The following is a 72,089-nucleotide window of genomic DNA, read 5'->3' on the forward strand; positions in this document are numbered from 1 at the left end:
GCAATTCTGAGGAGCCTTGGGATCAAGACGCGGACGTGCAGGAGGGTCGTGAGGGTCGTATGAGGAGGAGGTGGAGAAGGAGGCGGCCAAGACCGCAGCCATGAAGGAGAGTGGCGCCTATCCCTATGATCTCAAGCAGGAGTTGAAAAATCTCCCGACTTACAAGGACCGTTTATTTTCTTGGTGGTTATCTTGTCTTAGTAATTCTAAATGCTCTGCGTAGTTTTCTTCATCTATTGTGACATACATTTGACTTGGTGGTGGTTGATTGAATTTCTATCCCATGTGATAGACAGATGCAAGACAATCTATATTGTTCAGCCAGCGAAGAAAATGTTCCAACTAGAACTTGTTTGCAGATAGCCTATCCAAATCTTACAAATAAAGCATCTTGAAGCCGTGATGAGCATAGCATACGACGAACCGTAAATCAAATGAACATGTGCATTCTGTACATCCCTTTTCACTAGTATATATACGTCCATTAACTATCACATGTTTCGGGTTTAACGTGTAGTTACAACTTACAACTTACAACCACTGTCCACAGGCTTCTGAGATATGACAATTCACATATGTTTGGAGAGCTCTCATATGCATTTTAACTTTTTTATAATTGAGAATGCAAAAGACCATTGCTGTCAATGTCTAAGATCTTTTATGTAAGTGCCTTTTTAGATGAGGAAGTGCCAATTCTGTTTGTGCTCATGAAAATTTCTGAAGTTGTGAACTGCACTGCATCTTAATGCCATTTACTTCTTCAGGAGAATGTCTTGGCTGAGTCAAGGACTCAAGGATGATGATCCCAGACTGCCATAAGCGTCTTGAAGCCACACTGGCAGAACTGAAAGCAACCCTGCTACCGTTTCTGAAACATTTGAGCTAATTTTGACATTATATAATGTGTATGTCAGTATGTGTGATCTTGTCATGAGCTGTTCCAAGCTATTTGCAAGCCAAATTTTTTTAAGAAAAGGAGGATGACCCCCGGCCTCTGCATCTGGGAGATGCATGCAGCCATTTTATTGATTATTCTCGAGGACCTTACAAAATAGTACAACAATATGTCTGAATCCGCCGTCTTGGCAACATCTGCCGCTACTCCTATCCATATGATGAAGGGGTGCAAGCTGGGCCAAATACCCAGACCTCTCACCTAAGCCTAACATCTAAAGCCGGAGGCCCCGACCGACACATACCGGGTCCGGGGCACAATCCGGTCCGACGCACTCACATGTGTCGTCGCCGCCATCTCCCACTGTTCTATCTTCAGAGCAGATTGAGGTGCCAACCTTGGCAGGTTCCTCCGCCATCGACGCGACCATGACGACCACCATCTACGCTAGTCCATCTCCAAGCAGAAGGAGCGCTACCACAGGACGAAGACCGGCGGAGAGTAGATGGAACGCCGCACACATTGCTTCCGCCAAACACCTCACACGCACCGCAAAGCGCCCACCATGCTTCCGGGAACCCCAGGCGACGCCTTCAAGAAGGAGCGCGACGAGGGTACGACGCCGTCGCCCGCAAGGGGAACTAGAGCTTTCGCCCAAAGGAAGAGCATAGTGAAAGACGGGAGAGGACCTCGACAAGGCCTCCAAGAAGGGGACCGGCGCCCAGCAAAGGCGCCGCCATTGTCGTGGCCTCCGCCGACGGCCAAGGGTTTCCCCTGGTCCCGCCCCCATCCCATCCACCCGGCCAAAGACCTGGCCAAGGGAGCGCACGAAGCTGGAGAAGGCGTTGGACTTCATCGAAGCAGGCATGCCGGGTGATGGGGCACCCCGACCCACTGTAGTAGATGTCCACCGAGACCTCGCCACCCGCACGGCCGAAGTCGCGGACCACCAGCACCCACGGCCGTCGCCGCCGAAGCGGCAACGCTGTCCACACCGCCCGAGGCCGCCGCCCCGGCATCCACCCACCGCACACATCCCGTTGAAACATGGAGAAAGACCCACACCGCCGCCACCAGGGAGCACCACACCGCGAAAACCCAAGCCGGGCAGGACGAGGCAAGGCCATGCCGGCCAGATCCGGGCGGATCCAACGAACCCCGGCCCACCAGCCGCCAGATCGGAATAGCTGGCCCCGGTCCCAGAGCCGAGGTGGCCGGATCTAACGGGCAGAGCCATCCCAGGCAACTCGACACAGGGCAGGCGCGGGGCGACAACACCGGTGGCTACAGCCGTCGCAGAGGGCCGGCCTCGGCGGCCACCAGCGGAGCAGGGGAAGCGGGCGGCGGCGCCCAATGCAGGGTGGGGGGGCTCTCCTGAGGCCGAGGCGGGTGCGCGGGGAAGCCCCCGCTGCCGCCTACCGCCTCGCGGGATAGCCCGACGACGGCTGCCGGCGGCGGCGGGGGAGGAGGAGAAGTGGAGGCGGAGAACCGGCAGCGCCTAGGGTTTCGCCCCCCGAGTCGCCCGAGAGCGGACGACGCGAGGGAGGGGGGCCTTTCGTCAATGCAGGCCGAATTGAAGGAGTCATTAGAACAAGGTGTCGAGATAGGAGAGGCGGAGAGCGCTATCACAGAAGTTGGAACTGTACTCGAACAATGGAAGATCAACTCACTAACCCCGCAAAAAACCTCACTAGTCAAGAGCGTTAGTGTGGCTAATTATAGCCTAACAGGTGCCCGACCCCACTCCCCACTCCTAGGGTTCCCCAGCCGCCGCCGGCGGCTCCCCCGCGCGGAGCCGTCGCCACGGCGGCCGGAGCCCGCCAGCCCCTTCCCCATCCCGTTCCCCTTATCCTTCCCCCTCCATTACCTGTACCCCCGCGCCGCCTCCCTGAGCGAGGCGGCCAGGGGCCCTTCCCTCACGCCCCTCCAGCTCTCCCCCGCGTCCCTCCCTCCTCCTGCCGCCGTCAGCGTGCACTGCCGTCCTCGGCCGTGTGGTGCTGGCGGCGGTGGGCATGCCTCTCCCCGCGTGCGGCCCTCCCCTGCTCGGGCCGTGATGGCCGGCGGCGGTGCGCCTCGACCGGCTTCGGTGCTGCCCATCGGTGGTGATGCCGCGGGCCGCGGTGGTTCTCAACACGGCGGTGCGGCCGTTGGCCGTGGGGCGGCGCAGTGGCGCTGGGCCTGGCGGCACCCGCCCAGCCCAGATCTGGGCCATTTTGGGCATCATCCGGGTTGGGCGGGCCGGTGGCTCGGCGTTCGGCGGTGTCGTTCCCTGGTGGTGGCGTGGTGGCGGTGGTCTCGGGCGGTGAGGGCATCGTCGATCGGCGCGCTGCAGCGTGGTGACAGGACTGTCCGGATCCAAGTGGACCCGGCCGGGCATTCGGTGCCTAGAAAGTCCTAGTCGCCACGTCCGATCGGCCCCGCTGAGGCGGTGGAGGCTGTCCCCTCCCTCCGGTCGCGTTGTGGTCACTCTCGTGGCCGTTGTGAAGGAAATATGCCCTAGAGGCAATAATAAAGTTTTTATTTTATTATTTCCTTATATCATGATAAATGTTTATTATTCATGCTAGAATTGTATTAACCGGAAACTTGATACATGTGTGAATACATAGACAAAACAAAGTGTCCCTAGTATGCCTTTACTTGACTAGCTCGTTAATCAAAGATGGTTAAGTTTCCTGACCATAGACATGTGTTATAATTTGATGAACGGGATCACATCATTAGGAGAATGATGTGATGGACAAGGCCCACCCGTTAGCTTAGCATAATGATCATTAAGTTTTATTACTATTGCTTTCTTCATGACTTATACATATTCCTTTGACTATGAGATTATGCAACTCCCGAATACCGGAGGAACACCTTGTGTGCTATCAAAGGTCACAACATAACTGGGTGATTATAAATATGCTCTACAGGTGTCTCCGAAGGTGTTTGTTGGGTTGGCATAGATCGAGATTAGGATTTGTCACTCCGAGTATTGGACAGGTATCTCTGGGCCCTCTCGGTAATGCACATCACGGTAAGCCTTGCAAGCAATGTGACTAATGAGTTAGTTGCGGGATGATGCATTACGGAACGAGTAAAGAGACTTGCCGGTAACGAGATTGAACTAGGTATGAAGATACCGACGATCGAATCTCAGGCAAGTAACATACCGATGACAAGGGAATGACGTATGTTGTCATTGCGGTTTGACCGATAAAGATCTTCGTAGAATATGTAGGAACCAATATGAGCATCCAGGTTCCGCTGTTGGTTATTGATTGTAGATGTGTCTCAGTCATGTCTACATAGTTCTCGAACCCGTAGGGTCCGCACGCTAAACGTTCGATGACGATTTGTATTATGAGTTATGTGTTTTGGTGACCGAAGATTGTTTGGAGTCCCGGATGAGATCACGGACATGACGAGGAGTATCGAAATGGTCGAGAGGTAAAGATTGATACATTGGACGATAGTATTCGGACACCGGAATGGTTTCGGAGTGTTTCGGATATTTATCAGAGTACCGAGGGGTTACCGGAACCCCCCGGGGAAAGTAATGGGCCAACATAGGCCATTGGGGAGAGAGAGGGCAGCCCACAAGGGGTGGCGCCCACCCCCCCATGGGAGTCCGAATTGGACAAGGGGAGGGGGCGCGGCCCCCCTTTCCTTCTCCCTCTCCCTCTCGTTCCCCTTTCCCCTCCGAAAGAAAGGAAGGGGGGCCGACTAGGACTAGGAGTCCTAGTGGGTTCCCCCCCCCACTTGGCGCGCCCCTAGGGCCGGCCTCCTCCCCTCTCCTCCTTTATATACGGGGGCAGGGGGCACCGCAAAGCATATCAATTGTTCTTAGCCGTGTGCGGTGCCCCCCTCCACCGTTTACTCCTTCGGTCATATTTGTCGTAGTGCTTAGGCGAAGCCCTGCGCGGATCACATCACCATCACCGTCACCACGCCGTCGTGTTGACGAAACTCTCCCTCGACACTTTGCTGGATCAAGAGTTCAAGGGGCGTCATCAATCTTAATGTGTGATGAACTCGGAGGTGTCGTACGTTCGGTACTTGATCAGTTGAATCGAGAAGACATTCGACTACATCAACCGCGTTAAACTAAGGCTTCCTCTTTCGGTCTACGAGGGTACGGGACACACTCTCCCCCTCTCGTTGCTATGCAGCTCCTAGATATATCTTGCGTGATCGTAGGAAATTTTATGAAATTGCATGCTACGTTCTCCGACAGTGGCATCCGAGCCAGGTCTATGCATAGATGATATGCACGAGTAGAACACAAAGAGTTATGGGCGATCATAGTCATACTGCTTACCACCAACGTCTTATTTTGATTCGGCGGTATTGTTGGATGAAGCGGCCCGGACCAACCTTACATGACCACGTTCATGAGACCGGTTCCACCGACAGACATGCAACTTGTTTTGCATAAAAGTGGCTGGCGGGTGTCTATTTCTCCAACTTTAGTTGAATCGAATTTGACTACGGCCGGTCCTTGTTGAAGGTTAAAACAACAAACTTGACGAAACATCATTGTGGTTTTGATGCATAGGTAAGGACGGTTCTTACTAGAAGCCCATAGCAGCCACGTAAAACTTGCAACAACAAAGTAGAGGACGTATAACTTGTTTTTGCAGGGCATGTTGCGATGTGATATGGTCAAGACATGATGTGATATACGTTGTTGTATGAGATGATCATGTTTTGTAAAAATTATCGGCAACTGGCAAGAGCCTTATGGTTGTCGCTTTATCGTATGAAATGCAATCGCCATGTAATTGATTTACTTTATCACTATGTGTTAGCAATAGTTGTAGAAGCAATAGTTGGCGAGACGACAACGACGCTACGATGGAGATCAAGGTGTCAAGCCGGTGACGATGGAGATCATGACGGTGCATTGGAGATGGAGATCAAAGGCAGAAGATGATGATGGCCATATCATGTCACATATTTTGATTGCATGTGATGTTTATCTTTTATGCATCTTACTTTGCTTAGTACGACGGTAGCATTATAAGATGATCCCTCACTAAATTTCAAGGTATAAGTGTTGTCCCTGAGTATGCACCGTTGCGATAGTTCGTCGTGCCGAGACACCACGTGATGATCGGGTGTGATAAGCTCTACGTTCACATACAATGGGTGCAAGACAGTTTTGCACGTGTAGAATACTCAAGTTAAACTTGACGAGCCTAGCATGTACAAACATGGCCTAAGAACACTAAGACCGAAAGGTCGAACGTGAATCATATAGTAGATATGATCAACATAGAGATGTTCACCATTGAAAACTACTCCATCTCACATGATAATCGGACATGGTTTAGTTGATATGGATCACATGATCATTTAGATGACTCGAGGGATGTCTATCTAAGTGGGAGTTCTTAAGTAATATGATTAATTGAACTTAAATTTATCATGAACTTAGTCCTGATAGTTTTTGCATATCTATGTTGTATATCAATGGCCCGTGTTACCGTTCCCTTGAATTTTAATGTGTTCCTAGAGAAAGCTAAGTTGAAAGATGATGGTAGCAACTACACGGACTGGGTCCGTAACTTGAGGATTATATTCATTGCTGCACAAAAGAATTACGTCCTTGATGCACCGCTAGGTGCAAGGCCTGCTATAGGAGCAACTGCTGACGTTATGAACGTCTGGTAAGCTAAAATCTGATGACTACCCGATAGTTCAGTGCGCCATGCTTTACGGCTTAGAATCGGGACTTCAAAGACGTTTGGAACGTCATGGAGCATATGAGATGTTCCAGGAGTTGAAGTTAATATTTTAAGCAAATTCCCGAGTTGAGAGATATGAAGTCTCCAACAAGTTCTATAGCTGCAAGATGGAGGAGAACAGATCTGTCAGTGAACACATACTCAGAATGTCTGGGTACCATAACCACTTGACTCAGCTGGGAGTTAATCTTCCGGATGATAGTGTCATTGACAGAGTTCTTCAATCACGGCCACCAAGCTATAAAGGCTTCGTGATGAACTATAATATGCAAGGGATGAACAAGACGATTCCCGAGCTCTTCGCAATGCTCAAGGCTGCGTAGGTAGAAATCAAGAAGGAGCATCAAGTGTTGATGGTTAACAAGACCACTAGTTTCAAGAAAAAGGGCAAAGGAAAGAAGGGGAACTTCAAGAAAAATAGCAAGCAAGTTGTTGCTCCCGGGAAGAAGCCCAAGTCTGGACCTAAGCCTGAAACTGAGTGCTTCTACTGCAAAGGGACTGCTCACTGGAAGTGGAACTGCCCCAAGTATTTGACGGATAAGAAGGATGGCAAAGTAAAAGGTATATTTGATATACATATTATTGATGTGTATCTTACTAATGCTCGTAGTAGCGCCTGGGTATTTGATACTGGTTCTGTTGCTCATATTTGCAACTCGAAACAGGGACTTTTGATTAAACGAAGATTGGCTAAGGATGAGGTGACGATGCGCGTCGGAAATGGTTGCAAGGTCGATGTGATCGCCGTCGGCACGCTACATACATCTACCTTCGAAATTAGTTTTAGACCTGAATAATTGTTATTTGGTGCCAGCGTTGAGCATGAACATTATATCTGGATCTTGTTTAATGCGAGATGGTTATTCATTTAAATCGGATAATAATGGTTGTTCTATTTATATGAGTACTATCTTTTATGGTCATGCACCATTGATGAGTGGTCTACTTTTGTTGAATCTCGATCGTGGTGATACACATATTCATAATATTGATGCCAAAAGATGCAAAGTTAATAATCATAGTGCAACTTATTTGTGGTACTGCCGTCTAGGTCATATTGGTGTAAAGCGCATGAAGAAACTCCATACAGATGGGCTTTTGAAATCACTTGATGCTTGCGAACCATGCCTCATGGACAAGATGACTAAGACTTTGTTCTCCGGAACAATGGGGCGAGCCACTGACTTATTGGAAATAATACATACTGATGTATGCGGTCCGATGAGTGTTGAGGCTCGCGGCGTGTATCGTTATTTTCTCACCTCCACAGATAATTTGAGCAGATATAGGTATATCTACTTAATGAAACATAATTCTGAAACATTTGAAAAGTTCAAAGAATTTCAGAGTGAAGTGGAAAATCATCGTAACAAGAAAATAAAGTTTCTACGATCTGATCGCGGAGGTGAATATTTGAGTTACGAGTTTGGTCTTCATTTAAAACAATGTGGAATAGTTTCGCAACTCAAGCCACCTGGAACACCACAGTGTAATGGTGTGTCCGAACGTCGTAACCGTACTTTATTAGATATGGTGCGATCTATGACGTCTCTTACCGATTTACCACTATCGTTTTGGGGTTATGCATTAGAGACAGTTGCATTCACGTTAAATATGGCACCATCTAAATCCGTTGAGACGACATCGTATGAACTGTGGTTTGGCAAGAAACCTAAGCTGTCGTTTCTTAAAGTTTGGCGTTGCGATGCTTATGTGAAAAAGTTTCAGCCTGATAAGCTCGAACCCAAACCGGAGAAATGCGTATTCATAGGATACCCAAAAGAAACTGTTGGGTACACCTTCCGTCACAGATCCGAAGGCAAGATATTTGTTGCTAAGAATGGATCCTTTCTAGAGAAGGAGTTTCTCTCGAAAGAAGTGAGTGGAAGGAAAGTAGAACTTGATGAGGTAATTGTACCTTCTCTCGAATTGGAAAGTAGTTCATCACATAAAACTGTTCCCGTGATGCCTACACCAATTAGTGAGGAATGTTCCTGACTTTTGATGTTCTGATTGTGTTTTTACATCTGTCAAGATCGGAATCAAAAGTAGTTGTTGAATTTGGGCTTATTACATTATACTTCCATTAATCATATCTGTGGGGTACAATTATGTTATCTGCAGTAAGTATCCTGTCTATTCGGTGGTGATGCTCTTATATTCTTGGGCTTATTACATTATACTTTTGTTAATCATATCTGTGGGGTACAATTATGTTATCTGCAGTAAGTATCCTGTCTATTCGGTGGTGATGCTCTTATATTCTCTTGTGTAGTGATATTTGTTCTGATTCCGCGTTTACTGCTTCAGTTATGTCCTGGTCTAAAGTTTTATAAATTGTGTTAATGGAGGTCTCATTTCTGGTACAAACATAAGAGTAACGAGGTGGTGATGGACCAACTTATTCTCTTGCAGAAATAGAAAAAAATAAACATAGTAATGTTGAAACATGTTTATCCACAAACTAAATCCCCAATCATTGTTGTCTACAATCCTTGCTGGTTTCAGTTTAGATACATACATCTGTTAGTTCATTAATGGTTTGTTATTGTTCTATAGAATCTCGAAGATGGGTCAAACAGCATTAGAATGAGCAGGATGAATTTGGTAGATCTTGCTGGATCTGAGCGGCAAAAGCTAACCCATGCAGCTGGGGATCGCCTAAAAGAAGCAGGAAATATAAACCGGTCACTTTCAGCACTTGGGTATGGTTCTATTTATTTTTAAATAGCGATGTTAAAGAATTTATGTCAGGTCTTAGCTAATTGCTTTGTCTAGGGATACGCTATGTTAGTGTATTTGTGAGACCTTTTTTCGCTAGACTTGGACCACTTGGTGTATTTTAGCAGAGTAGATAGATCTCATTAATCGCTGTACCAAAATAATCATCTTGTACATTTTGTCATGATATGCTAATAGGCGTGGAATTAAATCTCTGATCAATATGTTTTCCATCACTGCAGAAACTTGATTAATATACTGGCAGAAATTTCACAATCTGGAAAACCATGGCAGCATGTTCCGTATCGCAATTCAAAGTTGACATTTCTATTACTAGAATCCCTGGGTGGTAATGCAATGCTTGCAATGATTTGTACTGTTTCACCGTCAGAAAGGTATTATCCAAGTTGAACCAAAAGTTATTTCTTTTTGCGCTCTTTTTCTGATGTTTAATCACTATATTTTCTGTGTTTCTATACAGCTGTAAGAGTGAGACCTTGAGCACTCTAAGGTTTGCTCAACGTGCCAAGGCTGTAAAAAACAGGGCAGTTGTCAATGAAGAAAAAGAGGACGATGTCAATGCACTGCATGTTCGGACCAAGCTTTTAAAGGTTCTATCTATTGCGTTGATATTGAAAACATAATTTCTCCATCATAATGTTTTACTCTTTGACTCAAGTTTGACTGGTAATGTTTCGTTGCAGGATAACATTGCGGATGCTGCTGATTGGGCTGAGGCTGAGAGTAAATGGATGGCTCTGGCAGATGAGCTCAGGGCCGAACTTGAAGCAAGCAAATCTCTTGTTGGGAGGTTGCGGTCAGAACTGGAGTCAGAGAAGAAATGCTCGAAGGAGGCACTGGAATCAGCAATGCAGGCGTATTCTAGAATCTTGGTACAGTATGCTGACCTTGAAGGTAAGTATGTTCTTGATGGGGTCGAGGGCCAGCTGAAGGATACAACTGAAGCTCCTGGTGAATTGCTAGTACGACTGAAGGAGGCTGAGGAAGCGACAAGAATTGCCGAGGTACGAATATCCTACATTGCTCAGCAGATCGAACACCATTTTGGTAGGCAAAGGTAGACAAATTGTAACTTGCTTCTGTTGCATGCAGCGCCGAGCCTTGTTGACAGAGCAGAAGACCGACAGGCTGATCGAGGAAAACGCTGCGCTCAATCAACGGTTGACAGAGAAGTCAGAGCACAGATCGCTGGAGGTGACGAAGAGCACAAACCTCCGCTTCTGGTTCTCCGGTTACGACAGAGGCAACATCTGAAGATGCCTGCACCATGTAGTGTACTGTACCAGCTTAAAGAGGAAGGAATGGGTAGTGGCTACAGCTTGCAGTGAGTTGATAATTCCACTCCGCTCTGTATGGAGACTCCTAAAAGGATCTTGAGAGAAAACAGCAACTACAGTACGCAGATGACTTTTGTCATTGACCTGGCAGTTTACTGTTGGCTTTACTTTTGTACAGGAGTATTAGCTATAGCCTCACTTCTGCTGTAGATAAGTGCTGACAATACAAGGGGCACGCCTACTAGTTACTGTAAAATTTTGTATAGAGTTTGCACTTCTGCTACATTATGATGACAAGTTAGATAAGCTTGCTGCTGTCAAGATGATAACGACTTTGCGACTTGACTGAATGTTCTCTACTTGTGCGACTGCTATCATACTAGAAGAGCATCTACGGCACAAGTATACATTATGCTTTCCTGAGCAAGAGTATTACTTTTGTTTTCAAGTCACTCTCTGTGAACCCAGGGGTGGTGACCAGACGATATGTGTCGATCAACTACTCTGCCAATTATTGGTTTTAGCAAGCAATCATATTCCATGAGATGTTTTGAACCATTATTGGCACCTCATAAACTCATTCCATGAGATGTTTTCATGTGCTTTGGTGTATCCATTTCACGACACATGAGCCCCGACTTTCAAGATACTGCCCCCAGCTATATGTCTGCTATGTCCATGCCACACGCAAGACTCCGCAAGAACAGCCAGAATTGCTGGTTAAACGTCGGTTAATCTGCATGTAAGTAGGCATGGATTATATACATCATGTTTCTGTACATCATTCTATCATCTTGTATGTGTGTGTTGTTTGCATGAAAGGAAAAGGAGAAATAACTCTCTAATTTCCTGTCAAAAGAAGAAAACAAAACTAAGAGCGCTTCACAAAAATGATTCCCGGATCACCCGTGCGAATACACGTGATGACAACCGGCTCAAGACATCTGGTAGGATCTTCGACGTGATGCTCGGCAACACGGGTAGAAGCTCTTGCACCAGAGACACGACATTTACGTCCTGCCATCGAAAAAATTAATGTGTATCAACATCAGTAACATTCCAGGTCAGCCTTTTTTATTGCCCAGGAAAGAGAAGTGATAACAGTTTAGCAAGCATACCCCGTTGACTGTTTGGTTTGCCGTCCCAGCCGTTAGAAACTTGGCAACCTTCTCCACGTTGTTCAAGATGATCCTGTCTTCCTCTGTGATTGTAGGAAGCAATGCCCCGGACCTCACAGGAACCATGCCGAAAACCGGGACGGGATTCCTGACCCCAAAAGATGAAGCAATTTGTAGCAATTGCTCCCTTGAAACCGCGTCGATGGCTTTCACAATCTGCGTCATACAGAAGAATAAAAGGGATCAATACAACATAAGCACTTGACCGAATGTTCTAAAGGTACACTTCCACCATTCAGTAAATCGCTCCACTGAGTGCAACGGGTACTCCTTAGATCTTTGTTAGCTCTTGTGACTTGAGAGCTCACCTCGTCAAGAATGAACTCCCGGAAGAAGTCACCCCTGTCAGAGAGTAGAAAAGAGAGAGCAGCCCGAGCTTTGATTGGGTTCTCCGGTTGGGAAATGGCCATTGGGAATGCAGGAACTAAACTGGTGCTAGGTTGGAATCCTATAGCACCCAGCTCAGCCATGTTACCCTTCATGTCCTCCCCACCACCGCTCTTTGCTGCACTAATAAAATTCTCGAAAGCTTGCATGACGTCAATGAACCTCTCTGCGTCAAAGACACCTGTTTTGCCATATATTGTGTAACGCAAGGCACTCCTTAGTCGAGGTGATTCATCCGTTAGCAGCCTCTGTTATAGGCAGCCAAAACCACAAATCAGTGATACCACAACTCATATCAACATCACAAACAGATCAAAGGAAGCAGTTCTCTTTTTGAAAACTGAAGAAGGAATGTTTTAATAGCTGTATGTGTGTCTTGTGTCTTCTTCGTTAGATATATTATTACTACTAAGAACATGGTCCTTGGAAAACATAGAAACATGAGGTGATGGCATGAAAATGAATAAAAGGTTGAGATGCTGACCTGTGCAATATAAGGATATGCTTCATCCACAATGGCAAATTCAGGGTCTCCCACCAAAGCAATACCTTCCAGTACTCCAATTGCTCTAATAATCAAAGCAAAATACGGAGGTATCTTGAATGGGTAATCAAATGTTATCTGTGCTAGATCCGCTGCCAACTCTTGAAAGTTAATATTCTTCGCACCACCTCCTTCAAGTGCCTGATCAAAAACTTTAGCCAGCACAGGTAAGATTGGATCCAAGTTAACTCCCTCAGGGATAAAACCAAGCTTCACAAAGTCCTTCACGATTGCATCATAATCACGATGAATAAGGTGAGCTATTGCTTCAATCATTCCGTACTTCTGATCATCTGTCAGTTTTGTCACAAGCCCTGCAGCAAAGAAGGTCGAATTTATTATCTATTTTCATGTGTATTATGGGAGATGGAAATAAAATGTACATAAAATAGGAATAAAATTTATCACTAGCTCAAATTTAATCAGCAGAATTAATTTACCATATTCTGCAATATTTTTTCTACCAAAAGGAATACAAACCGGCTGACATATGCAAATGAAAAGCTTCAATGGTTTGCACTTGTTATGCTTATTCTACTATACGACGCACTACTTAGTAAAGCAGGGTGAAAAAAAACTGTGAGTACACGGCATCATACTGCTAGTAAGTTAGATCGAATTCTTAAGTCATTTGAATTACTACACCACATAATGGTTAAATATTCAAAAAAATTGTTTACCACTTCATAAGGAACATAGTAAAACTGTAGGTTGTACATGAGAAGCATAGACTGTCCATGCTCTTGACTTACCAAAATCAAGAATACAAAGCTTTCCATCAGGTGTCCTAATCATATTTCCAGGATGAGGGTCGGCATGGAAGAATCCAGTATCAAGTAACTGCAATACATAACATGACCAAAAACTTCTTTGAGAAAATGGTTTGGGAGAATAAACATTTCTTCCCATCAGCAAGTGAGTGTGCAATCAGCCAATTCAGAATAACATGAGTAAATGCACATCAAAGAAGATGAAAAACAAACCTGTTTTAGATAGCATATGACACCAACATTAACCAACGACCCAACATCATCCTCAGTACTCTGTGAAAGCTTCTCACCATCTACCCACCCTGTGGTAAGAACTTTTCTGGACGTATATTCAGGGTACGTCTTTGGTACAACAACCTAAAAAAAAGGTTATTGAGTAAATTCAGAAGTTAACAGCCTGAAAGTGAAGCTACCAAGCATATCCGTAACAAATATTGATTCAGTAAAAGAGTATCATTGCACTGCTTCTACCAGACTACCAAAGCAATTTACCTGAGGAAGATCTTCTCTCATCATTTCAGCGAAGCGGGTGCCATTTTCCCCTTCGTTGACATAATCGAGTTCTTCAAAAAACCGGGCAGCCCACTCATCTACTAGGCCAACAACATCAAGGGCGACCTGGCAGTATTCAGCAATTTCAGCGTGAGCTAATGAAGACAGTTTCCCCATCATTTTCCATGAAGAAGAGGGAAACACTCACCTGCGGAAATCTCTTGAGAACCAACCCCAAATTTCTAATGATGAATAGATCTATGGTGACAGTCTCAAGTACAAATGGCCTTTGCACTTTCACAGCCACCAGTTCTCCAGTGTCTTTCAACCGGCCTTTGTACACCTGTCCCAGAGATGCTGCAGCACGATACACAATTAGTTCAGGCTGAACCGATCAGTGCAGCAAGCGGCTAATACCATGGTTTCTAGTATAGTTACCTGCAGCAATTGGTGAGGGAGACAGTTCCGAGTATATATCTTGCCATGGCCGGCCAAGCTCTTCTTCCAGGAGAGCCATCGCGATATCGTCAGGAAACGAAGGAACCTTGCCGTAGCAGCGCATAGCCCAGTTAGTAAACTTGAGCTACACTGGGCTTTGAACAGCATGCCTAAGCTCTGCGTGGTAACAAAAGGCCAACAACTATGTATGTAATAGCAATGTTCACCTTGTCGCATAGCTTCTGCAGCTCGGTCATCGCCGCAGGGGACAGAATGTCGGGCCGGATGCTCAGCGCCTGGCCGAGCTTGATGTAGGCAGGGCCCAGAGACGTGACGATCTCCCTCAGCTCGATCGCGCGCGTCACTTCGTTCTGTGCAAAAGAGAAGGTTCGTCGGTCAGCAGATGGTTTCACGGGTTCTGAAGACGAATAACAGCATGGGTGCTGCATGAATGAATGAATTGGGGACACTACCTCCTTGATTTTGTCGGTGATGAGGTCAGATATGATGTGGGAGATGAAACCACCAGCCACAGATAACAATTGCACGGCTCGGGTGGCGACGGCACCCGGCCTTTTGCCCCAGTAGGCCGAAATGATCTCGGGGCTGTACACGAGAGGCAGCCCCTCGGTGTTGGTCACCTAGAAGCACGCACACAAAGAAAAGCAGCAGAATTCAGACGACAGCCAAATTCAGACTGTAAAAGAAGAGGTGGCTAAGCTGTTCAATCCAATCCATGGGTGTGGGGATTGGCGAGTGGAACTATGTGGAAGTGATTGGTGGTGGAGGTGGGGGAAGAGGTACCTCGACGAGTCGCATGGTGACGTCCTTGTCGGCGAACTGGTCGTCGCGGAGGTTCTGGCCGCGGAGGCCGCGCATGAGGGAGGCCAGCTGCTCGTCCTCCTCCATCTGCTTCCGCACCCGCTTGATCTCCTTGGACACGTCCCCGAACCTCTGCATAGCACATCCATTCGTCCATCCAGAGCAGAAAGCGCAGTCAGTCAGTCAGCGAGATCATCGTCGTCGTTAGAGGTGATGATTGATCAAGAAGCCGGAGCGGAGGGGGCTTACGGTGGACTGGATGGTGTTGGCCCTGGTCCTGCCGGTGCGGGGCGGGGCCAGCGGCGAGGGCGGGGGCGGCCTGGGCTCGGTGGCGACGGCGAGCACGCGGCGGAGGCGGCGCTGGTGTTGGTGCGTGGAGCGGCGCGGGAGCGGGGAGACGAGCCCGGCCACGACGCGGCCCCGGCCGAACCCCCCGCACTGCAGCAGGCGCGGCGCCGACGCCGACGCCGACGCGGCGGCCTCCATGGTGAAAGGAGGGAAGGTTCGATCGAGATGGTGTAGCGTTGGAGGCACGGAGGCTCGGAGACGTGGAGGTAGGGAGTGAGTGGTAAGTAGTAACCGAGGTGGAGTGCTGGGGAAAAGTTGGGCCCGGCCGCGGTGGTGGAAGAAAGAAGAGGGAAGTGAGTCCGGTGGTGGCTCCTCCACTCTTTGTGCTGTGCCCGCGGAGGCGGACGGGTGGGCGGGGGCGCGTCCACGCGCGCGGCCGGCGTTTGTGGCTGTCCCGACCCACGGCGAACGCATGGACGGACGGACGGACGGACGGCGCAAAGACTCGTGGCGCGTCCCACCACCCACTCATCCGACCGCACGGAGAGGTAAACCGTGCGCGCGCGATGTGTCTGCGCCTGATTCGAACGTTTCAGGCAGGCAGGGCAGTCGTCCACAGCAGCCCAACACCAACAGAGGCCGCCAAAATCGACAACATTAACGTAGCTTTCTCATGACCATTACAGCAAAGTTGAGCCCGTCTCTTTTGTTCCAACGCCAAAAAAACCATCAACACAGCACCACCCAGCGATTTGCCTTTTGTTCAACTCCATTTCATTTGTTTCGTCTCCAACACAGCAGTATGTACCGATCGATCAAGGCAGTGCCCCCGGATACACCATGGCAGCCACCACCACCTGGCCGGCTTGCCTTGTCAGTGGATGCTTCTTATTCAGCGGAAGAGGGCTCAGCGGGAGCAGGCATGCTCCTACGGGATAACTTGGGCTCTGTCATTTTTTCATCATGTCAACTATTGTTCTACTGTAACAATGCTCTCGAGGCGGAAATTCAAGCTATTAAGATTGGAATGTCTATGGCTATCGAATGGTCTAACCTTCCGGTCTTAGTACAATCGGACTCGATGGTGGCCTTTTCTTCTATGACTGATGCCTCACTTGATAAATCACCCAATGGTCAATTGGTCAGGGAGATCAAGAACTACATGCTACAGAGGAAGTTTAAACCAGTGAAGATCCTGAGATCACAGAACATGGTCTCACATTGTCTTGCTAATTATGCCCGAACGACTCGTAGCACCGCTTGTTGGTTGCAACGGCCACCCCTCTTCATTCATAATCTTGTATTAGCGGACTGTAAGCCTGTTACTTTGGAATAAACTACTTTTAAACCCGCAAAAAAAAACACAGCAGTATGTGCTACAGGTGATTTTACAGGCACGGCAGAAGATCGCTGTGAGACGATCGTGCGGCCACTGTCGGTTCAACAGACCACTGATGAACATCATTATTTACTCGCCGCAGCAACCCCAGGGGCTTAAGCAGAAGCAGAAGAATACCAGTGCCCCCCCTTGTGTCCTGGAACGCTTGTCGTACACGTACGCTTCATGGTGTTTTTGCGCCCGGCATCATCCCGTCCTTCTCGATCGCCCGCTGCCTCGCCCGCTCCATCTTCCGCTTGCGCCACTCCTCCAGTGCTGCACATGTTTTCACAAAACAAAAGGTGTCGTCAGCTTCTACGGACTATCAAATCAGACACAAGAGCATCGGCTGCTTTGTGTCTCTTCTCTAACAAATGCAAAAAACAGTCCATGGCTTCAAGACCACATAGCACTTCTCTAGTGTCGTGAGAATGCACATCTCGACCAAACAAAACATTACGTCCTGGAGAGAACAGCAGTATGCCTAATTTGCGCCATTCGTGATTTCCTGTCTCCGTCTTTTCTGCCGTCAGACAGACTAGGATGGAATGACGGAGCATAAAAGACCAGCCTAAAATTAATGACGGCGAAGTATCACGAATACTAAGTTCGATGTTTCAGGTTGTCAGTACTGCGGCAAAGCGCCCTAAGCTATCCCCTGTCCGAGTGTACTATCAGCAGATTCAGTTCCGTCGACAATTCTACAACACAACCAGTCTTCTGTTCCATGGAGTATGATGTTATGCCGCGGGCCACAATAATGGGCAGCGAATGTAAGCAGAGAAAACTAATTATGCGGTGCATCCAGTGCACTGATAAGTCAACAAGACTGTTTTTACAAACTTTGCAGGAAGCTTTTGAACCAACATATAATAACCTTGACATGCTAAGACAAAAGGATGGGTAGAGACAACAAGATGATAGCATTCAAACCACATAGATCAGAGAGTTATTTCTGCCAAATGCATAGCATTCCCCTAAATAGACAGTGAAGATTGTTAATAAGATGGCCGCATGCATCATCATGATGCAGAGGCCGGGGGCATGCCTCCATTTCCAAAAAAAATAGACAGTGAAGAGAGGAGACTGGGATGGATTAAATAACCTCTTTGGCTGCTGCCGTCATTCCCTTGCCGTAAATCTTTCAACCTTTTCGACAAGTCAACAGCAGCCGTCCCTTCTTGCGTTGCTGACATGCCAGGCTCTCCATAAGCTTCTTGTTCAATTTCTTTCACCTATGTTATAATGTCGTAATCAATGAGAATTACCAACAGAGGATATTTCTTCTTTTGGTTTAGCAATTCAGTGAATATTCTTTCTTTCTTCATATCATGAGAAACGAAGGAACAAACTGTAGAAATGAAGAAACAAACTGTACATTTACTTACTCTCCTAATCAAATCCACAGGCTCCATGGCACGGCGCAACTCTTCGGACTCCCATATGTACCGTAGCTGAGCTGCCAAAGAGTAGAACCCGGTCTTCCCACTCAGCTGAATAATCAAGGGATAGTGAAGTATTTGCAGCTACATGATCTAATTTCTACTAGTACAAAGGAAGTTATCAGCCATGATATGAATCTATCATTTGTAGCGGGAGAAACGGTATAAGCCAGCTAATTCTATTATAGAAGGGTCTAACCTTTCCCAGTGCTGTCACATTTCGTTTTGCTTAGCGTTAATCCAAAGTTCATGCCTACAATTACTTGGGCTGAAGAGAAATGCTAGCGATTTACCTAGATTTACTGCCCCCGGTGGCCACTGAATCGCGCTAAATTTGGTACCAAATCGACCGTATTTCTCGACCCTAGCGGTTCCAGCGGCGGAGGAGGTACTCCGACGGTGTAAAATCAGCTGGGGATCACGACTCCGTACCTGAATCGAACCGGTGGCCGCCGGCGATCCGCGGCCAGGACGAGAAGTGGCTGCGCAGGAGGAGCGCCACCGTGAGGACGTTGATGGCGCACAGGGCGACGGTGGCGTTCTTGTAGGACAGCCTCGAGGCCGTCGTCATCCCGCCTACGGCGCCGGCGACGGCGGGGCCGGTGGTGCAGAGCTCGCCGGAGAAGACCAGAGGAGGAGGAGCAGGGAGCAGACGAGGAGGCCCACCCCACCAACCGGAGCACGGTGGTTCGCTTTAGAGATGCGCGTCACCAAATGGGCCGAAGCCCAGTAAAAATGCAACGCCGCGGGGCCCATCCGGCCCAACCGCGTTGATCTCAGTTGGGCCAGTGAAAGCTAGATTCCGACCCAGCCTACGTCTCTCTCACCACACACCACAGCTCTCGGCCTCCCCCTCTCCCCCTCCTCCTCCGACTCCGACGACCACCACCGACGGCGGCGACGATGCAGGCGGCGGCGGCGGCGCGGCGCCACCTCCTCGACCAGCACCACCTCTCCCCAGCCTCCTCGGCCGCCATCGCCGCCTTCAGATCCGCCGCCCAGCCGGCGCTCGCGCCCCAAGGTAACATACGCATCGGCCGAGATGCGCGCGGCACAGGGAGGGATCTCCCCGGGGCCACCCGTCAGCCTCGCCGCGCGCGACATGGGAGGGCGGATCTCACCGGCGGTTCGGTTTGGATTGCAGGGTCGGGCGGGGCGGATGGCGCGAGGTACATGTCCGCGAGGGCGCCGGCCGTCAAGGGGGCCGGGCATCTCGTCCGCAAGGGCACCGGAGGGAGGTCATCCGTGAGGTCAGAAAGCTTAACCGTCTCTCCTCCGAACTCTGATTGGATATGCTAAGCGGCCCTCCCGGTGATTCCATTTCTGTGTTTGTTGGATTAGGTTGATGTTGTGATCTCTTTGTACAGCCATAGGACTTCAGATGATATAGCTCGCATATTGCATTTGCCAACATTTGTGTCTAATTGATAGGGTCGATGCCATGCCTACTGTTCCTATTGTGTTACTCAACATCTAAAATATTTAGTGATTAAGGCTTTCAAATAACACTCATAGGTTGCTTACTCACGGTCACCGACCTTTTTGAATTGGCGCCTCCTAACTTTTAATCCAGACTCTACTGCTGCATCCCTGTTGTGACCTGTACACAGCTTGACCTGAAAATCTCTGAAAGTGCGGTTTTAGCCAGGTTGAGGTGAATTAGTGTTTCTACACCGTAGTTGGTAAAGTGGTGACTACTACCTATGCGTGCAGGTATTAACATTAAAGGCATGGCTTCGAGCAGAATACAATATATGAACCCTTGCAAACTTGTGTCAACTGCTGTTCGTTATTCTTCTATAATACAGCACCATTTATTTTCTTGTCCTCATATGTGGTAAACACGTGAAATTTGGACCTGATATTGTATTGTGCGGTGTGCACAGTGCCGATATTTTCTGATTCCTCGTGCTCATTGCATCTTTGGGTCAAAATTGGATGATGCCTTAATTTGTTAGGATAGCCTTATCCTGGCAGTGTTTGCCCAGGTCTAACACGAGAAACCATTGTGGCTTTTCTTGGCAGTGGAATCGTTGCTACGGTGTTTGGCGCTACTGGATTTCTTGGACGCTATGTCGTTCAACAACTTGGTGAGATGATAAGACTTGTCCTATATTGAATTAGTTGTCACTTAAAGAGTAACTATGTAGAGATTAAAGAGTGGTATATGAGGATTACTCAAAAATGTTACTTTTATTCAGCAAAGATGGGATCTCAGGTTCTTGTCCCATTCAGAGGTTGTGAGGATTCTCACCGGCACCTGAAGTTAATGGGTGACTTGGGCCAGGTACAAGAACTGTTAACAAATAGTGTTAGTCATTAACTCCATTTCCTCTTTCCCTCTTATGTATTTCCATCTTTCTGGCAGATTGTTCCAATGAACTACAACCCAAGAGATGTGAATTCGATTAAGACTGCTGTTGCCAAGTCAAATGTGGTCATTAACCTCATTGGTATTTTTTCTTGGGGCACATTATATTCATATTCATATCTCATTCTGCTTATATCGACTCGATTTCGACAGGACGGGAGTATGAAACTAGAAACTATGGGTTTGAAGAAGTAAACCATCAGATGGCTGAACAACTTGCAATGGTATGTACACATCCATTTTTCTTCCTGCTGCATGCTTGATATCCAACTATGTAGACTATTGCTGCAAGGGCCATTGAGTATTAGGAGTAGATCCCTTCCAACCATAGGAACTAACTTGAGTTCTTGTCCTCCTCCATACTCTGGCCCACATATCCTCAGCCTGAGATCTCATTCGTAGACAAGAGACAAGACAAGGCAACCCTTCTGCTGATTTGTTGCATATGAGTGTTACCTTTGGCTTGGCATAATGATAGCTGTTATTCCAAACTGTACATGTTCAGATTGACCTTGGCTTGGTTTCATCCAGCGTTGCTCCAGAGCACAAGATAGTCTAGCTTGCTACTCTGGCATGGTCTCGCAAAAGATATTATGTTAAATTATATTTTCTGTAACATGTGGTCTCACATTAATAATTCTATATAGCGACCAGCCACTAAAAAGTTCTGGATTTTACACAGATATCCAAGGAGCATGGGGGTATTGTGAGATTTATCCAGGTTTCTGCTTTAGGGGCATCAGCCTCTTCACCTTCTAGATTGCTGAGGGCGAAGGCTGCTGGAGAGGAATCTGTGTTGAAAGAATTTCCTGAAGTAATAATCTTTTCTCAACTTCGATATCTGTAGCTGGCAATGATAATTCTTGTTTCTGTACTACCTGAAGTTAGCAGTTGAATATTTTCCATTTATCTTTATCCATCAACAGGCTACAATTATGAGGCCTGCAACCCTGATTGGCACAGAAGATCGGATTTTGAACAGATGGGCAATGTATGCCAAAAATTGGGGTTTCCTCCCACTTTTTGGCGGTGGATCTACAAAGTAATGAGTTAGCATCTTCATTTCTATCATATTTCCTTGGCTTTAAAATTGAGCCTAGAGCATGAAATGATGTGCTCCTATAGATATCTTAGATGCTTTCACCAGCAGCTGAATTACTTGATGCAACATTTTGCAGGTTTCAGCCTGTTTATGTTGTGGATGTTGCGGCTGCCATTGTCAACTCCCTCAAGGATGATGGCACCAGCATGGGAAAGACCTATGAGCTTGGTGGACCAGATATTTACACTGTTCATGACCTGGTAATTATCAAACACAACTGCTATGCAACAATAAATACTAAAATTGTATAACGCAAAGGTGATGATTTTGTTGGGTGTTACAGGCTGAAATGATGTTTGAAACAATACGCGAATATCCAAGATACGTGAATATTCCTTTCCCTATTGCAAAGGTATGTATATAAATAGCAGCGCTAGTAGGTTAAGACAACCTGGGGATGTGGTGGCCTACATATTGACTTCTTGTTTTGCAGGCTATGGCTTCTCCAAGGGAAATGCTGCTAAACAAAGTGCCTTTTCCTCTACCGACTCCCTCCATTTTCAATCTTGATCATATCAAGGCACTCACCGTAGACAATCTAGTGTCTGAGAATGGTAAGCATACCGCCCACAAGTAATACAACAATCGGTCTTGTTGGTCGTTACTCTTGGCTTTGGCTCACATTGTTTCCTGAAACTCGGTGCAGCTCTCAGTTTTGCGGACCTGGAAATCAAGCCTCACAAGTTGAAGGGTTACCCTACCGAGTTCCTTGTCTGCTACAGGAAGGGCGGGCCGTCTTTTGGTTCTACTGTCAGCGAGAAGATGGGGAGCGCGGATGTGGCCCCCCGGTTCTGAAGACGATGTAGAATTAATGGTCATTTAGTTTTGAAGATAAAATTGTTGTTGTGTTCTGTTTTTTTGCCATCTGTCTCTGATGCCAGATGCCTCACCCCTGGGCAGGACCAGATTTGATGCAAACGTTGGCCCCTGTCTTAATTATCAATAAGAAAAGGCACGATGTGTTGTGAATTTTTGAGTTGGAAATGCAAGTAAAGCGAATCATTTCGATGGTGACTGGCACATTTGCGGAGATTTGAGATGATAAATCTCATTGCTCATGTTGCCGAGCAATATAATTGTTTTGAATTATTTTGATTGTTCTGTTTGCTGCCGAATACTCTAGGATGTTTAGATGTTTTGATATACTATTAGACAGTGGTTTGAGATAGCAAAAGAAGATCCAAATATATTTGAATAGTTAAATATTTGTTTAAATTGAAAATGTTCAAATAAATGTTATTGATTCTGTTTTCAATAGTGTAGTGGCATTTAAATATTTTTATTAAATGTTGGTTTGTTCATGACAATTTGATGGTGAATTTTGCAAATCACCGAACATTTTTGTTTTACTGTTTGAAGAAATAATGTATTCGACTTTATTTTAAATTTGAATGTGGCTTTGATTTTATCAACCGGCAATTTGGCTTAGTTAAACTTGATGACATGGCACCATTAGTGTGAGGTCAATGTAGCATGCTTCTGGGGTGTTACATAAATCACGCATACTGAAAAAATCAATAGCCTTCCTGAAGTTGACATAAAGTTATGGACTTCAAAATTGTCATGTATGTCTTTTCCTCTGTAGGTTCGTTTCTGTTGGTACTTTATGTTGTTTAACTTGCACCAGGAGTGTCAACAAATTATAGATAGCATGCTTCTACATTGTTATGTTTTAAATGATAGTAAGAAGTGTTGCTGAATGCTAATTGATTTTTAGCTATTAGTGAAGAACAATCTGTGCAAGACATTATATTGTCATCAAGTACAGGTGGATGTTATTTTATTTGTTTAGATGCCTACATCTTTTTGGCATGAAAGAAGGTAGCTATTAGTTTGGGCTCTAGGAATCATTGCTTTACTTGGTCCTATGTAAGTCCAACAAATATTTAGCTTTCATGTAAAATAATCTTACATCGGGCTTCTGTATTTTGTACTCCCTCTGTAAAGATATTGTTCGCACACGAACACGTCACCATGTACTCTCGACGCTGGGGGTGATGCACCACAACTGACATCGGAGGAGACCCGGCCGGAAGCGCGGTACGCAAGCAATCCGGCGGGCGCTTTTGTAGACCCGAAACCCCACACGCCCGGGAGGGACCCCATCTGAACATGCGGTAGCTATGAGCTGCCCTAGGTCGACCTGATCACCCCTAGGACCTCATGGGTCGCTGCCCTCCAAGATGAAGAATGAGAAGAAAAATACAAGGGGAGAGATAAAAAGTAGATGAGCACGAAAAAGTAGTAGATTGATTTGTTCGATTGTGTTTTGTTCAATCGGCCATCACCTCTCATCTATTTATGAGACGGCTGAACTTCTCGTACAAGAAAAGGACTCCAAATCTTTCCAAAATTAACCAAAATCGGATTTAGATAAGTCTAAGACATCAATTCGTTTTTTGGCTCTCAGAGGCCACAAACTACCTCAGATGAAGATGCGCCCAAAAGAAAATTTAACCACTTCAACGAGAAGAACAACTTTCACGTTGAACGTTTTTTGATTCGAGGATATCTTAAAGACCGAATAGCTCGCACAAAATAGACAATTACTGGCGCTACCCATCAAACATCAGCTATATGGGTGTCTGATGGGGCGTGCCACTTTTTGGCTCGTGATAGGGCCTCATTTCGATGGCTCTAAATTTTGCATATGATCTTGGATTGAGATGATATTTATACCAAAATCGACCGATTCAACGTGACAAAGACAATTTGTGTATAAACTTTTCTCATATGAGGCTTCCTTGGAGGCCTACTTGGCCTAACAATACTCTGCATACAAAATCCTACTACTTTGAGCACAACTTCGGCCCTCGAGATGAGATTGGATGGCGATGGCCCAAACTTCAAAGATGTTCATGTCGATAGTACGGAACCTTTTCATGTAGATCCCTTCTCCATTTGAGGCCATCTTAATTGTGTTTCGTACCATGCCAAAATCTGGTGTCAACACATGCCCCCTGTTTTTCGGCAAAGTTTGGATGCCAAAAATAACTTGCATAATGCTTGATCTAAGGACGATGTCAACACTCCATCGGCCATTTGTATATTCTTAGGGAGATAAATACATATCGGCCATCTATATGCTTAGTGCGATAACTATATATCGACCATTTCCCATTGCTTACTAGAACTTTGTTGATGCGAACTTGGGTGGAATTTCCTCAACCCATTGCTTAGTTTTCAAGCACTCGAAAAGAATACCATCAATAATCTGGCAATAAAATTTCATATACTAATGTGCATCACAAAGTCTTCCGCCGAACCATCTTGTCCACCCCGTTGCTAGGATCTTACAGATAATCAATAATGAGCTTTCTTTCACCTGCATAAAAATTTCATTAGTGACTGAAGCGGCGGGCTTCCATTTGGCCTTGCCTATGTTGAAGAGACTAAGCATCAACTATTGATAGATATGCAATACACCATGATAAACATAGTAGCTGGATGCTTGCTGTGCCAACTCATTTGCTCTTCAATTGTCATGTCCAGATATATGAGCAATATTAAAGCAATCCAAGGTAAATTTTACATCTTGACATACCGCAAGATAAACTATAAGTGATTCATCAAAACATTCATAACCCTTGGATATTTGTTGCACTACTCATAACAAAACATCGAAAGCCTCAATATATGTAGCATCTATGGCAACCAAAACCTCCAAGCCAAATAACATTGGATATTCGGCTTTGACTATTATGCAAAATAATAATAATTTGAAGTGGCACGAGGCTTCACAAAATAGGACCATCAGGGATATATAAAAACACCAATCACTTGGCCATTGTTATGAATTCAACCATCAAAACATAATCTCCATAGTACTAGAGAGACAAGGCTAATATCAATATTATGTATGATGTCAATATGATCCTAAATAATAAAGTCAACATTGATTTGGCCTTGCGTAAATTCTGTAAACTAATAAGTCAAAGCACACCCGATCAACATGAGTTCACTTTGCAATTTTGATCAATTGGTCTATGCATAATATCTTCGATGGCATCAATTTGACAAGTTTCTATGCAAGCACTTGTCTCGAACTCTACTAAAGACGACATTAGAATACCACACCGCCCATTCATAGATATATGCTTAGGGCGATAATTAAATACCGGCCATTACCACGAGTTCCATGTAGAATTGGTGCACCAAAGCATGTATTGCCGAAATAAACAAATGAAATAACAATCAAATATTTCGGCTCTTTTGGATTAGCAACACATATGTGACCAACCAAATGTATAGTGATTTGGTAATACCCTCTTGTGATGTAGAAAATTATGTTGCATTCATGGATCGAAATAAATCCATGAAGGGTAATTGATCAAACCCGGGGATGAATTCCATGGCAAAGGCATCAATGGCATGGTTGAAGAATATAGATGATGTGCTAACCGAAGATTTTGATGTTGTGATGCAAACCTTTGCTTAATTGTTTATTACTTCCATCCTTCTCTTTCTTTACTTTTGTGACACGTGTTGCAATAGAAGGCTGGACATCATTTTTATTTTGACTGCTCCTCTTGGGAACCCATGCCATGTTCTTCTTTTTCAGCTCTTGTGCACTAAGTTGTTTTGTAATTCCTTCTTTTGCCAATACGATAAGCCGAGTGGGCACCTCGGCTGTGATTCTGTTTCAACCAATTGCAACTCTTTTTTCTCCTTGTGCACCCTCAACTTCTTTTCTTCAGATTTGGCACTTTGATTTTTAACAATTGATTGCTTCACTTATTTGCCTTTTGTAGCCAATGTCAACACTTTAATTGGCTCTTTGTTATTTGGGATCAAATCTGAAGTAGCACACTTATGACCATCTTTCTTTACCCAGTATACTTGCTTGAGCACCTCTTTCTTCGTCCATGGGGTCTGGACCGATTTCTTTTTGTTGAAATGGTCTTTAACATATAATTGTACATCAAAGTTTGACCTTCTTGGAGCTAGACAATGTTGGTGAGATGGTCTAAAATAATATGGAGAATGCACTCTTGTATCATACCTGTCCCACAAAGGATATGGATTTACATGAGCATGGGGAGGCATCCACGGCATTGTCATTGGTGGCCCCAAATAAGGATATGAATATGTTGCATTGAAATTCTCATTTTGCCAATACCGATCTCATATTTGCGCCTAGGGGATGATCTTGATGCTTTTGCACTACTTGGCTGATAAGCACTTTTTTCTTCACTTGCTTTTTGATATTTAGCTAGTAACTCTGCGAAAGTTATTTTCGATCTCTTACCCTTGTGCTTATTTCGGCCTTTTTTTCTTTGGTTGTGCTTGCACCGGTCTTTGAATTTTCTTCTTGCCCCCAGTACTTGGCGTCTTCTGTGCCACCTTGATGTAATTACTGCATTCAAGAATGTCTTCATTGTGCTCTTGAACAACTTCTTTACTTGAAAATTTTGATCCCATCATCCACTGTTTTTACCTTCTCATCATTTAATGAATCAGCTTGAAGAAGATGATGCAAAAACTTTTTGCCGTCAGGACCAATCGGAATAGACTGGTCATCCTTTGGTATTTCAATAAATATCAATCATCCTTTATCAATGGCCGATTTGACTATTTCACGAAACATATTGCTATCCTCAGTTTGAACGAATGATGCAACCAACAATACATTCGTCTATGGATAGATGGCTCGACATGGTGATCACGAATTCTAATATAATTATTTCTCAACAACAGATCAAAAATTTGATCACACATGTTTGAATTGAAGGCATATCTTTTATCTTCTAGCCGGTCTTGATGTGAGAACGGCTTTGGAAGTAAGCAAATGAATGGTTTAGATTTGGCATCGCCCCATTTGGCCATGCACCGTGTTTTGCACTCTATCTCCGATGTCTTTAAATAAGAAACTATACTAGCATCGGTTTTCTCAAAAGATTTTAACCTTGGCTTTAAATTTGTAAAACAAACATAGTTACGACATTCATGTCTCAATTGATACCAAGTGTAAGTCAAGTAACAAATAAGCAAAGCTACCCAATTTGATATGAACTTTAGAGAAAGCAATGGGGAAAGCCTTGGCTGCAATAATAATTCACCATCGGTCTTTATAAATGGCGCAATGGGTTGACCGATATGCTCTAGAACAATTTTATTGCTAACAAGTTAATTACCCCTCTTCATTGGTCTTTCAAAATTACTTATAAGAATTATTCTAATAGATGCATCAACTATGTAGTTGCGATCAAATCTGGAAATAGGTAAATTACTTGCTAGGCATAGCTATTGAAATATGTTGGGAGAGCACGATGGTGGTGTGACTTGAACAATATCTTGCTCTATATTTGGATGGCTCCCCAACGCCTTATCATCATCTTTTTCTTGATTCAGTGCATCATTACATTGAAGATCCCTGTCAGCCGAACTTTGTTCGGCTATTTGCTCTTGTCCTTGAGGCTTGTCAATTTCTATGGCACGAAACTCATAGGGCAGGAAGTAGGTTCCATTAACTTAATAAAAATCAAGCATGATCGTTTTGCTATGCTTGCCATGCCCTTTCTCAATAATGCTTGCCTCTTTGGATTTGAAGGACTCAGAATATATACTACTTGATTCGGCTTTTTCAAGCGAAGCACTTTCATGTTCCTAATCATCCTTCTTTTCATTGATTCTACAAATTGGCAAGGCTTGTTTTCTTTGAGCCAATTCCCTATTAATTCTCTACTTGTGAAGTACTTGCACCCTATCACGCAAAGCTTTAACTCCCCTCTCAATTTCAGCCTGCTCTAGATCAGTTTGGCCCCCAATGCTTTTAGGATCTTTCGGCAATGAATTGTTAGTGTTGCTGAAATTTTGCAATTGTGTAGGGAGTGTATAATATGTTACGGTACAAGGTGGAGAGGTATGCACTGTTGTATAACCATATGTTCTTTCGCCAATTCTATCAATTGATGAAGTTTCATCCTATTGCAAAACTCTAGCCTTTATTGCAGCATAATCGGGAAACAGTCCCTTTTCATATTGTTCAAGGCAAAGAGCACTAATTCTCTTGTTTTGTGCCAAGCTCTTTTTCAACGCAGCCACAACCGCTGGTGGAAGGAATTGCTCCATAATACTTTCAGATTCTTTCGAAAACGATTCGTGAGTGTTGCCGAAATTCTCAAATTGCGTAGTGCATGCATTATATGCTACAATATTAGATGATGGCACGTGTTCCTGCAAAATTTTCACTTATTCGGCTATCACCATGAAGGTGCGGGGCCGAATTATGAACATCTACAGTTGCGTACGGTGCTGAAAAATTACTAACAAGAGGTGTAGCATATGATGGTTGAGAGTAACTGGCCGAATAGCTAGTAGTAGCATGGCCAATTTTCCCATCCATCCATCGGCAAGGTTGGATTCACATATTCTAAATTAGTTGCCGGTGGATAAAAAGGTGAAACACTTTCTTGTATGCTATTGGAAATTTTAACATGAGGTGAAATGGATTACCTAAACCCATCATGTTGTTCATCGGCAGATGGATTTGTGGGGTTGCCAATGCATGAGAGTTAGGACACATATGTTGTATGTTGCTAAAATCATAAGAATTTGAAGCATGAAGATTATTTTGCATCAGCCCTTGCACGTAATTAGATGCATGATTGACGAAATTAGGGTTAGCCGATACATTATGCTCATTAAGCGATCCAGCAACAACATATGAATTATTTGCATCTACAAAGGGGAATTGGGTATTCATATTATCTTTGTAGATTACAACAACTTGATGACAATCTCTTCGTAGCAAGAACAGGCAGGAGACAATTCAAAGCTTCGTCCCCACCGGAGTCGCCAAATAGTGTGTTTGCACATGAACACGTCACCGTGTACCCTTGACGCCGGGGGTGATACACCGTAGCTCACGTCAAAGGAGACCCGGCCGGAAGCGCGGTACACAAGCAATCTGGCGGGCGCTTTTGTAGACCTGAAACTCCACACGCCCGGGAGGGACCTCGTCTGGACGTGCGGTGGCTATGAGCTGCCCTAGGTCGACATGATCGCCCCTAGGACCTCATGGATCGCTACCCTCGAAGATGAAGAATGAACGAAGAACGAGAAGAAAAATACAAGGGAAGAGATAAAAAGTAGATGACATGAAAAAGTAGTAGATTAATTTGTTTGATTATGTGTTGTTAAATCAGCCGTCACCTCTCATCTATTTATGAGGCGGCTGGACTTCCGGTACAAGAAAAGGACTCCAAATCCCGTCCAAATCTTTCCAAAGATAACCGAACTCGGATTTAGGTAAGTCTGAGACATCAACCGTTTTTGGCTCTCACAGGCCACAAACGACCTCGGATGAAGATGCGCCCAAAAAAATTTTAACCGGTCCGACGAGGCGACCAACTATCATGTTGAACGTTTTTTGATTCCAGGCCATCTTGATGGCCGAATAGCTCGCGTAAAACAGACAATTACTGGCGCTACCCATCACACATCACCTATTTGAGTGTATGATGGGGCGCACCACTTTTTGGCTCGTGACAAGTCACACTCCGATGGCACTAACTTTTGCATATGACTTCGGATTTAGATGATTTTTATACCAAAATCGATCGATTTCATGAGACAAAGAAAACCTGTGTATAAACTTTTCTCATATGAGGCTTTCTTGGAGACCTAATTGGCCGAACAATACTCTGCATACAAAATCATAGTACTTTGAGCACAACTTCGGCCCTCGAGATGAGATCGGATAACGATGGCCTAAACTTCAAAGTTGCTCATGTCGACAGTGCGAAACTTTTTCATGTAGATTGCTTCTCCATTTGAGGCCATCTTAATTGTGTTTCGTACCATGCCAAAATCTGGTGTCAAAGCAGGTTGCGGCGAGGGGCCCTAGGGCGCCGTACCCAACGAGCTTTGTCATGGCGCGGGTGGAAAAGGGGGTGATGAGCTGCGTGAACGGCAGCGCAGGGCTGCCGTAGAGCGTGAGCACGAGCACGACGGAGGTGGAGGCGGACGATATCCTCGTAGAGCGGGTCCAAAAAATTTTTGGGCCCGGGGCGTTGAAAAACAGTTTTTTTCGTACTATACTTTTATACTTATTTAAAACTAAGTGTATCATATTGTAATTGTTACTAATATAAGTTTATATTACTTAGCCATATAACAATGTTTCCAATAAAAAATATATTATTCATAGGTATACAATTGTAATGTATATTATTGAGAATTTTGAGTCTACAAATTAAAATTGTATGATGTACCCAATTTATTCCTTATTGTTAAAACAATATTTCAGATTTATTTTCCAATATTGCATAAATGATATCGTGTATAAACATTTGCATGTGTACATATATCTTTTAATATTATTGAACATCAAGGTAGAGATTTCTAAATCATACACACACTAACAAATGTTTTAATAGTGATTTCTAGTGTATATTAGGCAGTCATATTCATAGAAACTTCTAGGGCATAAAAAATGTGACTTGCAAGGTGGGTTCAATAATAGAATCACCGAAGAACCAAAAATTATTTTGATTGTACTTTTGCGTATGATTCAACTAGCTAACATGATTGTCCAGATTTACTTGGTTTGATCTGGTGCAAATGAGATGTCCTACCCGTTTCTCAAATTAAAAATTGTGCATTGGTTTAAACATTAAAATTTTCTATCATAATTTTCATTATAATACTAAGACATCAATCGTAAAGATAGACTAGTGTATTTGAACTCAACTTCGCCAGTCGGGTTGGTTTGCCTACGCATGGTATAACTTATTAGTATGTGGTCTGAACTTACGCTTATGCAAATTGAGGCTCTATTTTATGCATTTAATAATCTTTCAGATGTGATGGATATTTGTGTAGTGTTTACTTGTATAAGTTTTATTTTAGGCCCTCCCCTGTTGGGGCCCGGGGCGGTCGCCCCTTTTGCCCGGCCTATGGGCCGGCCTTGCATCCTCGCAGCGGAGGCGGGTTAGGGTTTTTGGTGGGAAATAGGGGGGAATTGGAGATGTGGGTCAGAGGATTGGGGGGGGGGGTGAGGACAAGTGGCTGGGTCGCACCCCACCTGCGTGCGATTCTTTGTGCTGGACCTAGACTTGGACGCGTCGTTCTTTGAGGCATGGGCTTGAAGCCCATGTTTTCTTTTCTCCTTTTTTACTAATCAATAACTTTGGCAACCTTTATTTTTTTAAACAATCATGTCTGTGTTACTCCCTCCGTCCCATAATATAACACATTTTTGCAAGCTAACATAGCTTGCAAAAAGGTCTTGCGTTGTGGGACCGAGGGAGTACAATTGAGGGGATTAAGAATGCTGATGGTTGTTCCGGCCATAACCCATATAGTTTCCCTCTATAACCCAGTCGAGCTAGCTAGGCAGTGTGCAACAACATTATTCTCGCCAACGCAATGCACAATCACCGCCCTGCCAAAAGAACTCTTCAACTTACGACAATTATCAAATACCACCGATCCAGAATGGCATGAACAACTTTCGGCGAATTACATTCCACAACCACCGAATAGATTCACAACTCGTCAACGAGTCCCAAACCTTCCGGCAGCGCATACACCTCCACTGAAGCGACATCCATGGAAAACTGCTTATACGAGCAGGATGATGCAATGAAAGCCCCCTCGCTATCCACAACCAGCATCCAGATAGAAGCTAGCGTCAACATTCAGCTTTATAACTCCAGCTGCCGGTCTGACCCACTGATATCCCACAAGTTAGTCTTTTCGGTAACTAATAGTGTCGAACCCAACGAGAGGCGGAAGGAATTGGTTTGTGGAAACTAACAAAGATCATTGTAAAAGTTGTATAACTTCTAATGGATTATTTGAAAGCAAGAGTAATCGCAAGAAAGTAAACAGTGATAAGAGTCGCAAAGGTGCAACAAGTAGCCCAATCCCTAATTGTTCTAAGGACAAGTCGCTTGTACTACTTATATGGCTCAACCTATAGTTAGTTTGTTGTGCGGTGGAACCTAGGATAAAAACAACCAACCTACTTATGATTATATCTCTATGTAAAAATCAGGAAATACAAGATAATAATTAAGATAACAATCTAACCGTAGCAATAAATTATAGGGTTTCATAACCCCTCGTGCAACAGTTCATAAACTTAGGGAGCACCAGAGGCGGATGACCACTTCACCAAGACCTGAAGATGTGCCGCATTTCCCTTTTTCATATACACCACCACCGTTCTACCCCACTCCGGTTAGCCGGCGGAGTTTAAGGGGAAAAAAGGTCCCCGTGGACGTAGCCTATAAGTGGTCTCTATCTTACCCCCTGCTAAAATGATCCGGGACGAAGGAAGATAGGCCCTGTCACGTACCTACCCGCGCAACTAGCCGGTTCACCAACAGTAATAACCCTTCGTCCAAAGTTGGCATATGTGGGATGGTCAACTTCACCCGACATCAAGAAGACTACTAACATCAAAAAATGCAAACATGATATTAAATCCCAATACCAAACAATTTATTACACACTAGGATTCATCCATATCCACGAGAACTGAGGAACATACTCACACATAGAAGCAACAAACATCATAATAGTGTTGAAGGTGAACATGAATGGATTACATGTTTACACACGTAACACACAAAATGATCCACTAAGGTTTCTCATGTTACGGTGAGATGGATGTGGATGATGATGATGATGATGATGATGATGATGACATGGATGATTGGTACTTGCAGACCAAACAGGGTGGTGTAGCACTTCCATGGAAGTATCCCAATGAGTAATCGTCCCAACAAGGAGGGGAGGAGAGTATTTATGGAGGCGTTTCTGACACACAAAAGGTGTCACAACTCTTATGTGAAGTACTGCTTGAGCTTATGCAAATACTGTTAATGTCCTGGGTAAACGGTAATCTAAATATACGAGCAAAGAGAGGATTTAAAGGTGTCTACTAAATAGCTAATAAAAGTAAATAACAAGAACTAAAAATGTAAATGGTGTTTCCTCCAATGAAGAGATTAGGTGCGGAGATATTTCTGTTCATGGTAAGAATATATGAATTGTGCCAATGTGACGGTAATACCAGTTACCTTGTATTGTACTCATAGTATTTGATATAAACTTTCTGTAGGTGGTTCTCCCTAGAGTCATGAAACTCCTTCACTAGGGGTTACACTTCATTATATGGTCCTGCTTCTCCATTGCCACAGAGCGGTCGTTTCCACAATTAAGGTCATAAAACCGGAACCAAGCATTAATTTACATGGACCACTGTTATCTCATATTGTCTTCGGTTCTCATAGATATCTCCACCTGTCACGTCAGAGGTCACAAAGTTCCTAAAACAACATGTGTTACCTGTGTAGGTCTTGAGATAATGTTGCCTGGGCCCTTAAATTGGACAACATGCATATAGTTCACCACGGTATAACAACATACTAAATAGATCATGCTACAACGAATTCAAATGATGACATATAGGATAGGTACATATCAATCTTACCACTTACCTACATCTCCCACACCTAGGGGAATTACTCACACATCACAAGAGGGAAATCAATCACATCAAAGAGAACAACTATGAAAACCATATTGATAATATTGAGGGGGTCCACAATGAAATGAAATGATGCTCAAGTAGTCTAAAAATGTGTGTCTGGATAACACAAATATGTATGATGAGTTTGCCATGAACAGACGATTTTTTGGGACCAAATTTAGAGTTTCAGTCCGCTTTAGAATTCTAGCACAATGATTTGATGTTATATATATGGTTCATGCTTGCACAGTCCTGGACGGTTGCAGGACCAAATTTTAAGCTTATATAGGAAGATGGTTATGAGACGAGCTCTTGCTTTTAGGATTCAGGAATACAGGGAAGAGGAAAGAAAAAAGAATGAAAATGCAAGATGATTGATTTATTAAACAAAACCTACAAAATTAAATGAGAGTGGATGAACCTTGTGAACATACAAGGATGAGTCAGCAGGTCGTCTTCAAACAAGTAAAAGGGAAGTCAATTGTGTGACTCATACCAGTGACTGCAGGGAGCCATGGCGGCCGTGGTGCTGCTGCCCGGGGAGAAACATGGTCAGAGAGAGGGGAGCTGGGAACCTTTAGTCTGGCTCAATAAAGTCTCCACAGTCTCTCATATGAAGTGATCCCGCCCTTGAGGAACCATTTTTTTAGCGGTTTTGGGAACCTTCCGGGCAGTTATAGGAAGGTTCCATGCGATACTTTTTTCTTCTTTTTCAGCATTTTTCTCCACCGGTTTAATATTTTTTTCATTTCTTCCTTTTTCTTTCTTCTTTTCTGTTTGATATTTGAAATGTTTTTTTTACATTTTACAAATGCACGTTGAACTTTTTCTAATACACGTTAAACATTTTTCAGATACATCTTGAACATTTTCCAAATACGTGTTGAATATTTTTTTAATGCATGCTAAATATTTTCAAAATACGTGGTGAACAATTTTAAAATATAGTTGAACATTTTTCACATACACATCAAACATTTTTACAAATGCACGGTGATTTTAAAAATATGTCGAACAATTTACAAATACACAATGAACATTTTAAAAGGAAATGGATCTGGGCTTCAATTACAGAAGATGATTTGTTTTTGGATTTGGATAGTTTTTCCTTGTAGAATGATACGTTTTGTCTGGGTTTTGAAACGCGGGAGCTATATCTCGCTTACATCTACAGAGCACTACCTATAGTCTCGTATGAAGTGAGCGGCAATATAGGTTGCATCGTAACGTTCAGGAGCCAGTGTTTGGGCTGTTTCGGGAACCTTCCGGGCAGTTTTAGCAAGATTTCGCACGGTATTCCTTTTTGTTTTAAAGTGTTTTTCTCTACCGGTTATTTTTCTTCTACTTTCCTTTTTTGTGTTTTTAAATTTTACAAATGCACATCTAATTTTTTTTAATACACATTGAACTTTCTTTAGATACATGTTGAACATTTTTTAATACACGATGAATACTTTTTAATGCATGCTATTTTTTAAAATGAATGGTGAACAGTTAGAAAAATAATTTGAATATTTTTTCAAATTTAATTCAAGCATTTTTATTAATACAGTTTTTTTAGGATAATATGTTGATAAATTTATAAATACACTGTAAACAGTTTTTTAAATGAACGGAGATCATTTTGTAAACACATGACATTCGTAAAAAAAATACAAGGTTAACATTGTCCAAATACACGATGAACAGTTTTTCCTACACGGTGAAGTTTTTAAAATAGATGATTAACATTTTCTAATCAATATGTGCACAATTTTTACAATACATGATAAGCATTTTTTCAGTCACACAATAAACCTTTTTGAAACATGTGAACACCTCAAAAATGTATTAATTTTTTTTAACATGTATCTGAAAAACCAGGGAAATGATATTTTTCTAGCAGAACAAGCGATTGTATATACATTGTAGAGAAAAAAAGGTCCATCGCTTGCCATACTAGACATTTGATGTCCTTGCCGCATGTGGTAAGCCGTGGACGGCGTTGGACCGGGCCATCTATTTGTAGGGAAGTGGGCTGATAGTCTCATAAAGCCATATATGGACGTACCCCTTTTGAAAGAAGCTAAAGTTAAAGCAAAACTCATTGAAATTAAAATTTGAAGAAAAAAATTACACAGATCATTACATGAGCTCTTTGTCGGTACATGCCCGTCAAGGTAATAGGCGAGTCCCTGAATCCGCCTTCCCTTTGCCTGGTGCTTAGGCAGCCGATGGGAAGGAGGGGATCACTGTGCCGTAGCTCTTGCTAGTAGTTAGGTTAGGGTTGTTGTCATCGTACGAGCGGCGCTCGACAGATGGCGGTGCTTCATCTTGGAGCTGACCTCTTTGGTTTGGACCATCCTTGATTTCGTCCGCTAGGATGGAGTCGACGAAGCTTGGGCGTAGTTTTTTGTCATTTTCTTTGGTGACGAGGTTAAGGTTTCATATGGCAAAGCTTTGGTGCCATACACTTCATATCAATTCAGGAGTTCAATGACAACAACTACCGAGCCGTTAATCCTTAAGGGCACGTGACTTTTGGAATGTTATCAATGAAGTTAAAGCCGACTTTGGCTGGAATCATTTCTTTACAGCGGCGCACGACCCATGGTTGTCGGTCGATGGAAGCAGGGGAGCCTCTTTTGTTGTGGAACCCACTTAATTTTGGACTATTACTAGCGCATATGCCCGTGCGTTGCAACGGGAAAAATTGATGTTTTGTGCAAGCATAATATCCCACAACATCGGATTCACTATGATGAACATGTTGCAACGCAACATCCTTCTACAAAATGAACATAAAAAAATACGTTGCAATTTAGCCGTGTTCATATTTTCTTTGCGGGGCATAATCTCCAACTGATTCCATATAAGTACAATCCTTTTTAATGGCATTTAAGTATAATCCTTTCATTAATTACCATGACGTCGTGACCCGTTTTAGTCGGGAATCAAATCCTTCCTTTTCTAATTTAGTAGCCCCAACACATTGAAGCCTATAGATCCTTTCTTTTAATTATCCTTCCTTTTTATCTCAAATCCTTCATGTAGAATTTATTAAGACCACAATCTTTCTAATAGTTATTCCACCCGTTTACCCATAATCCTTTCTTTAATTAGCCACATCCGTTAAAATATTATATTTAAGCGCACAATCCTTCCTTTATTAGCTCATTCGCTTAATTAGCTCGCCCCAAATATGATAACTGCCACTCGTATATTTAGAGTGAGTTGAGATTAGTAAATATGAAAGGTGCATAAGTTTTTGGTTGTTAAATCGAAGAGCTAGACAGGAGGTCTTGTGTTCAATTCCCACAATGTTGATTTATTTTGACCCAATTATTTTTCGCGGTCTCTTTATGAAAGCCCATAAAAGGTCCATCAACATACAAGTACCTGGCCCAGATCGTTTAACGTGTGTAAATTAAACGAAAAGGACTAAACCAAACCAAGAATACCTATTCCTTTTAATATTAGGTATAGATATAGATATAGATATAGATATAGATATAGGTTATTCGGCAATTTCATCCTCCGCGCCATGGCTTTTGTCCTCCCCAGGTCCAGGTGTTCCACATCAGGACTGAGACAGAGCAATACTTAGTACTCCCGGGTAGAGCTCCGATGATTTTTCCGTGGGAATCTTCGAGGGCCACTCGTGTTTGATTTGGGGCGTCCGATTCGTTCGTTGGTTGCGTTGCGTGTTGGTATAGCATCGGGGAGCCTGGATTTGTTGTTGCGTTGCGCTGCGGCCGTTTTTATTACATTTTCTGTGTTTTCTGTTTTCACTATGATCTCGTCACATCCTACAAGTTTTTGGGGGCCGAATTGCTTCTGTGTCATACAGTATATAGTACGCGTGCAAGCACCCATATATGAGTTTTTGACAGATTATAAAGTGCGGAATGAGCATGCGTGGTGGGCTTACGTTAGTGAGCCGAGTTTCCAAAATCCTGTGAAAAAACAGAGCAGACTATATTAGCCTATCTACGTGCATTTGTGCCCGTAATAACTGGAACAAGCAGAAAGGGGGCGTTGATACTGCAGCAAAAAAAAGAAAAAATGGGGGAGAGGGTGGACATGTCATCTGATTTCTGATATGAATGGAGCGTGTATACGAGCTGCGTACCCATCAGCTTGTGTTTGCACATGCATCAGGATGCTTATTCAGGGATTCGACCACGCCTGTCTCTCTAATTGACCATTGCTTCTCTCTTGCCTAACTGTTCTGTACTAGCCCATCATCTAGAGCCGAGCGATTGTCAAAACCTTGTGAAAAGAGACACCATGCCATCAATGAACTAAACCAGAGCAACGCTCGAGGGAAGTATAGCAAGAACATCACCCTCACATCCACATGTGATCTAGATCGCAACCTGCATCTACTCATAGAACCGCTCATGATGCTACTGTTGGGAAACGTAGTAGAAAACAAAAAAAATTCTTCCTACGATCATCCAGAAAAAATATGAAGATGCATATCAGGTTTGGATCAATGCTCGTTACCGACTCCAGAGTGCAGCGGAAGTAGACGAGTCAGTGTAGATCGTACCTGGAGTCCCCCGAACGTTGATGACGATCCCGCGAACCGCTCTCGGACGATCCCTCGAACGGAAGACCGAAAGCACAGCCTCTCTACTTGGTTGCAAGCGTACGGTCTTCACGATCCTGCAGCGCTTCGCCGTCCAGAGCTAATCATCGCCGGAGAATTAGAGGGAGAAGAGTAGAACCACATGGGGCTTCTAATTATGAGGATTAGAGGTGGCTAGGGCTAGGGCTAGCTCTAATTAGTCAATTAGGACAAACTAGAACTTGCACTAAATGAACTAGAGGAGGCTTGTGTTAACAATAGAGCAAAATCCCATATTATATATAGGTTGGAGGGGAGGGGGGGGGGGGGGGGAAGAAGTCCCCCTTGGTGCGCCGGGCTTGGGGGCGGGGGGGGGGGGGGGGGAGTTCTACTCTCCTCCCAAGTAGGATTCGGCGCCCCCACCCCACAAGGAGGGGGGGGGGGGGGGCGCCACTTACATATGGGCCTTTGTGGCCCATATCTCCTTCCACCACTTGGCCTTTTATGGCCCGTTGATATTAATTTAAATATGTTGATATTAATTGAAATATATAAATGTTCTAAATATTTTGAGACCACTATATATATTTAATTTAATATCCCCGGAAACATTTTCCCCCCACACACACACACTTTCCATACTCCCGGGAGTATGTACTCCTATCATTAGTGGATCGGGTAAACAGTTAGGATAACACTCGGTTGCAACAAACCAACCGGCCACCTATTTAAAATTGCTAATTAAATTCCTTGTTACCCGTACCTACCCCTACAAAATAGGAGTGTGATAAAAAAGTTCAAACTTTGCATGCATGCGTTCGTTCTTTACTTTTCTATTGTACAGACTAGATTAGTATAGAGTATATACTACTTGCCAAGTTTTTTCTTTCGGGATGGATACTACTCACGAAGTTAGTAGCATATACTATTCTTTTGATTGAAACTACTTCCCAAAGTCGATAGGTATATGCTGCTTATTTAGAGAAAGGTACATACTGCTTTTTTATGGAGCGGCATATAGTGCATTTTTAGTGTGGAAAGAGGTATATACTCGGAAATGCCGTTTGGTGGCCGAGCTACATGGTGCTCGGTATCTTGTGCATCAGTCCTTATGGAGATCAGGCGCATGCCCGTATTAGTCTCACGTATTTAATCCTTCAGCATTTACAGGCGACTGTATTCTCCCTTTATCAACAGTGACTTCCCATGTCAGGTCTTGCGGGCGCCCGCACATGTGCCATCATACAACCATCGTGGACGAGCTATCACCACGCGACAGACATGCACCATTTTTACACCCCCATAATTATTCATTTAAATCTGATCTGTGAAAACTAGTTTGAGTATACCAGACGACAGGGGATGATGCTTTCAAAAACAAAAAATGGGAGGGGATGATGCTGGTATAACGACCATGAAAAAATTATCCGAAAAGCATCATGTATCAAATTCGAGTCGAATCACAAATTTTCTTTGGCCGGTATAAGAAACTATATGAACTAGATTATCAATCAATAATAAATACAACCGAAAATCTCAAACTACTGCAAATCCACTCCAAAAACATCTTTCTGTCCGAATGCATGTGAAAGTGAATTTTCTCATTTTTTGAGTTACTAGGCATATCGTATCTCATATTTTGTGTTTATCTTTTTATTAAAAAATTAATCAAGCCTTATAAAGCACGTGCCGCACCTCTAAAAAATCTGCAATCAATGAAAGAAAATGTGTCCCTCACAATATCGACGGCACGCCACCAAAAAGCGCACAAGTCATAGCTTTTTAAACCATCAAACACAAAGTGATAACTTGTGTTGTACATATATCACGGCAACCGTATAGTGGCAATGCACACACAGTACCATTACAAAACTAGTTTACCCCATCTGGAACAAAATTTTCACCAAAATTTTTCTTCTAAATTGATGTATCTAATTTTTTGGAGACAACCGCGTGCGCGCACACACTTCTATTTTGCTAGGAAACAATGCCGATCGATTGTCGATTTTCTCCTCCAGATCATGCCATAGTCAGAGAATTTACTGTACTATCTCGTTTTTGCACAGATTACCTTCTACCGAGTTTGCTACTCCCTTCGATCTGAATTAATTGACGCAATGTCTATACAAGATTGTATTGACGTTGTATAGAGCCTGCGCCGATTAATTTGGATGGGATGGAGTACCACATTTTCAAAATAGAAAAAACAATTCACCAGTAGTGTCAAACATTTTTTAGTTTTCCAAGCACAACTAATTTGTTGTTGGATTCCCTGGTCCAGTTCACATTTTGTTATCATATTTTTCCCACAAGTTGGCAACGTTTTTTTTTATGTTCTGGTATTTGTCACAATAAACCTATTTTTTGTTTAGTCTATAGCATAAATCTCCTCTGACACGCATAGTCCAGCAACAAGAGCTGCTCGTAGTGTCCAGCAGCTGCATGCATAGTCTCTCTGCGGTCGCAGCAAACATCTGCTCTGACACGCAGAGCAGCCAGCCGTCAGCACATCAACGCACGTCATGTTCATGAAATGACCGGACATATCGAACGCCCATGTACACCAACGCATGGCACCGATGTATTTCCATAAACTAGTCCGCGTATTATATCAAGAAAGACAGGCTGCACAAATCGCAACGAGACAACGCCTGAACAAGATAAAGAGAGCCATGTAGCTCGGCCTCCAAAACGCCTCTCTCGTATATACTGCTTTATAAAATTGTATGTAGTGCTCTTTTCTTCAAAGTAGTATATACTTATTTTTCACATGGCGTATATATTCTCAAAGAAGGGTACATGGGCATGAAAGGAGTATTTCAATAAGATCTGGTGCAAAATCTCAATAGAAAAAAGGTAGTTTGAGGTACATGGTGCTACAGTTTTATTTTTTGGACAGTATACTATTTTGCAACCGAAGTGCTTATACTGTTCTCTTTATCTAAGCTACTAACTGCAAAAAAAAAGAGGATTATACTCGTTCAAATAAGAAGGTGTATATACTTACCTTTTCTCACATCAGATAGGAGTACTATACAAAAAAAGTATACTTACAACAATTTTCTAGATTAGGAAGGTATATACTATTTGTTTCAATGACTATATACTTCGGACAGATCCAGATAATTATATGCAGCCCAAGTATTTCACCCTAATAGCACGTTTCCGCCGGTGTTCTACCAAATCGGAAGAGCAACAAACAGATGTGGAGCAAGCTAACCCAACTAAAGGAAACCCAGTGAATCAACGCGACAGACGGCATGACTTCTTTTTTCCATGCATCAGCCCATCATACGACTGCAAGGACGTCCAACGGACCAACGCTGGGGTGTGTGTCCGCATCTTTATCGTCATGATTGAGCCACCGTCGAACGCATCTTGTCTCCATCTTCGAGCCATCTCATCAATCCGCTGTCGTCCGCATCTCGCCCGGACAGTTGAGTCACCGTGCCGCATGGATCAATCTCATGTTGGTCGAGCAGCCCGGCTACCCAACTCCCGTCCTGCAATCTGTAAGAAAATGAGAGTCGCAGAAGATGAATGCTAGAAAATATTGTAACAAGTGCGATCGGCAATTACAAACCTGTGAAGTGCGCCGATGTGGAAGAAGCACGGTGAAGGCCGCCGGCTGGATGAGGTGCACGCGGCCGCATTTCCTCGACACCACCGGATATTGTTTTCGCTAGACGGGGTATTGTTACGGTAGATAAATACTATGCATCCAGAATCCCTACTATGACGGAACAAACTTTCAAATAAAGCTAATCCATGCAAGGGATAAGGCTGGTAGTTAATAGTAGGTTAATTATTTACTTTATGACGCACGCTGGCGAACCAGTAGCACCAGCGCATGAGCAGGTTGGTCTTCGGAGTATGTACTCCTAGGAGTACTAACCCATTTTCCCCCCTCTCTCTCTCTCTCTCTATATATATATATATATATATATATATATATATATATATATATATATATATATATATATATATATATATATATATATAGAAACCTTTCCGGTGACCCCGAAACGCTTCCGGAACCTTTCAAAACTATTCCGGATATTAATGAAAAAATTCCACAAATATATTCTCGTCACCCCCGTCCACTAACACTCAGAAAATCGTGATTACCTTAAGCTTGTGACACTGTAGGTTCGGTAAATCATAGACATGAACGAAACCCCTTCGTTCAATGACCGATAGCGAAACCGTGGACATCCATGTCGGTCCCTATGATTACACGAATAATATCTTAGTGAACCTTTAGTTATCATGCGATGTTCCCTTTGCTTTGCGATACTTTAAAAAACCCGATGTGCATCGTATCCTCCCGAGTCATCACCATGCTCACTATACTGTTGCTCCCGTTACCGGTTTTGTTCTTCTTTCTCGTTGACGTGTTCCGGCATCCCTGGGACGAAGTCACCTGTGTCTGGCCAGACGATGATGGATGTCATCATACCGAGAGGTCCCTAAGAATATCTCTTTATCGTCGGAGGACCAAATCCCACTCTCGAGCTATCCGGTTACTTGTGAAACTTTCCGGTGTGCCCGAAAGTTGTCGTTATGATCACCTTGTTACAGATGACATTTGAGCAACCCCAAAGCCCACCGCCAGGTAGGAAGTAACTGATATACTCTCATGGTTTGAGGAACTAGAACACATGCTAACATTTCGTGCTACAACCGATGATTTCAGACGATATAATCACAAAATATAATAGACAAGTATTGGGTAGATTCAATATGATCGTTCTTCTAACGTCATAACCTCAATGTTGTTTTAGGAATATCGTTACACTTAACGATATCCTAAGATCCGGAAAACATGATCACCAACAACACTTGAGCCAGTCTTAGAGGCGAGACCGAGAACCTATTGTTAACCGTTTATCACTTCAAACGTGCATATGAGTTTTCCACTGGATCACATATTCCAGGACCATAGCAGTTGTAGCATGAAATATGAACTCTTTATTATGAATAACAGAATAATAATAATACAATATTATTGCCTCTAGGGCATATTTCCAACATTCATGGCAATGATCATCTATATAGGCATCACATCCGAGACAAGTAGACCAACTCCTGCCTACATCTACTTCTATTACTCGACCCATTGACCGCTATCCAGGATGCATCTAGGGTATTAAGTATAAAACAGAGTAACGCCTTAAGCAAGATGACATGGTGTAGACAAAATAAACTCAAGCAATATGAATAAACCCCGTTGTTTTATCCTGGGCAGCAATACAAATGTGTCTTGTCCCCTACATTCTCACCGGGATATAGAATACCACAAGCTTGAACCCATTACAAAGCACCTCTTCCATTGCAAGATAAATCAATCTAGTTGGCAAACTAAACGGATAGATCAGAGAGAAATACAAAGCTATAACAATCATGCATAGATAAGTTCAGAAAAGACTCAAATATTTCTCATGAATTATCTGATCAGAAACCTATAATTCATCGGATCCAAACAAACACACCATAAAAGAAGATTACATCGGATAGAGCTCCAAGAAGATTGAGGAGAACATGTTACTGAAGATCAAAGAGGGAGAAGAAGCCATCTAGCTACTAGCTATGGACCCATAGGTCTAAGGTAAACTACTCACGCATCATCGGAAGGGAAGTAAGGTTGATGTACAGGCCCTCCGTAATCGATTCCCCCTCCGGTAGATCACGGAGGAATAGAGACTTGCGGTGGCAGAAAAAGTGTTTAGGGGTGCTCCTCGTTGGTTTCCCGATATTTGAGAATTTATAGCAGTGGAATTAGGTCAGACTAAGCCACGAGGGGCCCATGAGGCATCAGGGCGTGCCCTGTTGCCTTGTCGTCTCCTCTCTTGCCTTCTGGTCTCCCTCCGAATTTTCTAGGGCCTCTTTTGTCCAACAAAAATCGTCAAAAAGTTACGTAGCATTTGGATTCCCTTTGGTACCGATTTCCTAGAAAACCAAAGACAGGCAAAAAACAGCAACTGATACTTGGCACTAGGTTAATAGGTTAGTCCCCGAAAATAATAGAAAATAGCATATAATTACATATAAAACATCCAAGATTGATACTATAATATCATGGAACAATAAAAAATTATAGATACATTGGAGACATATCAAGCATCCCCAAGCTTAATTCCTGCTCGTCCTCGAGTAGGTAAATGATAAGTATATAATTTTTATGTGGAATGCTACCTAACATGTTCATCATGTAATCATTATTTTATGGTATAAAACTATAAATATTAAGATCTGAATGATTCAAATCAATAGTCTATAATTTGATATAAAGACATCAATACTCAGGCATGCCAACAAACCATCATCCCTACATAATCATATAATCCTGTTATGCTCCATCTTCTTAACATAAAATATATGCTCCATCTTCTTAACACAAAATATTTATCATGACAACCCCTTAGACAATCAAGCAATTGGTTCATACTTTTTAACGCGCTTCAGCTTTGTCAACCCCCACGCAATATATGAGCGTAAGCCATGGACATAGCACTATGGATGGAATATAATGCGGTGATAGAGATTAATAAGGGGAAGTCAAAAAAGGAAGATGGTCTCACATCGACGTGGCTAATCAATGGGCTATGGAGATGCCCATCAATTGATGTCAATTCGAGGAGTAGGGATTGTCATGCAACATATGCACTAAGAGCCATAAGTGCATCAAAGCTCAAACTGAAAACTAAGTGGGTGTGCATCCAACTTGCTTGCTCATGAATACCTCAGGCATTTGAGGGAGCCCATCATCGGAACATACAAGCCAAGTTCGTATGTACATCCCACACGGTGAATCCCAGAAAAACATTTCCGTTCGTATGTATATCACACATAGTCAATCCAAGGAGAACGTTTCCGTTCTCATGTACATCCCACATAGTGAATCCAGGGAAAACGTTTCCGTTCGTATGTACTTCCCACATAGTCAATCCAGGGAAAACGTTTCCGTTCGTATGTACATCCCACACAGTCAACCCAGGAAAAATGTTTCCGTTCGTATGTACATCCCACACAGGTTTATGTATAGGCTCGTGTGTGATACGTGTAACTATCACACACGCTTTGCCTTGGTTAACCGTTTGCTTTTATCAACTACATCACACATGATTTGATGAAGAAAACTGTGTGGCATTGGGCTATCCATCACAAGCGCTTTTACTTCTAGAACCGTTTGCAAAGTTCCATGACCCATTTCGTAGGTTTATTATTTTATAATTAATAATTCCAGTATTACGCAAATTCACATTTCATATCGAACAACTATTTGCCAATTTCATATCAGGCACATAGATATATTTTAACATCACAGTACGATAGCTATCGGAAAATAGCACACTATAACATATAGATAGTTCAACTTCATAAGAACAATATTAGAACAATATATTCATTTCCCTAATCGAGATCATCCAGGCTCGCCTTATCCACCTCTGCTTTCAGTTTAGTAAGAACCTGTTTTGCACTGGCCAACTGGGAAAGTGCCTCCTCCTTCGCCAACACCATCTTAGCAAAGTTTGATTTAAAAAATCTGAGCTCATTCTCCACCTTCCTCTTTTTATCCCGCATCTTCAAATATTCTTTAGTGTTGACAACACTTTCTCTAAGCCTACCTCTATTCTCTTCCTGATACATGCTCCAGAGCTTTGCTAGGCACATCTTCAAAGACTGTGGCCACTCTTGATCAACCCACTCCAAGTAAGAACACTTCCGTTCATCCTATAATATTTATAACTAGATCAGTAACAATTGTAGGGAAAATGGGTTTATAGCAACATAGAAAATCACCAATACTTATTTTGAAAAACTGAAGAAACAGGTTAATTATGACATATCTTCTCAAAAAGATCATTGTTCAAATGAATTAATTGCTACTGACACAACAACGGAATTCTGAAACATCAGAAGCTATAATTAACTACAACAACGCTACAAGCTCTTACTCATGTACTATAAATAACAAATTGAACATTTTAAGAGGAAGGTAAATATAACTGCAACAGCATAGTGACAGTGTTTGGATGACAGCAATTTGATACTAACAGGTGTGTACATGCACAAATTTAGTAACATAGAACTAATAGCACTAAGGCATTTACTATGTATGCCAAAACCGGTGTAAAGACAACTGTTGCTACAACTCGCACCGGTGCCCTGAACTGGCGAGCCGATGCAGCGGAAAAGAATCAGGGACCCGAACTCTGGAGCACCTAGTTGCTCCGATGCCCAGTTTCTTCATGCCATAAAGATTTAGTATTTTACTGCTTGGCTGCTCGGATGTGTGGACAAGTTGGCTCCACAAACTGCTGAAGCGGTGCCAAATAATTTTCTAATGGCACCGCTGATGAGATGGCAACATTTTTAGATACTAGGTACAAACTGTGATACTGTCTTAGGATGCGTTTGGTTGAAGGTGTGGTATGAATGTGTTGGGACCGTGACAGTGTCCGAATCACATCTAACAAATGATTTGTAACAACGAAAGAGGGTCTAACCTTCTCTGCACATGCCAGAAACTTCCTCCCACTGTCCACAGATTCAAACACAACTAACTTCACGCATGGAGATTGATGGTGACAATGAGTAGACAGATCTTCAGCCACCCCGCTCCATTCGTTGCAACTGATGGTCCTAGGGAACTACAAGAGGAAGAAATGACTCAAATCGACCGCCGGGTAAAAATCCTTCATTCCAAGTCATAGCCCGAGAGAGAGAAGAGAGGCATACCCAGGTGGTGAAGGAGTCGGAGGAGGAGGAGGAACCGCTGGAGAGGTCTTCGAAGAAGACCATGGCGACCCCGGCGGTAGGATGTGAGACGGCGAGAGCGAGGAAGCAAGCGAGGAAGCGGCTGTAGCTTAGGAAGGAAGGAAGGGGGAAACAGGGGAAATGTGACTTGTGGTCGGGGATAAAAGGGGATGGACAGGGGGGAGGGTAGATATTTCGGCGGTAGGCCAAAAATTTCGAAATGTGGAGGGAAACTTTGCACGCGGTGCCGCCGGGCACCATTCACTTTGAACGATAGTGTGCATCGCAAATGATTCTTCTGCTTAACGCGCCTGGGATGAGTTTGATAATTGAAATTTTGGTGGAAATTTCCCCGCGTATGTCATTGCATAATTTAACATGCTTGCTAATTTGAGCACACAAAAGAGCGTACAACACACAGACCAGGCTTACTGAATTGAGCAATTTTAGTAATTAAACAGAGATAGTTCACCTAAACATTGCTCTAACAAAAGACCAGCATTAAAAACAAAGCCTAAGTATGAATAATTTTAACAAATCCGCCGCCGCGCCAGCCTATGCATCGCCGGTGTGAGATGAGACGTCGATGACTTGTCCTGTCGACATCCCACCGTTGGTGGACTCCGCGTCCCCCCTGCTAAAGTCGACCGCATCCTCGTCCTCGGCGCGGCCCTCAAGGTTGTAGTACTCGTAGTAGTGGCTGCGCCAGAGCACGCGTTGGTACTCCACCGCCGATTCCTCGATGGACAGACTCTTCTCTACCCCGACCTGGGCCACGTGCAACTCCTTCTCCCGGCGCTCCTCGATCTCCGCCGCCTCCTGCATCTCCAGCTCCCGCTCGACGACCTCATGAGGAAGAAGGTGCTCCATGGCCACCGCCGCCTTTTCGGACGTGGGTTGCACGCTGGATTTCGAGGTGGCCTGAAATATCTTGGCATGGGTGGCCTCGACCCGGGCCAGGGCGACATCGGCGGCACGGACGGCGGCTCGAGCGCTCTCGGTGTTTGCAGCTGCCGTCTCGGCTTCCGCAGACGCCAACTCGCCGGAAGCGGCCGCGCTCAATGCGGATACAGTGGCACTCTCGGCGTAGGCGGCCGCGCTCTCAGCGCAGGCGGCAGCGCTCGGTGGGGATGCGACCATCGTATGGGCCTTTGATAACCCACAAGTGTAGGGGATCGCAACAGCTTTCGAGGGTAAAGTATTCAACCCAAATTTATTGATTCGACACAAGGGGAGCCAAAGAATATTCTCAAGTATTAGCAGTTGAGTTGCCAATTCAACCACACCTGGATAACTTAGTATCTGCAGCAAAGTATTTAGTAGCAAAGTAGTATGATAGTAATGGTAACAATGGCAAAAAGTAAAGATAGCAGTTTTGTAGTAATTGTAACAGTAGAAACGGAAAAGTAAATAAGCGAAGCACAATATGTGAAAAGCTCGTAGGCATTGGATCAGTGATGGATAATTATGTCGGATGCGATTCCTCATGTAATAGCTATAACATAGGGTGACACAGAACTAGCTCCAGTTCATCAATGTAATGTAGGCATGTATTCCGAATATAGTCATACGTGCTTATGGAAAAGAATTTGCATGGCATCTTTTGTCCTACCCTCCCGTGGCAGCGGGGTCTTAGTGGAAACTAAGGGATATTAAGGCCTCCTTTTAATAGAGTACCGGACCAAAGCATTAACACATAGTGAATACATGAACTCCTCAAACTACGGTCATCACCGAGAAGTATCCCGATTATTGTCACTTCGGGGTTGTCGGATCATAACACATAATAGGTGACTATAGACTTGCAACATAGGATCAAGAACTCACATATATTCATGAAAACATAATAGGTTCAGATCTGAAATCATGGCACTCAGGCCCTACTGACAAGCATTAAGCATAGCAAAGTCATAGCAACATCAATCTCAGAACATAGTGGATACTAGGGATCAAACCCTAACAAAACTAACTTGATTACATGGTAAATCTCATCCAACCCATCACCGTCCGGCAAGCCTACGATGGAATTACTCACGCACGGCGGTGAGCATCATGAAATTGGTGATGGAGGATGGTTGATGGAAATTAAACTAAGTAATTTTTTTGGTTTTTCTTAAGGTTTATCAAACACACAAGAAGAAAGCTAGAAAAATAAATTAAACTAGCATGGATAATACAATGGAAGAGTATGAGCACTGACAACTAGAATAGTGTGTGAACATGAATGTAAAGTTGGTGAGAAATACGTTCTCCCCCAAGCTTAGGCTTTTGGCCTAAGTTGGTCTAATGCCAAGGATAGCCTGGCTGATATCCAAAGTTATAACTGGGGTCGTACTGAGATGCAGCAGCCAATGCATCCTGAGCTGCGGCATGTTCGCGAGCTGCCTCCGCTCTCCCCTCGTGTTCGGCTGCCTCCTCCCTGGTAACAACATATCTTCGTTTTGCCTGGTAATCAAAAAGGGAAGGAGCAGGGAGAGTAACATGGACAACGCGGCGTCTGTCAAAGATTAGTCGATACTGGAGGAATTGTTCATTCCTCAAAAGAAAAGGATGTTTGACCATCGCGTCATAATCTAAATAAGCATGAAGCAACTCCATATCCTCCTCTCGTGGGGCTATACCAAGATAATTAGCAACACGGGTCGCATAAATCCCTCCAAATAAATCTCCAGATATACCATTATTATGCAACCTACGTGCAACTATTGCCCCCAAGTTGTAATCTTTATTACCTAACACATCACTCTTGAGGACACAAAGATCAGGGACACACATGTGACATGCTTCATCTTTACCGTTAATGCATCTACCAATGAAGAGAGCAAAATAATGTATAGCAGGAAAATGAATGCTCCCTATGGTAGCTTGTGCAATATCCCTAGATTCTCCAATAGTAATACTAGCGAGAAACTCTTTATATTCAGATCTGTGGGGTTCATGAACATTGCCCCACTGCGGGAGTTTGCAAGCAGTTGTGAAATCTTCTAGGTCCATGGTATAAGATTGATCATAAATATCAAACAGGACATTCTGAGAATTACGCGAAGATGTATATTTAAACCTTCTCACGAATGAATCAGTCAATTGGTAGTACTGAGGACACTTATCTTGTAAGAAGTCCTCAAGATCGGCATTACGCACATATGCGTCAATTTCATCCTTAATGCCTGCATTGACCATAAACTCTTCTGATGGCCACTCACAAGCTCGCACTTCGGCATCCCTTGGTGGTTCACTGTCTTGCTCACGCATAGCATGCCTAGGTCCTCTCTTTGTTGAGGAACCACCTTGGTACATTATCCTAGACATATTTCTTCCTCTGAAAAATTTCTGAAATTTTTAGTAACTTCAAAATAAAAGTGAATCAAACTAAACAAGATTGGTAGCAACTACTCCCACAAGTGCCTAGAGCCTATATCATGCATTAGAATTACTTGGGACCTCATAAATTTGACATGCAAGCTCAAGAACAGGGTCACCTATGCAGCAAAAATTTGCAATGAATAAAACACCAGAACAAAAACTAATTGGATCAATGGAGGAGTCACATACCAAGCAACAATCTCCCAAAGCAGTTTTGTGAATGGAGCTTTGAGAAAGGAGATCGAAAATCGCAGCAAAATGAGCTAGAACTCGTGCTTGAGCTGGATGGGGATTTTTTTGGGAGGAAGATGGAGTGTGTGGGTGTAGGAATAAGTGGAGGGGGGCCACCGTGGGCCCACGAGACAGGGGGCGCGCCCTCCACCCTCGTGGCCAGGTGCTTGCCCCCCCTGCAGTGTTCTCAGTGCCTAAAACCCTCAAATATTCCATAAAAAATCATACTAAATTTGCAGGGCATTTGGAGCACTTTTATTTTCGGGATATTTTTTATTGCACGGATAATTCAGAAAACAGACAGATAATACTATTTTTGCTTTATTTATTCTAAATAACAGAAAGTAAAAAGAGGGTACAGAAGGTTGTGCCTTCTAGTTTCATCCATCTCATGATCATCAAAATGAATCCACTCACAAGGTTGATCAAGTCTTGTTAACAAACTCATTCCGAATAACACGGAACCGGAGAAATTTCGAATAACACTAGGTTACCTCAATGGGGATATGACATCCCCAACAATAAGAATATCATACTTTTTCTTGACAGTGGGAAGAGGAAATTCAAAACCTCCAATAATGATAGTTGGACTTTCTCCAATAGAATTGATGCTATGAACTTGAGGTTGTTTCCTCGGAAAGTGTACCGTATGCTCATTACCATTAACATGAAAAGTGACATTGCCTTTGTTGCAATCAATAACAGCCCCTGCAGTATTCAAAAAGGGTCTACCAAGGATAATCGACATACTATCGTCCTCGGGAATATCAAGAATAACAAAGTCCGTTAAGATAGTGACATTTGCAACCACAACAGGCACATCCTCACAAATACCGACAGGTATAGCAGTTGATTTATCAGCCATTTGCAAAGATATTTCAGTGGTGTCAACTTATTAAATTCAAGTCTACGATATAAAGAGAGAGGCATAACACTAACACCGGCTCCAAGATCACATAAAGCAGTTTTAACATAGTTTCTTTTAATGGAGCATGGTATAGTTGGTACCCCTGGATCTCCAAGTTTCTTTTGTATTCCACCTTTAAAAGTATAATTAGCAAGCATGGTGGAAATTTCAGCTTCCGGTATCTTTCTTTTGTTTGTAATGATATCCTTCATGTACTTAGCATAAGGATTTAATTTAAGCATATCAGTTAAGCGCATACGTAAGAAGATAGGTCTAATCATTTCAGCAAAGCGGTCAAAATCCTCATCATCCTTTGTCTTGGATGGTTTAGGAGGAAAAGGCATGGGTTTCTGAACCCATGGTTCTCTTTCTTTACCGTGCTTCCTAGCAACAAAGTCTCTCTTATCATAACGTTGATTCCTTGATTGTGGGTTATCAAGATCAACAGCAGGTTCAATCTCTACATCATTATTATTGCTAGGTTGAGCATCAACATGAACATTAGCATTAACGTTATCACTAGGTTCATGTTCATCACCTGATTGTGTTTCAGCATCAGAAATAGAAATATCGTTGGGATTCTCAGGTGTGTCTATAACAGGTTCACTAGAAGCATGCAAAGTCCTATCGTTTTTTTTCTTCTTTTTAGAAGGACTAGGTGCATCTACATTATTTCTCTGAGAATCCTGCTCAATTCTCTTAGGGTGGACTTCAGGATACAAAGGTTCCTGAGTCATTCTACCGGTTCTAGTAGCCACCCTAACAGCAAAATCATGTTTATTATTTAATTCATCAAGCAAATCACTATGAGCTTTAAGTACTTGCTCAGCTTGAGTGGTAACCATAGAAGCATATTTGCTAATGAGTTCAAGTTCACCTTTAACTCTAGCCATATAATCACTCAAGCGTCCTATCTCGAAAGCATTATTCTTTAATTCTCTACCAACATAAGCATTAAAACTTTCTTGTCTAGCCATAAAGTCATCAAATTCATCTAAGCATGGGCTATAAAATTTAGTAGAGGGAATTTCAACTTTATCATATCTATAGAGAGAATTTACCTTTACTACCTGTGTCGGGTTATCAAGACATTGTGTTTCTTCAACAGGCGGTATATTAAGACCATGTACTTCTTCAATAGGAGGTAAATTCTTAACATCTTCAGCTTTTATACCTTTTTCTTTCATTGATTTCTTTGCCTCTTGCATATCTTCAGGACTGAGAAATAGAACGCCCCTCTTCTTCGGAGTAGGTTTAGGAATAGGCTCAGGAGTTGGCTCAATTGGCTCTGGAAGAGTCCAATTATTTTCATTAGTCAACATATTATTCAATAACAATTCAGCTTGGTCGACTGTTCTTTCCCTGAAAACACAACTAGCACAACTATCCAAGTAATCCTTGGAAGCATCGGTTAGTCCATTATAAAAGATATCAAGTATTTCATTTTTCTTAAGAGGATGATCAGGCAAAGCATTAAGTAATCGGAGAAGCCTCCGCCAAGCTTGTGGGAGACTCTCTTCTTTGATTTGCACAAAATTATATATTTCCTGCAAGGCAGCTTGTTTCTTATGAGCAGGGAAATATTTAGCAGAGAAGTAATAAATCATATCCTGGGGACTACGCACACAACCAGGATTCAAGAGAATTAAACCAAGTTTTAGCATCACCCTTTAATGAGAACGGAAATATCTGAAGGATATAATAATAGCGAGACTTCTCATCATTAGTAAACAGGGTGGCTATATCGTTTAACTTGGTAAGATGTGCCACAACAGTTTCAGATTCATAGCCATAGAAATGATCAGATTCAACTAAAGTAATTATCTCAGGATCAACAGAGAATTCATAATCCTTATCAGTAACACAGATAGGTGAAGTAGAAAAAGCGGGGTCATGTTTCATTCTAGCATTAAGAGATTGCTGCTTCCATTTAGCTAATAACTTCTTAAGATCATATCTATCTTTGCAACCAAAAATAGCTCTAGCAGCTTCTTCATCCATAACATAACCCTCAGGAACAACAGGCAATTCATAATCAGGGGGAGAACCTTCATCATCACTATCTTCGATAATATCATCATTAATAATTTCATTCTCTCTAACCCTAGCAAGTTGTTCATCAAGAAATTCACCTAATGGCAAAGTAGTATCGCGCACAGAAGTAGTTTCATCATAAGTGTCATGCATAGCAGAAGTGGCTTCATCAATAAAATGCGACATATCAGAATTCATAGTAGTAGCAGGTTTAGGTGTCGCAAGCTTACTCAAAACAGAAGGAGAATCTAGTGCAGAGCTAGATGGCAGTTCCTTACCTCCCCTCGTAGTTGAGGAAAAAATCTTAGTTCTTTCGTCTTTCAAGTTCCTCATAGTGACCAACAGATATAAATCCCAAGTGACTCAAAGAACAGAGCTATGCTCCCCGGCAACAGCACCAGAAATTAGTCTTGATAACCCACAAGTGTAGGGGATCACAACAGCTTTCAAGGGTAAAGTATTCAACCCAAATTTATTGATTCGACACAAGGGGAGCCAAAGGATATTCTCAAGTATTAGCAGTTGAGTTGTCAATTCAACCACACCTGGATAACTTAGTATCTATAGCAAAGTATTTAGTAGGAAAGTAGTATGATAGTAATGGTAACAGTGGCAAAAAGTAAAGATAGCAGTTTTGTAGTAATTGTAACAGTAGCAACGGAAAAGTAAATAAGCGAAGCACAATATGTGAAAAGCTCGTAGGCATTGGATCAATGATGGATAATTATGTCGGATGCGATTCCTCATGTAATAGCTATAACATAGGGTGACACAGAACTAGCTCCAGTTCATCAATGTAATGTAGGCATGTATTCCGAATATAGTCATACGTGCTTATGGAAAAGAACTTGCATGCCATCTTTTGTCCTACCCTCCCGTGGCAGCGGGGTCCTAGTGGAAACTAAGGGATATTAAGGCCTCCTTTTAATAGAGTACCGGACCAAAGCATTAACACCTAGTGAATACATGAACTCCTCAAACTACGGTCATCATCGAGAAGTATCCCGATTATTGTCACTTTGGGGTTGTCGGATCATAACACATAATAGGTGACTATAGACTTGCAACATAGGATCAAGAACTCACATATATTCATGAAAACATAATAGGTTCAGATCTGAAATCATGGCACTCAGGCCCTACTGACAAGCATTAAGCATAGCAAAGTCATATCAACATCAATCTCAGAACATAAAGGATACTAGGGATCAAACCCTAACAAAACTAACTTGATTACATGGTAAATCTCATCCAACCCATCACCGTCCGGCAAGCCTACGATGGAATTACTCACGCACGGCGGTGAGCATCATGAAATTGGTGATGGAGGATGGTTGATGATGACGACGGCGCCGAATCCCCCTCTCCGGAGCCCCGAACGGACTCCAGATCAGCCCTTCCGAGAGAGATTAGGGCTTGGCGGCGGCTCCATATCGTAAAACGCGATGAAACTTTCTCTCTGATTTTTTCCTCCGCAAAACGGAATATATAGAGTTGGAGTTGAGGTCGGTGGAGCATCAGGGGGCCCACGAGACAGGGGGCGCGCCCAGGGGGAGGGGGCACACCCCCCACCCTCGTGGACAGGGTGTGCGCCCCCTGGCCTTGATTCTTTCACCAGTATTTTTTATATTTTCCAAAAGTTATCTCCGTGGATTTTCAGGTCATTCCGATAACTTTTGTTTTCTGCACAATAAACAACACCATGGCAGTTCTGCTGAAAATAGCGTCAGTCCTGGTTAGTTTCATTCAAATCATGCAAGTTAGAGTCCAAAACAAGGGCAAAAGTGTTTGGAAAAGTAGATACGTTGGAGACGTATCAGCCTTCACGAAGCGTTTCCATGGCGTCATCTTTGCAAGAAGGGGGTGCGGGAATGGGATCGGGATTTGTGGATTCGGGGGTTGCCGGTACTGGAGCAGACGAGCCAGCGAAGCCTAAGGAGGAAGACTTAAATAGACCCAGAATTTTTCATCGCAAACGATTCCTACAAAACAACTGTGTGTGATGTTGTAGATATTTTTTATTAGCTGTGAAAAACAAATTTGGAGTAAAGTGGCAACAGATGGTGTTTTAAATGTACGAGAAAATATGTAGTACTAATAAAACTGTCATGTCAAATTTTGGAAAATTTCAGGGGTCATTTGACCTTTTAATACATTTAAGTGATTTTCTAGCCATTTAATGACCGTAATTGAAATTTGAACTACATGTACATGCAGCAGCTAACCAAAACGGTTTGAAAAGTCATATTTTGTGTACTTGTGTGTGATTTAATTCCACGTGCAGTAAATTGGAAGGAATTTTCAAACATGTTGGTCTAACGACTATGACACAATTAAGCATGGAGTGCCATGGCATTTAAATTCCAAAAAATTAAAAACATGAAACCTTGCTTGATGTAATGTTATACCACCAAGATGATGTCGTACAAAAATTGGCATGTTTGACGAAAGTTTGGACACGCACCCCTCACAAACTAGATCAACTCACTAGAAGGCTCGTGGTTCCGAGAGGGAAAAATGCATGCTTGATGACGAACGGCAGATAGCTTTCTCTTATGGCCTTCAAAATTTTTCTACGTGTAATGTGCACTGATACTAACTGCCATATGAAAATTTGGAAATTTTCAGGGGTCATTTGACCATTTGAAGATATTGAAGTGTTTTCTAGCCATTTAATGACGGTAATTCAAATTTGAACTAGATGTACATGCAATGGCTAACCATAACGGTTTGAAAAATCATGTTTGTGTGCTTGTGTGCGAGTTAATTCCATGTGCAGTAAATTAGAAGAAATTTTCAAACATATTGGTCTCACGGCATGGACACATGCATGGAGTGCCATGGCATTTTAATTCCAAAAAATTAAAAAATGATTAGGAAAACATGAAACTTTGCTTGATGTAATCATGCCACCAAGATGATGTGGTACAAAAATTGGCCTGTTTGACGAAAGTTTGGACACACACCCCTCACAAACCAGAGCAACTCACTAGAAGGCTCGTGGTTCCGAGAGGAAACAATGCATGTTTGATGATGAACGGCAGATAGCTTCCTCTTATGGCCTTCAAAATTTTTCTACGTGTAATGTGCACTGATACAAACTTTCATGTGAAAAATTGAAAAATTTCAGGGGTCATTTGACCTTTTGAAGACATTTAAGTGATTTTCTAGCCATTTAATGACCGTAATTCAAATTTGAACTAGATGTACATGCAACGGCTAACCATAACGGTTTAAAAAATCATATTTGTGTACTTGTGTGCGAGTTAATTCCATGTGCAGTAAATTAGAAGGAATTTTCAAACATATTGGTCTCACGGCATGGACACATGCATGGAGTGACATGGCATTTTAATTACAAAAAATTAAAAAATGATCAGAAAAACATGAAACCTTGCTTGATGTAATGCCATGCCACCAAGATGATGTGGTAAAAAAATTGGCCTGTTTGACGAAAGTTCGAACACACACCCCTCACAAACCAGAGCAAGTCACTAGAAGGCTCGTGGTTCTGCGAAGGAAACAATGCATGTTTGATGAAGAACGGCAGATAGCTTCCTCTTACGGCATTCAATTTTTTTCTACGTGTAACGTGCACTAATACAACTGTCATGTCAAAATTTGGAAAATTTCAGGGGTCATTTGACCTTTTGAAGATATTTAAGTGATTTTCTAGTCATTTAATGACCGTAATTCAAATTTGAACTACATCTACATGCAACGGCTAACCATAACGGTTTGAAAAATCATATTTGCGTACTTGTGTGCGAGTTAAAAAATCATCAGACGATGTAAATATCTGGTGTTCAAAGAAAGGAAATGTAAAATCTGGTAAGACAACCGGCCCCACACGATTGGCATTCTATTTCGCGCCTCGAGGTTTGGAAAGTGACTGGCAGGCTTTATTAATCAGACACGGTTCTGCATTGGGAACCGTCAGCTATTATGTTCACATACGGATTTTGCTGCGGGGATCATGTGTAATTCACATTACAATACTCGTAAATTCCGGCGACCAGCGTGTGTACTGTTCCCGTCGATCTAGATTCCGGCCGCCAATCACTAGTGCAGGATGCTGCTAACGCGACACTATGATCAGAGACCCTTTGACGAAACTGTGTGTGATGCATTAATCGCAAACTGTGGTGTAAAAGAACCATCAAAAAAGGTGTAAAACGTTTGTGATGATGGATGTATAAAAAACAATTCAGATTTTAGTTCCCTGTGTGATGTAGGGCATACGGTTCAGTGCAAATAACCGTTTGCGATGAGGAGGAACAAAAGAAATGGGCAGCCAGATGAAGATGTGTGCGATAAACAACATATGGTTCATTTGGATGAACTATTTAAGATTAGGCAACACAAAAGAAACGGCCAGCCAGATCAAGGTGTATCCGATATATGGCATGCGGTTCACGCGGATGAACTGTTTGTGTTGAGACAAGAGAACACAAACGGTTGAATATAACAAGATGTGTGTGATATGCGGCAAACAGGTCTATAATCAGAAATGTGTGCCAAGACAGATAATAACACAGACGATTGCTGCTAATAAGACGTGTGTGTTGTGCGATGGGATTGCATAAAAACAACATACACACACACACACACACACACACACTTATAAGGACATGGTTGCATAACCAAATTAAACATCCACTTACATAGGTGGCTACTATAACCATGGCATTTGCACACACCAAAGTAAACTATTACATGCATAATTACATAGGTGGCTACTACACACATGTCGTTTCCACACACCAAAGTAAACTATATATTACATGCATGATTAACTGGCATAAACTATCATCTGATCATCATCTACTGCTTGTGATGCTTGCTCTACTTATGGCTCGATCCGGACTCGTCGATTTGGGTAACGAGGCACTTCCTCATGTCAATGATCCGCATGTGCATCTCATAGCATGTGTACACGCTCTTGGCCGCGAACCTGAGGTGAGGTTCATCCAGTCGCCGTATCCAGGCCCTGTGCAGGATACGGGACTTGTTCTTTGGGCATCCTGCTTCATCTTTTCGTAGTAGGGGTCGATGATGGCCGAGACGAGTTCAACCAGAGAGTCCTTCTTCATGCTGCCCTAGACCCTTTAGTTTTCACGGATTTCGACAAGGTTCTTGCAGACCAAGCCCGTAACCTTGAGCGCTTTTACATCATCGGTGGTTTCCACCGTAGCGAACTTGTAGTCGGTGTTCTTGACAAACCTGGCGAAACTACTGCAAGGCTCTGTGGCCATGCAATAGTGGTAGATGAGGACATGATGGCGCACGCACAACTGGGCGACGGCAACCTTCTGATCTTTGCCGGGAACACCGGCGATGTACTGTACGTCGATGCCAACCACCTTGTACTTGTCTCCAGCAAGCAACTACTCAACGGTGTTGATGTAGTCATCCACCATGGCCGGGCCGATGGTGTACTCCACCAAGAGATTCGTCTCCCTCGTGTGGGTCTCCACTTTATGCTCTCCGAACTCCATTGGAGCGCCGCTAGACATCCCCTCTCTATGTGTCATCGTGGGTGTGCTTGTTGTGTTGTGGGGCGCGATCGAAAGGTTGAAGAGACTAAGGTTATAATGGCCGCGGGAATTAAAGGGGAAGCCTGACGGCCTGGAATATCGATCGGCACGCCCTGATGGCAGTTCTAATTCGCAGCGCGTAACTCCATCATGCCGCACGTAACTGCATCGCATGGCAACGCGCGCGGCGCAACCACACACATATGGGGCCCCTAACGTGATCGTGCGCAGGCCCAACTGCTGGCAGAGCGCGCGCGAAGGGACGCGAGCAGAGTGCTCCACGGTCGCCTCAACGGGGAGCAACCATATATATGCATATAGCAGTTGAACACGCAAGGAAAAGCTGTCCACAACCCGAGCGCGCCGCGGCGCCTAACGGCAAGCATAGCGCGCTGCGGTGCCTAACGGCGAGCAGAGCTTGCCGAGGGACACGAGCAGACGCTGGCACCGTGTGTGTTGTGGGCAAACGCTTGCTGGTATATAACCTCAAATTTAACCAACAAAATGATAATCCATGTTACAAAAATTATATAACTGGAAACTATGTTCAAATACGAATCCGATGATATAATTTTTGGCGACATGCATTTGTATTTTATTAATTAAATCCTACTTATAAACCAGGACGAGCGTATAGTAGTTAATTAAATTGCAAACGTTTTTTTGTTAAACGTATGTGTACGTGTCCTTTCGTCCTTCTCACGCACGTCTTGTCACCCCGCTGCCGCAGACGGTTCGAGCGCAAGCTTGAGCAGCACGCGGGGGCATTCTTTTGGCCAAAAAGTGCTGAGCCCGTTCCCACGCAACCACGCAGGTTTCCGCGCAAGCTTCCCGCCCGACTCGGTGAAATCCCCCAAAATCCCAATGCTTATCAGCCTACTATATAAACCCTCACGGCCGGCGAGTCCTGCGTCGCATTTTCACCTCGCTCCCTGTAGCTTATCTTGTCTGCTTCTCCCAAAATTGGTAATGGTACCGGACCGTCGTCATCGCTCAGCCACTCCGCTGTCATCAGAGCACAGCTCCAGCTGGGAGGCTACAATGCGACGGCGGCACAGTCCTCGGCGTAGTGTAGCGCGCGCGGTGTCCCAGTTGGGTGTGCACGGAACACGCACCACACGCTTGGCCGCCGGTGCCCGTCGGCAGCTGTTGCCGGCTGCCGTTGCCGCCACAGCTCCATCGAAAGCCAGGACCATCGCCCGCTCCGCCGCCACAGCTCGAAGGCGGGAGGTGGCCGTCGTGGCCGCCACCCCACTGATGGCCACCGTGGCCATCACCCGCTCCGGCACCGCGGCCCGAAGGCGGGAGGTGGTGGTCGTGGCCGCCACCCCATCGTTGTCCCCGTGGTCGTCAGCCCACCGTCGACCGCCGGGATCAGCACCCGCTCCACCGCCGCCGCCCGCAGGAGGGAGGCGGAGGTGGATGACCGCATGTGCAGCAGCGACCTTGCGCGCTACATCGAGTTCCTGCGGGAGGAGGAGGAGCGCCTCGTCGAGCACGCAAAGAGCCTTACCGCCGCCGTGGGCACGCCACATGCCAACGCAAAGGCGAGGAATTAAGAGATCTACGAGCAGTCCGGCCGCTTCGAGAGGGGTCGTCTGGAGCGGCAGAGGGCGTTCGAGGTGAGCATCGCTGAAGGTGCAGCAGCGGCAGTCACCGTATTACAATTGCCCAGCTCGTCGGTAGGCTCCTCCTCCTGTTCCTCTTACTGAGCGCGCTCGGCAGAGGAGAGGCTGCCGGAAGTAGTACAAAGCCCCTTGGTAGTAGTAATAGTATTTAGGGGCTATTTTGTTTAGTTCATCTGACTATAGATGTGGTAGAACTATACAACGTACTTAAAATTAGCTACTATATATATAGTTGAACTAGCTATTTCAGTATGTGGTTGGTCACAATTGGGGAAAAGTTTGGTCGGTTCAGCTATAAAGTTGAACTGTTTGTATAAATTAAACACGACTGCTTAATCTATGAATGAAATCTATGTGTAATTACTGGATTTTAGTTGCAAAAATTAGATAGTGTTAGTGACTTTTAACTGCATATTTTGACAAATCGCAGTGTTACAAGGATTGACAAATGGCAACGTTACTAGATCAACAAATGTCAATCTTTCCAGTTTGACAAATGGCAATATCCCAATATGACAGATGCAAATCTTACCAAATTGTCTGTACGTGGTTGCACACCGATCATCCAAAAAAACCGTTTGCGTTGAAGGGAGGTAGAAATCCTGCTTGCCAAATTTTCTCTTGGCTTAGCGCCGAAGTCTCGCTTTGCATACCTTATTCAATCTAAACCGTTTGCATTGAAGAGATGCACAAATCCCGCGCAGCGAATTTTCCCTTGGCTTACTGCGGAAGACCATAGCTCTCACTTTGCATACAGTTGTTCTATCTAAACCGACATGACCAAGGAAACTTCTTATACCTTTAATGTCCTTGGGACACAGCATCTTTTCGATTGCATCAACTTTAGCTTTATCAACTTCAATACCTCTTTCAGAAATCTTATCCCCCAAGATAATGCCTTCATTAACCACAAAGCGGTACTTTTCCCAATTCAAAACAAGACTAGTATCTTCGCATCTCTGCAAAACTCGATCAAGGTTGCTCAAGAAATCATCAAAGGAGGATCCATAAACGAAGAAATCATCCATGAATACCTCACAAATCTTTTCACAAAATTCAGAGAATATAGCCATCATGCATCTTTGAAAGGTAGCAGGTGCATTAGATAAACCAAAAGGCATGCGTCTATAAGCAAAAGTACCGAAAGGGCAAGTAAAAGTAGTCTTTGCTTGATCGTTCGCTAACATAGGTATTTGAGAGAAACTAGAATAACCATCTAGAAAGCAGAAATGTGTATGTTGTTGGGAAACGTTGCAGAAAATAAAAAATTTCTACGCTTAACCAAGATCAATCTATGGAGTCATCTAGCAACGAGAGAGAGGAGTGCATCTACATACCCTTGTAGATCGCGCGGAAGCATTCACGAGAACGGGGTTGAGGGAGTCGTACTCGTCGTGATCCAAATCACCGATGATCCTAGCGCCGAACGGACGGCACCTCCGCGTTCAACACACGTACGGTTGGGAAGACGTCTCCTCCTTCTTGATCCAGCAAGGGGGAGGGAGAGGTTGATGGAGATCCAGCAGCACGACGGCGTGGTGGTGGATGCAGCAGCAATCTCGGCAGGGCTTTGCCAAGCACAGCGAGAGGGAGAGGTGTCACGGGAGGGAGAGGGAGGCGCCAGGCGCTAGGGTGCGGCTGCCCTCCCTCCCCCCTCTTTATATAGGGGCCAGGTGGGCGCCGGCCCCTCTAGATCCCATCTAGATGGGGGGCGACCAAGGGGGTGGCTTGCCCCCCAAGCCAAGTGGAGCGCCCCCACCCCTAGGGTTTCCAACCCTAGGCGCAGGGGGGGCGGGGGGGGGGGGGGGGCACCAGCCCACCAGGGGCTGGTTCCCCTCCCACTTCAGCCCATGGGGCCCGCCGGGATAGGTGGCCCCACCCGATGGACCCCCGGGACCCTTCCGGTGGTCCCGGTACTATACCGGTGACCCCCGAAACATTCCCGATGGCCGAAACTAGACTTCCTATATGTAAATCTTCACCTCCGGACCATTCGGAACTCCTCGTGACGTCCGGGATCTCATCCGGGACTCCGAACAACTTTCGGGTTACCGCATACTAATATCTCAACAACCCTAGCGTCACCGAACCTTAAGTGTGTAGACCCTACGGGTTCGGGAGACATGCAGACATGACCGAGACGACTCTCCGGTCAATAACCAACAGCGGGAACTGGATACCCATGTTGGCTCCCACATGCTCCTCGATGATCTCATCGGATGAACCACGATGTCGAGGATTCAATCAATCCCGTATACAATTCCCTTTGTCAATCGGTACGTTACTTGCCCGAGATTCGATCGTCAGCATCCCAATGCCTCGTTCAATCTCGTTACCGGCAAGTCACTTTACTCGTACGATAATGCATGATCCCGTGACCAGACACTTGGTCACATTGAGATCATTATGATGATGCATTACTGAGTGGGCCCAGAGATACCTCTCCGTCATACGGAGTGACAAATCCCAGTCTCGATTCGTGCCAACCCAACAGACACTTTCGGAAATACCCGTAGTGCACCTTTATAGTCACCCAGTTACGTTGTGACGTTTGGCACACCCAAAGCACTCCTACGGTATCCGGGAGTTGCACAGTCTCATGGTCTAAGGAAATGATACTTGACATTTGGAAAAGCTCTAGCAAATGAACTACACGATCTTGCGCTATGCTTAGGATTGGGTCTTGTCCATCACATCATTCTCCTAATGATGTGATCCCATTATCAATGACATCTAATGTCCATAGTCAGGAAACCATGACTATCTGTTGATCAACGAGCTAGTCAACTAGAGGCTCACTAGGGACGTGTTGTGGTCTATGTATTCACACATGTATTACGATTTCCGGATAACACAATTATAGCATGAACTATAGACAATTATCATGAACAAGGAAATATAATAATAACCATTTTATTATTGCCTCTAGGGCATATTTCCAACAATCTCCCACTTGCACTAGAGTCAATAACCTAGTTACATTGTGATGAATCGAACACCCATAGAGTTCTGGTGTTGATCATGTTTTGCTCTAGGGAGAGGTTTAGTCAACAGATCTGCTACATTCAGGTCCGTATGTACTTTACAAATATCTATGTCTCCATCTTGAACATTTTCACGAATGGAGTTGAAGCGACGCTTGATGTGCCTGGTCTTCTTGTGAAACCTGGGCTCCTTGGCAAGGGCAATAGCTCCAGCGTTGTCACAGAAGAGTGTGATCGGCCCCGACGCATTGGGTATGACTCCTAGGTCGGTGATGAACTCCTTCACCCAGATTGCTTCATGCGCTGCCTCCGAGGCTGCCATGTATTCCGCTTCACATGTAGATCCCGCCACGACGCTCTGCTTGCAACTGCACCAGCTTACTGCCCCACCATTCAAAATATACACGTATCCGGTTTGTGACTTAGAGTCATCCAGATCTGTGTCGAAGCTAGCGTCGACGTAACCCTTTACGACGAGCTCTTCGTCACCTCCATATACGAGAAACATATCCTTAGTCCTTTTCAGGTACTTTAGGATGTTCTTGACCGCTGTCCAGTGTTCCATGCCGGGATTACTTTGGTACCTTCCTACCAAACTTACGGCAAGGTTTACATCAGGTCTGGTACACAGCATGGCATACATGATAGACCCTATGGCCGAGGCATAGGGGACGACGCTCATCTTTTCTCTATCTTCTACCGTGGTCGGATATTGAGCCGAGCTCAATTTCACACCTTGCAACACAGGCAAGAACCCCTTCTTGGACTGATCCATATTGAACTTCTTCAATATCTTATCAAGGTATGTGCTTTGTGAAAGACCTATGAGGCGTCTCGATCTATCTCTATAGATCTTGATGCCTAATATGTAAGCAGCTTCTCCAAGGTCCTTCATTGAAAAACACTTATTCAAGTAGGCCTTAATGCTGTCCAAAAGTTCTATATCGTTTCCCATCAAAAGTATGTCATCCACATATAATATGAGAAATGCTACAGAGCTCCCACTCACTTTCTTGTAAACGCAGGCTTCTCCATAAGTCTGCATAAACCCAAACGCTTTGATCATTTCATTAAAGCGAATGTTCCAACTCCGAGATGCTTGCACCAGCCCATAGATGGAGCACTGGAGCTTGCATACCTTGTTAGCATTCTTAGGGTCGACAAAACCCTCCGGCTGCATCATATACAGTTCTTCCTTAAGATGGCCGTTAAGGAATGCCGTTTTGACGTCCATTTTCCATATCTCATAATCATAGTATGCAGCAATTGCTAACATGATTCGGACGGACTTCAGCTTCGCTACGGGGGAGAAAGTCTCATCGTAGTCAACCCCTTTAACTTGTTGATAACCCTTAGCGACAAGTCAAGCTTTATAGACGGTAACATTACCATCCGCGTCCGTCTTCTTATTGAAGATCCATTTGTTTTCTATCGCTCGCCGATCATCGGGCAAGTCTGTCAAAGTCCATACTTTGTTTTCATACATGGATCCTATCTCGGATTGCATGGCTTCGAGCCATTTGTTGGAATCTGGGCCCGCCATTGCTTCTTCATAGTTCGAAGGTTCACCGTTGTCTAACAACATGACTTCTAGGACAGGGTTGCCATACCACTCTGGTGTGGAACGTGTCCTCGTGGACCTACGAAGTTCAGTAGTAACTTGATCCGAAGTACCTTGATCATCATCATTAGTTTCCTCTCTAGTCAGTTCAGGCACCACAGGAACTTCTTCCTGAGCTGCGCCACTTTCAAGAGGTAGTACTTCATCAAGTTCCACTTTCCTCCCACTTACTTCTTTCGAGAGAAACTCTTTCTCCAGAAAGGACCCGTTCTTGGCAACGAAGATCTTGCCTTCGGATCTGAGGTAGAAGGTATACCCAATGGTTTCCTTAGGGTATCCTATGAAGACGCACTTTTCTGACTTGGGTTCGAGCTTTTTAGGTTGAAGTTTCTTGACATAAGCATCGCATCCCCAAACCTTAAAAACGACAGCTTAGGTTTCTTTCCAAACCATAATTCATACGGTGTCGTCTCAACGGATTTAGATGGTGCCCTATTTAAAGTGAATGTAGCTGTCTCTAGAGCGTATCCCCAAAAAGATAGCGGTAAATCGGTGAGTGACATCATAGATCGCACCATATCCAATAGAGTGCGATTACGACGTTCGAACACACCGTTACGCTGAGGTGTTCCAGGCGGTGTGAGTTGTGGAACGATTCCACATTTCCTTAAGTGTGTACCAAATTCGTGACTTAAATATTCTCCCCCACGATCTGATCGTAAGAACTTTATCTTTCGGTCACGTTGATTCTCTACCTCATTCTGAAATTCCTTGAACTTTTCAAAGGTCTCAGACTTGTGTTTCGTCAAGTAAACATACCCATATCTACTCAAGTCATCAGTGAGAGTGAGAACATAATGATAGCCTCCGAGAGCCTCAACACTCATTGGACCGCACACATCAGTATGTATGATTTCCAATAAGTTGGTTGCTCGCTCCATTGTTCCGGAGAACGGAGTCTTGGTCATTTTGCCCATGAGGCATGGTTCGCATGTGTCAAATGATTCATAATTGAGAGACTCTAAAAGTCCATCAGCATGGAGCTTCTTCATGCGCTTGACACCAATGTGACCAAGGCGGCAGTGCCACAAGTATGTGGGACTATCGTTATCAACCTTACATCTTTTGGTATTCACACTATGAATATGTGTAACATCACATTCGAGATTCATTAAGAATAAACCATTGACCAGCGGGGCCTGACCATAAAACATATCTCTCATATAAATAGAACAACCATTATTCTCGGATTTAAATGAGTAGCCATCTCGTATTAAATGAGATCCAGATACAATGTTCATGCTCAAAGCTGGCACTAAATAACAATTATTGAGGTTTAAAACTAATCCTGTAGGTAAATATAGAGGTAGCGTGCCGACGGCGATCACATCGACCTTGGAACCATTCCCGACGCGCATCGTCACCTCATCCTTCGCCAGTCTCCGCTTATTCCGCAGCTCCTGCTTTGAGTTACAAATATGAGCAACCGCACCGGTATCAAATACCCAGGAGCTACTACGAGTACTGGTAAGGTACACATCAATTACATGTACATCATATATACCTTTAGTGTTGCTGGCCTTCTTGTCCGCTAAGTATTTGGGGCAGTTCCGCTTCCAGTGACCACTTCCCTTGCAATAAAAGCACTCAGTCTCAGGCTTGGGTCCATTCTTTGGCTTCTTCCCGGCAACTGGCTTACCGGGCGCGGCAACTCCCTTGCCGTCCTTCTTGAAGTTCTTCTTACCCTTGCCTTTCTTGAACTTAGTGGTTTTATTCACCATCAACACTTGATGTTCCTTTTTGACCTCCACCTCTGCTGATTTCAGCATTGAATATACCTCAGGAATGGTCTTTTGCATCCCCTGCATATTGAAGTTCATCACAAAGCTCTTGTAGCTCGGTGGAAGCGACTGAAGGATTCTGTCAATAACCACGTCATCCGGGAGATTAACTCCCAGCTGAGTCAAGCGGTTGTGCAACCCAGACATTTTGAGTATGTGCTCACTGACAGAGCTATTTTCCTCCATCTTACAACTGAAGAACTTGTCGGAGACTTCATATCTCTCGACCCGGGCATGAGCTTGGAAAACCATTTTCAGCTCTTCGAACATCTCATATGCTCTGTGTCGCTCAAAACGCTTTTGGAGCCCCGTTTCTAAGCTGTAAAGCATGCCGCACTGAACGAGGGAGTAATCATCAGCACGAGACTGCCAAGCGTTCATAACGTCTTGGTTCTCTGGGATGGGTGCTTCACCTAGCGGTGCTTCTAGGACATAATCTTTCTTGGCAGCTATGAGGATGATCCTCAGGTTTCGGACCCAGTCCGTATAGTTGCTGCCATCATCTTTCAGCTTGGTTTTCTCTAGGAACGCATTGAAGTTGAGGTTGACATGAGCGTTGGCCATTTGATCTACAAGACATTTTGCAAAGGTTTTTAGACTAAGTTCATGATAATTAAGTTCATCCAATCAAATTATTTAATGAACTCCAACTCAGATTAGACATCCCTCTAGTCATCTAAGTGAAACATGATCCGAGTCAACTAGGCTGTGTCCGATCATCACGTGAGACGGACTAGTCAACATCGGTGAACATCTTCATGTTGATCGTATCTTCTATACGACTCATGCTCGACCTTTCGGTCTTCCATGTTCCGAGGCCATGTCTGTACATGCTAGGCTCGTCAAGTCAACCTAAGTGTATTGCGTGTGTAAATCTGGCTTACACCCGTTGTATTCGAACGTTAGGATCTATCACACCCGATCATCACGTGGTGCTTCGAAGCAACGAACCTTCGCAACGGTGCACAGTTAGGGGGAACACTTTCTTGAAATTATTGCGAGGGATCATCTTATTTAAGCTACCGTCGTTCTAAGAAAATAAGATGTAAAACATGATAAACATCACATGCAATCAAATAGTGACATGATATGGCCAATATCATATTGCTCCTTTTGATCTCCATCTTCGGGGCGCCATGATCATCTTCGTCACCGGCATGACACCATGATCTCCATCATCATGATCTCCATCATCGTGTCTTCATGAAGTTGTCACGCCAACGATTACTTCTACTTCTGTGGCTAACGTGTTTAGCAATAAAGTAAAGTAATTTACATGGCGTTATTCAATGACACGCAGGTCATACAAAAATAAAGACAACTCCTATGGCTCCTGCCGGTTGTCATACTCATCGACATGCAAGTCGTGATTCCTATTACAAGAACATGATCAATCTCATACATCACATATATTTCATTCATCACATCCTTTTGGCCATATCACATCACAAGGCATATGCTGCAAAAACAAGTTAGACATCCTCTAATTTTTGTTGCATGTTTTTACGTGGCTTCTATAGGTTTCTAGCAAGAACGTTTCTTACCTACGTAAAACCACAATGTGATATGCCAATTTCTATTTACCCTTCATAAGGACCCTTTTCATCGAATCCGCTCCAACTAAAGTGGGAGAGACAGACACCCGCTAGCCACCTTATGCAACTAGTGCATGTCAGTCGGTGGAACCTGTCTCACGTAAGCGTATGTGTAAGGTCGGTCCGGGCCGCTTCATCCCACGATGCCGCCGAAGCAAGATAAGACTAGTAGTGGCAAGAAAATTGACAACATCTACGCCCACAAGAAGTTTGTGTTCTACTCGTGCATAGAAACTACGCATAGACCTAGCTCATGATGCCACTGTTGGGGAACGTTGCAGAAAATAAAATTTTTCTACGCTTCACCAAGATCAATCTATGGAGTCATCTAGCAACGAGAGAGAGGAGTGCATCTACATACCCTTGTAGATCGCGCGGAAGCGTTCAAGAGAACGGGGTTGAGGGAGTCGTACTCGTCGTGATCCAAATCACCGATGATCCTAGCGCCGAACGGATGGCACCTCTGCGTTCAACACACGTACGGTTGGGAAGACGTCTCCTCCTTCTTGATCCAGCAAGGGGGAGGGAGAGGTTGATGGAGATCCAGCAGCACGACGGCGTGGTGGTGGATGCAGCAGCGATCTCGGCAGGGCTTCGCCAAGCACAGCGAGAGGGAGAGGTGTCACGGGAGGGAGAGGGAGGCGCCAGGGGCTAGGGTGCGGCTGCCCTCCCTCCCCCCTCTTTATATAGGGGCCAGGGGGGGCGCCGGCCCCTCTAGATCCCATCTAGATGGGGGGGGCGGTGGCCAAGGGGGTGGCTTGCCCCCCAAGCCAAGTGGAGCGCCCCCCACCCCTAGGGTTTCCAACCCTAGGCGCAGGGGGGCCCAAGGGGGGGGGGGCGCACCAGGCCACCAGGGGCTGGTTCCCCTCCCACTTCAGCCCATGGGGCCCTCCGGGATAGGTGGCCCCACCCGGTGGACCCCCGGGACCCTTCCGGTGGTCCCGGTACAATACCGGTGACCCCCGAAACATTCCCGATGGCCGAAACTGGACTTCCTATATATAAATCTTCACCTCCGGACCATTATGGAACTCCTCGATCTCATCCGGGACTCCGAACAACTTTCGGGTTACCGCATACTAATATCTCAACAACCCTAGCATCACCGAACCTTAAGTTTGTAGACCCTACGGGTTCAGGAGACATGCAGACATGACCGAGACGACTCTCCGGTCAATAACCAACAGCGGGATCTGGATACCCATGTTGGCTCCCACATGCTCCTCGATGATCTCATCGGATGAACCACGATTTCGAGGATTCAATCAATCCCGTATACAATTCCCTTTGTCAATCGGTACGTTACTTGCCCGAGATTCGATCGTCAGCATCCCAATGCCTCGTTCAATCTCGTTACCGGCAAGTCACTTTACTCGTACCGTAATGCATGATCCCGTGACCAGACATTTGGTCACATTGAGCTCATTATGATGATGCATTACTGAGTGGGCCCAGAGATACCTCTCCGTCATACGGAGTGACAAATCCTAGTCTCGATTCGTGCCAACCCAACAGACACTTTCGGAGATACCCGTAGTGCACCTTTATAGTCACCTAGTTACGTTGTGACGTTTGGCACACCCAAAGCACTCCTACGGTATCCGGGAGTTGCACAATCTCATGGTCTAAGGAAATGATACTGGACATTTGGAAAAGCTCTAGCAAACGAACTACACGATCTTGCGCTATGCTTAGGATTGGGTCTTGTCCATCACATCATTCTCCTAATGATGTGATCCCGTTATCAATGACATCTAATGTCCATAGTCAGGAAACCATGACTATTTGTTGATCAACGAGCTAGTCAACTAGAGGCTCAATAGGGACGTGTTGTGGTCTATGTATTCACACATGTATTACGATTTCCGGATAACACAATTATAGCATGAACAATAGACAATTATCATGAACACGGAAATATAATAATAACCATTTTATTATTGCCTCTAGGGCATATTTCCAACATTTGATCAATAAAAGGTAAAGGATAATGATCTTTCTTAGTAGCTTTGTTTAATTTATGGAAATAAATTACCATCCTATAACCTGTAATAATTCTTTGCGGGATCAATTCATCTTTATCATTAGGAACGACAATGGACAGGACTTATCCACTGACTATCAGCAACGGGATAAACTATACCTGCCTGATACGTCTCCAACGTATCTATAATTTTTGATTTCTCCATGCTATATTATCTATTGTTTTGGACCATATTGGGCTTTATTTTCCACTTTTATATTACTTTTGGGACTAACCTATTAACCAGAGGCCCAGCCCAGAATTGTTGTTTTTTGCCTATTTCAGTGTTTCGAAGAAACGGAATATCAAACGGAGTCCAAACGGAATGAAACCTTCGGGAACGTGATTTTCTCGTCAGATAAGATCCAGGAGACTTGGACCCTCGGTCAAGAAAGGAGGGAGGTGGCCACGAGGGTGGAGGGCGCCCCCCTAGGGCGCCCCCCCATGCCTCGTGGGCCCCCCGAAGCTCCACCGACGTACTCCTTCCTCCGATATATACCTACGTACCCCCGACAGATCAGATACGGAGCCAAAAACCTAATTCCACCGCCGCAACTTTCTGTATCCACGAGATCCCATCTTGGGGCCTGTTTCGGAGCTCCGCCGGAAGGGGATTCCACCACGGAGGGCTTCTACATCATCACCATAGCCTCTCCGATGAAGTGTGAGTAGTTTACTTCAGACCTTCGGGTCCATAGCTAGTAGCTAGATGGTTTCTTCTCTCTTTT

At 44.1% G+C, this 72,089-nt stretch overlaps 4 protein-coding genes across 4 annotated transcripts; 2 read left to right on the forward strand and 2 right to left on the reverse strand.

Annotated features, from left to right (window-relative positions):
• The first annotated feature begins 8,975 nt into the window (after window positions 1–8,975).
• LOC109748861 (uncharacterized) lies at window positions 8,976–10,877 on the forward strand. Its single transcript, XM_073502234.1, has 6 exons — window positions 8,976–8,993; window positions 9,190–9,335; window positions 9,594–9,746; window positions 9,833–9,962; window positions 10,056–10,376; window positions 10,465–10,877. Exons 1-6 carry the CDS (start codon window positions 8,976–8,978, stop codon window positions 10,624–10,626), a joined length of 930 nt encoding a protein of 309 aa, XP_073358335.1. The 3' UTR covers window positions 10,627–10,877.
• Window positions 10,878–11,362: 485 nt separating this feature from the next.
• On the reverse strand, window positions 11,363–16,166 carry LOC109748852 (uncharacterized). The gene is made up of 13 exons (XM_020307872.4): window positions 15,530–16,166; window positions 15,263–15,412; window positions 14,932–15,099; window positions 14,686–14,829; window positions 14,459–14,564; window positions 14,229–14,377; window positions 14,021–14,146; window positions 13,742–13,885; window positions 13,511–13,598; window positions 12,699–13,072; window positions 12,136–12,462; window positions 11,768–11,983; window positions 11,363–11,666 (listed from the first exon to the last, which is right to left on the reverse strand). The coding sequence occupies exons 1-13, from the start codon at window positions 16,040–16,042 to the stop codon at window positions 11,532–11,534; spliced, it is 2,640 nt and encodes an 879-aa protein (XP_020163461.2). The 5' UTR covers window positions 16,043–16,166; the 3' UTR covers window positions 11,363–11,531.
• Window positions 16,167–16,727: 561 nt separating this feature from the next.
• On the reverse strand, window positions 16,728–56,108 carry LOC109748853 (uncharacterized). Its single transcript, XM_020307874.4, has 5 exons — window positions 56,103–56,108; window positions 18,821–19,040; window positions 18,335–18,405; window positions 18,052–18,181; window positions 16,728–17,222 (listed from the first exon to the last, which is right to left on the reverse strand). Exons 2-5 carry the CDS (start codon window positions 18,957–18,959, stop codon window positions 17,131–17,133), a joined length of 432 nt encoding a protein of 143 aa, XP_020163463.1. The 5' UTR covers window positions 18,960–19,040; window positions 56,103–56,108; the 3' UTR covers window positions 16,728–17,130.
• On the forward strand, window positions 19,169–22,869 carry LOC109748854 (NADH dehydrogenase [ubiquinone] 1 alpha subcomplex subunit 9, mitochondrial). Its single transcript, XM_020307875.4, has 12 exons — window positions 19,169–19,409; window positions 19,533–19,638; window positions 20,414–20,478; window positions 20,590–20,675; window positions 20,757–20,841; window positions 20,913–20,983; window positions 21,442–21,573; window positions 21,686–21,801; window positions 21,938–22,061; window positions 22,145–22,213; window positions 22,295–22,415; window positions 22,508–22,869. Exons 1-12 carry the CDS (start codon window positions 19,292–19,294, stop codon window positions 22,654–22,656), a joined length of 1,242 nt encoding a protein of 413 aa, XP_020163464.1. The 5' UTR covers window positions 19,169–19,291; the 3' UTR covers window positions 22,657–22,869.
• Window positions 56,109–72,089: the final 15,981 nt, after the last annotated feature.

The sequence above is a fragment of the Aegilops tauschii genome, chromosome 6 (assembly GCF_002575655.3).
Source record: "Aegilops tauschii subsp. strangulata cultivar AL8/78 chromosome 6, Aet v6.0, whole genome shotgun sequence".
Taxonomy (NCBI): Eukaryota; Viridiplantae; Streptophyta; class Magnoliopsida; order Poales; family Poaceae; genus Aegilops; species Aegilops tauschii.

Bases quoted from the DNA above. Each gene is read 5' to 3' on its own strand.
- LOC109748861 (XM_073502234.1), top strand. The intron at 9,963-10,055 runs GTTCTATCTATT...GTTTCGTTGCAG, and splicing joins TTCGGACCAAGCTTTTAAAG to GATAACATTGCGGATGCTGC. The intron at 10,377-10,464 runs GTACGAATATCC...TGTTGCATGCAG, and splicing joins AAGCGACAAGAATTGCCGAG to CGCCGAGCCTTGTTGACAGA.
- LOC109748852 (XM_020307872.4), bottom strand. From the start codon at position 16,042: ATGCGTTCGCCGTGGGTCGGGACAGCCACAAACGCCGGCCGCGCGCGT. The intron at 14,147-14,228 runs GTGAGTGTTTCC...GAATACTGCCAG, and splicing joins TTCTCAAGAGATTTCCGCAG to GTCGCCCTTGATGTTGTTGG. The intron at 13,599-13,741 runs GTTTGTTTTTCA...TATGTATTGCAG, and splicing joins TCATATGCTATCTAAAACAG to TTACTTGATACTGGATTCTT.
- LOC109748853 (XM_020307874.4), bottom strand. From the start codon at position 18,959: ATGACGACGGCCTCGAGGCTGTCCTACAAGAACGCCACCGTCGCCCTG. The intron at 18,182-18,334 runs GTAAGTAAATGT...ATTATAACATAG, and splicing joins CTGTGGATTTGATTAGGAGA to GTGAAAGAAATTGAACAAGA. The intron at 17,223-18,051 runs GTTATTTAATCC...AAACATGTGCAG, and splicing joins TGACGGCAGCAGCCAAAGAG to CACTGGAGGAGTGGCGCAAG.
- LOC109748854 (XM_020307875.4), top strand. From the start codon at position 19,292: ATGCAGGCGGCGGCGGCGGCGCGGCGCCACCTCCTCGACCAGCACCAC. The intron at 19,639-20,413 runs GTCAGAAAGCTT...TTTTCTTGGCAG, and splicing joins GGAGGGAGGTCATCCGTGAG to TGGAATCGTTGCTACGGTGT. The intron at 21,802-21,937 runs GTAATGAGTTAG...AACATTTTGCAG, and splicing joins TTTGGCGGTGGATCTACAAA to GTTTCAGCCTGTTTATGTTG.